Raw genomic sequence first — 72,089 nt, 5'->3', positions numbered from 1 at the left:
TACTATTCTGGAATGCAAAGACAGTTGAGTCCAGCTGACAGCTGAGCATCTCTATGGATTTTATATTGCCGGGAAAAGTCATGGAAGACTGACTGGGTTGACAGCAGCATCTATATGTGCACATAAGATGGCCATGCTCGGTCAGACCAAGGATCTGTTTAGTCCAGCATTATGTTCACATGGGAGCTGCCAAGCTAGCATGAGAATCTCACGAGCAAGACATGAGTGTATCAGCATCCTCCTGCCCAGTTTCCCCAGCACCAGCTGGACACAGGCATGCCGCTTCTGATACTGGAGGCAGCCTGTAACCATCAGGACTAGCAATCATTGAGAGAGCTTCATCTGCTTTGCACTTACTCACTCCCCCTTTTCAATGCCTCCAAATTGGTAGCCAATTCCAAGTGAATTCCATGGTTTAACCATGTGCTGTGTGAAGAAGTGCTTTCTTCTATCTCCCTGGATCATTGAACAATCAGCTTCAGGGGATGACTCCAAGTTCTTGTATTATGAGAAAGGGCGAAATCCACCTCCTCCTCAACTTCCTTCACTCCATAGATATTTTTGTACAGCAATATATCATGTCTCTTCTTATCCTTTTTAAGCCACCCAGATGAAACCTTATATTGTTATTTATATTGTTAATTTATATTATTCTATTTTGAAGTTTATTTATGGTTGTGAGCCGCCCCGAGGCTTCGGCGAATGGGGCGGCATAGAAGTCTCCTAAATAAATAATAAATAAATAATAAATAAACCTTTCTTAACTGAGGAGTTGTTCCAACTCCTGGATCATTTTAGTGGCCTTTTTCTGCATTTTTTCCCACTGCCCATCCTTCTTTTTTATGTATGATGACCAGAACCATACATGGTAATAAATGCAACATATCTCTATAGCCTGAAGTGCCTGATCTTGGGAGCTAAGCAGGGACAGGCCTGGTTACAGTCTGGGTGGGAGACTTGAGTCTACATTGAGTAGGAGGTTCTAGGCCCCTTCCAAATGTATGACGGATTCTAAATGTGGTTGCACCCTGTATTTATATAAGTGCTGTAGGATCTTGGAAATTTTATTTTAGATTCCTTCCCTGACTTTGCTCAAAATGCATTTTTCATAGCTGCTGCACGCTGAATTCCCATTTTCATTTCACCTTTTCTTGGTCAGTCACCACTACTTTTTTGAGTGAACAGCCTGGCTGAACTGGTCTTTGATACAGATGGAGTGACATATCTGTTAAAGAGCCATCATGTACAAAACCCCCTGCATGCCATGCAGTAGCGCATTAAGAATGTTGAGACCATCCTGGCCAAGTTAGTGTTCTATCCATAGCACCATACTAGATCTTTTCCACTTCTTCACATGTTAGGACATTCAACATACAGAGAATGGCATTTTTCACCCTCTGCATGTTGAAGTGCATTTCTATGACATGGGTCGATATGTACAAGTACCTATGCTTTAGCATGGCTCTATGTGAATCTGAATTTGTGATCTATGTGAATTTGTCTGACTTCCCTGTTGTATGAAGCCGTGCCTGCACATGTACACTTTTGCATCACAGAAGCAGGTTTTGATGCACAGAAATGTTCCTGTCTGCATTTTGCTGCTAACTCATTTTGATCTTTTGCAGCAAAACCCAACATCAGATTCCAGTTATCCTTCAACATTTGCACTTTTTTGATGAAAAATTAGGAGGGAAGTTCACACAAAAAATGCATCTCTTGGTGCAATTAATATTCAATAATTCAACATGTTTAGGAAAAGTGTTGTGAAAAGCGTATATTGGGAAAATCTGCGGACAAAAATGCATATATTATGAGAAGTGTACATTAAAAATGTACAAATTTGCATACAAGTGTCATTTAAAAAGAATAACATTTCTTTTTAAATGGGACAAACTGGATTCATGATTGGAAAAATGAGAAACATAGAAGCCTTGTGGAGTCTGCCATTATCTATCTGCATGTTCATTTTCATGTGAGGAGGAATCCTAAGGCATGAAAGGGACCAGTAACATGGTAACATGAATGCAAGACTGAACTTTGCCCTGGAAATAAAAATACTATTGTGTAGTCCCTTTAAAGTTCTCAGGGAACAGTCAAATTAGAATTAACAATCCCACTATTTATTTATTTATTAGATTTTTATCCCATCCCATTAGCCATAAGTCACTAATGGATATTTCCCTGTTACTGAGCCATGGAGTAGATTTCAGTTTCACTTGCAAAGTGGTAAGACATTGTAGCATATATAAAAATGGCAGAAGAAGGACTTGTGGGACCCAGTGTACTATTATGCAATTAAAGAGAATAACAATATTCAATCTAAGATGCTAATAGACTTGTGGCATAGTGCTATCAACAATACAGCCTTTCTGGCAGCAAGCCATCTACATTGTTTGAGGAGATCTAAGTTCTGAATAATGTATACTCTATCTCCAGTGGATCACTTTTTAAAGTTCTGAAAGCTCTTGTGAAAAGTTCATTTAAAACTACCTAAATGAACCGAGGACTCATTTGAACCAAGATTATGGTGGGTTTCTCATGAAGGTACCTCCATCCAAAATGACAGAAAAACATTGGAAACAAATGGACCAGGCACCATTCCAGGTGGGTGGGAGTTGAGGCTTGCAGGGAAGACAGGGTTGGCCCAAGAAATTTTGGCACCTGAAGCAAAGTAGCAAAGGGTGCTTCACCACACACACACACACACATCAAAGAGCAAAGTAAATAAGTTTAGTCAGGTTATTTTAGCATCTGAGGCAGAAAAGAATCCAGACTCATGTCCTTCTCACCCCATGGTGTGAAAATACAATAATAATGAAATCACTGTCACCGTCTGAATCTTCCTAATGATAGGCTGGTGCTGAGAAAAATGCTTAGCAGAGTTGCTTATTGATATTCAGGATGTAAAAGAGAATTCCATTAATGTCTACCCAGAGTGCCATCAATTTCAATAGGACGTACTTCCATTCATATGTGTGTCCAATATAGCAATCCTATGACCTCTAGGTAGTATCTAGGGAGCCACAGGATTTTTCATGGAGCACTGATCAGGTGATGTTTAATTTACTTAGGGTTAGGATTATGCTAGAAGTATGTCTTTGATCAAGAGAAGTCAGTGATATGAACTGGTCTGGATCATCCCAAAAAAGCTGTAATTTACAAGTTCTCCCTACAGTATGAAACTCATTCATTTTTTGTCAGTAAGACATGGACAAACAAGAAAACAACAGACCACAAACTTTTACTATCTGTGCAATTTTATTCAAGTTCAGTTCCATTGTTTTCAAGAACATTGCTAGAAAATTTTTAAATGTTCCCTGCTTCTTCTTTTTTAATGCAAGGAAACAGCTATATACTGTAATTGCATTCAGAAGTCCATGCATGTCAAAAGATTCCCTCTGGGGTCCTTTGATTTTATCTTGCTTTATATTCTGCTGATTTTCTCGAGAAGAAATCAATAAATTAGACTGTATCTTGAAACTACCTACAGAAGGCAGCTTTGGGGATACAATCGAAGTTCAGCAGCTTTTGCAGGAAAGACAGAAAACTAAAGTCTGGCCTGAAATGTCAAGGAGGAAAGGGAAAAGATCTTGTCCATCAAAAAGTTCATGTAAATGTAACTTTGGTTACAACCAAAAGATTCCTGGGAAGACATCACATGGACTTTAGGATGTTATGGACTTCCATTTTCCATAAGTGTAGAAGGCAGCCTGCCACCAGAGGTCTTCTGATTGCAGTGGTAGAAAGCTCTGTTGGGATCACTTCTCAGCCTTAGTCTCTGATGGTGCTAGTAGAGGAAGAGGTGTGCAGGAAGGCCTTGGATCCACAGGTTCCGAAACATTCCTATGTCTCCTCATTCACATATGACCCTCAGAAAACAAGTGTGCTTGCTTTTGAGCTGCCATACTTATTTTCCCTTTCTTCACATGTCAGTTGGAGGGCAGATTTAGAAAAAACAGAAGAGGGGAAAAATCATGAGGCAATTCACTGCAATGCTCTTTCTGCTCTGCCAGAAGCCAGCAGGACCTACGTAGTACCTCCCCAACTCTGTAGGTTACTCTGCCATTTTGTCCATATTCCATGATTAGCATTTTTATTTTAGGGGAACTTTTATTTGATGTTCTGGTATACAAAGAAATGGCATCTCATCAGCTCACCAAAGGTCCAGCTGCTACAACTGGCCCTTTTCATCCAAATTCTGCACAGGGAAAAGACCTGCAAACTTGGATGGAATGGAAAAAGGAGCATATTGCTAAGAACCAGTGGTCCTCTCAAGTCCCAAAAGTCAGAGGAATGGGACAAATGAAAGTGGGTACAAATGAGTGATCTAATGAGTGCTATGGAGGTAGGGAAATCTACTCTAGATCAATGCCACATGTCATAGCAGGTAGCAGAAACCACATGCAACTTGATGTTATTACTTTAATTAAGTGCTTTGTGGAGTCTTCTGGGTTGAACATAAAGGCAGCATAGCAATCCAATGATACAGATACATGGAAAATACAATGCAATGGGTTTCCATTGCTTTTCACATCATAGTGTCATAAACAGTTACAATGACTACTATTTTGCTCATGGTATTTCACATGGAAAGTTTATCAACATCCTTTGGTTTGGCCTCTGACTGATACAGATATTTCTGTAGCCCACAGTTGGATGGAAGTTAATGCCATTTAGCTTCTCAAGGCACCACAGCTGTTCTAATTCAGCTCCTTCTTCTGAGGTACAGCTTGGTGGCGCTACTCGCCAAGGTCAGATCGTAGAACAAAATGTTCCAAGCAAAGAAAATAGTCTAAAGACTGTTTAGCCATGATGATGTCCAACCTCTGATATGGAGAAGTAGAAAGAATCAAATAAAAACAAGAACCATTCAAACACATGTTGAACAATCTTCTCAATTCATTTAAGTGTACTAATTAGCTGCATGCATTTCTGCACATGTACCATATTAAGTTACTTATCAGGGGACCCAGTATGGCTATGAGGGAGTCCTGCTTCAGACAATTAAGCTATGGAAGTGGATGCATAATACCAAAGAGGACCAGAATAAATGAAGAGAAAGGTTGTTAGGTCACTAGGTACTAGAAGAAATTTGACATCAGCCAAGGAATCACATTTCCATGTCAAAAAGAGGGACAATCTCTGTGGCTGAGCAGATTCTTTGCAAGCAGAGGATCCTAGATTCAGAATCTGATCATGACTGGTCTGGAAGCATTTTAGCTTATTCAGCCCGAGGAATGCAAGAAACGAAGGGCTTATCTTTGCAAGCATTCTTAAGGGAAAGCAGAGGGAGGCAACTTACTTCCATCCAGCAGCTAGCTTTGAACCTAATAGAAGAGGAGACAACATAGTAGGAGACACTGCATAGGCTGAAACATCTCTTCTGAAGGGCAGGAAGGAGGCAGACTGTTTAGGTAGGTAGCTTCATTGATGGGCTACAATTCCTTATCAATTTAGAAGAAGTTTCACAGCCACAGCTGGTGCCCAGGCTGGAAAATTTTGCATCATGGTGGTTATCAACAGTGTAACTGTATTTGAAAAAAAAGTCTAAACAAGATTCAGTCAAGAAAAATACCACACCCTTTTCATAGAAAGATAGTTCTTATTTTTGATGGATTATGGATCTGCAACATCGATAACCAGAAGTTGCCAGGTGGCTTGGACTGATTTTGAGTGGTTGAACCCATGTACTGTAGGAAATAACAAGGCAGAGTTCATGGTTGTCCAAGTTTCTGCATTTGTGGGATTCCTCTCTACTAACACTTGAGCTGTTACTGTTGGATGGAAGCTCCATCAACATTTTATATGCTGCATAAGGCATTGTATATGTAGATTTGTTTCTGGTCTTCTAGAATCTCAAGCATTGATTCTAGAAGGTTGATTTCTGGCATCATTCAAGCAGTTGTCCTGTATTGTGAGCCACAGATGTTACAAGGGAAACCAGTGTCTGGCCAGTAACCTGGCTTTGTTAGCTTTGGATTGTTGTGGATAAAAATTGGTTGCCCTACTTGCACAAACAGATGCTCAGAGACACCAATGGATACAACTCAGTATACCTAAACATGCATTCAGCATAACTGCACATTACATGAACATGTAATTTAAATCACATTTCATGTGATTTATAGTGATGAAATGGTTTAACCATGTTAAGTGATGAACAGTTATTATTGTCTGCTGGTTTCTTCTGTACTTTGATTGTTTAATTTGCTTTATTTGTATATTTTGAAAATTGTTTTGCAGACAAACAGTAGATAAAAAGATGGGAGATCTCCTTTCATATATACTGGTCCAGATATTAAGATCATCCTCAGAGGCCCTTCCCCAAGTGCCCTTGCCTAAAGAGTCTTTTCAGGGGTCCCCATCCCCAGACTCAGCTGGTGCCTACATTTTCTCTTCGGCCCCAGACTTTTCAGCTCTCCATTTTAAAAAAAGTGCATTTTAGATATTTGCATAGCTGCTGGATTTTATCTTGGTTAATACATAGATCACAGTTTTACTTTATTTTTAAGTGAATTCTTGCATTTAAGCTTCAAGTTGTAAACCCACACAGTTTTGGTTAATAAGTGGTATTGAAATGTAATCAACAAATAAACATTTATTTAAAAAAAAAACCAATAAAAGAATGATTACTAGAACATGTTTCATTTCCAGAATGAACAAGCATTGCAAGAATGAAAGGGGGCAGCACATGGTGGATACTTTGTATTAAAAACTAGAATCTTTTATTGGATCTTCTAATAGCAACCAATTGCATTCAAAAACAAAACATTTTGTCATCAGGAATTTGAAGAAACTATAATTTACGACAAGCAAGTAAGCAAACCAAACACAAATTATTGTGAATGACATTGAGATTCTCAGTAATTGTGGCAGAGATAAAGCATCATGCTTTTTTCCCATGTGCAAATCAAGTGGTGCTTTCCAACCCAATACATACACCAGAGCTGCACTATACTCTCCACTCTGCATGGCTGTGATCCCGCACAAATGACTGAAAGAGAAATCCATAGCTAGGATAATTGGGAAGACCAGAGTGAGCCCCATATGGCTGCTGTGCTAAAGGGAGGACTTCTGAAGTTCAGCCCTGGCCTTCCCAATTAGCAGATTCAGTCTCTCCTAAACTGCAAATTAGATTCAGAATTGAATATACTGATAGTTGACTTATTATTGAAATCAATGTAGATTTCAGTAGACCTATTTTATGACTATCCAATAATAATATGAAACAAAATGGGGAGGGGGGAGTTGAGTGATTTTTATGTATCTTTCTAACCATGAAATAAAGCAAACACACAGTGTGTCCTTGGTTCAATTTTGTTTGTTTATAAAGCTTTTATATCCTTCCCTTCACAATGTCTCAGGGCGGTACAAATGGACCTTCTCAAAGAAACTAAACAAGTGTCTTTAATGCCAAGAAATAGCAATGTAGAATACTAAGAGTTTGGGTGTGTTTAGTCTCCCATAGTTTCTTTCTCATAGCATGTCCTTTCACACAAACAAATAATTTGTGTGGGCTTTTGCGTGATAGGTGTGGCCAACCACCACATCTACAAGCCAAAACCCACACTTAAATAGACACCTAAGACCCAAGGAGTTTAAAAGTTAACCAGGCTGGCTGAAGTCTCCTCAAACTGATGTCAAAAAGTAGTGTGAGCACACCATTTTGCCCATTTTCCCTTCTGCTCAAACAACAAGACATTGCTGCTTCATAGCAGAGCACATGGATAGCATAATTCTATATAAACAGAACCCACTGCATCTAAATAGTAGTGGTGCTTATGGACAGCACAGACAAGCTGCCAGTCATTTGCACCTAGTATATAAGACACAGGAATGGGAAGAAGGCAGATGTCCAGATGTTTGGGAATTCAACTTTCAAAACCCCTTGTCAGCATTGTAGGAGTTAAATTTGAAGGATCATAAACAGAGTAAATCTGTTTATTTGTGTCAGGCTTTTATTTCCTGTTTATATTTGGGTTTGGAGGGACCTTTTTTGAGAGGAACTGGAGAATCAGCAGACAATAGTTGGTGTCACATGCCATCAAGTCATCTCCAGCTTATCATGACCCTATGAATGAGTGCTGTCCACTCATGTCCTGTTCCTGTAGACTCAATGCTGAGGCTTCCTTGATCCACTCTCCTCTTCCTTCTTCTGCCTTCACTGTTACATAGTGTCATTGTCTTCTCCAGTGAATCTTATTTTCTCACAGAAAATGCAGTTACTTTATTAATACATGTTAAAATTATTAACAAAAAGCAAATACATTTAAGGGAAATATATAAAGAATACAACAGCATGGTATTTGTTGATAAATTTTAAAACAGGAAAAGAAAACAAGGCAAAGCATAATACATACATGGCCATTACAGCTTTCTGCTAGCAGAGGGTCTGTCTTGCTGCAACTACTCACTGTATCTTTCCTTCACTTTTATAGTGTTGCACTTGGCCATAAGATGTGATGGGATTGCTTATTGTACTTGGAATGGCTACTGTACTCTCTCAAACATACTTCCTATATTTATTCAGATTTCCTAACAACTTTGTTTTACTTCTACAGTTCTATCGAACTTTCCCAACTTGTTCTCTGGATTTGATCAAGCAAGATTTGTCTTCTTTTCCCCTGGTTAAGTTTCCTGCCAATAATATGTTATACACAAACTTCAGTTCAGATGCCTTTGTTAGCCAGGCCTCAACATTGCCTACAGCAAGGCCAATGGTCAAGATGTTTGGCGTACAAGCCTAAAACATCTGGAAATTTGCTTTCTGCCCACTCGATAAAGTATCCCTAGGAGGAATTTCATTAAGAGCTGGAAGTTGAGTGAATAAATTGCAAAAACTGTTTATATACTTGCATGTTTGACCTTTTGATACATCCAGGTCTCAAGGTTCCTTCCTCCCTTCTTTAATTTTTGCCAGACTTCCTGCAGGGAAAACAGGTTTCAATGAGGGTTGAAATGCTTCACTCCTGCCCAATCACCTGAAGTAGGGCTTGCCATGGTGTCAATTTAAAGGCAAGTTCTTCGACCGGCTTTGGTGTGAGATAGAAGATTTTTCCAGTCTCTGATTTTCAGTCTTTATTCTCCAGATGGAGCTAGCTATGAATAGTGAGGTCCATGCAGTTTATATGCCAGGAACAGATGATTTGGGTTTTCTGATTTAGCCATTGCTTCTAAGAATAGATCCTATGATATGTAACATGCAAGAAATAGCCTGTTATTTATGCTAAGGAAACTTTAGAAAGGGGTAGGTCTTATGACAAGATTGGGGGATCTCATAACCTCCAGAACTGCTTGGACACCAGCTCCCATAGACCCAAGGCAGATTTGAGATGACTGGAATTACACTCCAGCATCTAGAGGTTCCCCAACCCTGTCTTAGGAGTTGGAAACAACATCTCTATGCTCAATGCTCAATATCCTGTGTCCATGTAATACATTTGATTCTTGGCTTCAAGTGTCTATTTTATTCTGATCTGTGTAGGCTTTGAACCAGTATATATCACCCCATATTATTTGGGCTTCTCAGCCAAGTTATTGTACACATATATGTTAACTCTTTAATGAATTGAGTAAGCAGAAATTGGGATCTTGGTATCTCAGTCAGATCTCTCCACACAAGAGCCCTACTACTTCATTAATTAAGCAGCTGGTGATAGTTGCCAACTTGAAATATTTCAAGGTAAGATTCATCTCAGTGGTGAAGGTGGAGCAATCCCAACTCTTTTTTAATCCACTTAATGACAAGGTTAAAGTGGAAGGACTTCCAGGGCACATCATATAGGCCTATTTTTTTCCTTTGGCTTAATATATATCTTCCAAAGGATAAAAATCATTTTTATCCTTCAAAACTTGGATAAGAACTATGGTGGATGAAAAAGACCATTTTTATTTAAGATCTATAAATATTAGATGAAAAAAGGTACAGCTTTTTATTCTTCTGAGTAATGGATGAATGCATGTGTTTAAGCACTTATCCTTTGGGGGCAAATTGCACAGACATGTGGGAAGTAATATAATTGTCATCATCAGTGAGAACAGAGAGTCAGGTAGATAAAACTTTGGCCCAGTCCCACATAATTCTCTTTATGTTCTTATGATGTAATTACTATTATCCAATAGATCACTGTGATGAGCAGCATACAAAAAATGAACATACTTCCAACACAAAAAACAAAGTTTATTTTTGCACAAAGCATGGAACAGCCCAACTCTTTTCTTGCACATCAATAACAGCTTGACTAAACTGCAACAAATGTTTTGAAAGATAACAGCAGATGGCAGTGTTATATCAGAACAGATATTTTCACTTTCTTTATCTGGGTTTTCTTCTTGAAATCACTTAATCCAATGCACAAATTGTTTCAAAAGGTGAAGAAGATATGCAATTTCACAATTAGTTTTTACATGTGTTGTTGAAGAGGGAAATAACACTGATTGGTCTCTCTTCCCACACTCATACATACAGACACAACATCTACCTGGTTGTAATGCACAAATCACAAAGGCCATGCCACTTTGGTTGGCCACATCAGCAAAAGGAAGGAAGGAAGGAAGGAAGGAAGGAAGGAAGGAAGGAAGGAAGGAAAGTAGGTGGGTGGGTGTAAAAAATACAATAATAGATTTTGACTCTTGCCCTAAAGGGGACAGTAATTTACATAGCAAACAAAGAAAAAGGAACAAATAGTCCCAGGGGGTTAAGAATGAATTTCTAAATATAGGGAAAGTTACTGAAAGGAGTTGGTCCTCAGAATGTGAATTTAGAAGGTCAGGTTATCCCAAAACTCAGATTTCCTGTGGGGCTGAGAGCCCTGCATAAGGTGCTAACTCTCAGCCTAGCCTACTTTGTAAAAGTATTTGGGGATACAATCCAAGTTCAGCAGCTTTTGCAGGAAATGGATCTGTCAAGAAATTACACAATGTCAGTAGGAGATGTCATGTGCAGGCAGGGGGTTTCATTTAGCACTAGTAAGGAGCCAATTTCTGTGCCAATTTCTAGTAAGAAATTTCCACCATCACATTCCTACCTCCATCAGCTATAACCTTTCAACAACCATCACATCATGCTGTACCAGAAGGAAGAAAAGAAAGGCATCAAAGCCACTGTATCCACTCAGCAGTGGAAGACCAGCAATGGCATTCTTCTTCTCTCCGTGTTTCCTAAACCATCGGGCTTTTATAAGCAGCCTGAAGCTCCTGCTTCTTCCTCCTCCCTCCCAGTTCCTTTGCATCATGCCTTCTAGATTTTGAATGGGACTGTCCTATTACTGATCTTTGTAAGACGTCCAAGGAGCCCTTTTTTGGAGGGGGGTGGGCTGAAGAGTGAATACAAATCCTTCAAACAACACAGTGGAAACAAGAGTGGTAAAACAGACCCTTCAGTACCATGGACAGCTCCGTTCCCATTCTGCCTATGCATGTTTCCTTGGCAGACTTCCCTTTCCAGTGTTCCTTTCTGAGGAGTGGGAAGCCTTGGAGAGATAGGCCATTAGCCTGGAACCTAATGCTTTCTGTCAATTCTTGCTGTGTGAGTTGCTGCCATTGTGGAGCAGGGGCTTTAAATCTCAAGGCTCTTTGCAGTAAGAGTGATGGATCATCAGGGGCTTCTGGCTTGACTGTTTCTACAGGTCCAGACACAGAAGTCTCCGGCTCAAGGGGTTCTGGCTGCTGGTCCCAGGCTTCATGTCAGGCTGGGTTCAACACCTCTGCGGCTTACACCAGCCTCCATACCTATCTATCCCTTCTCCCTCCATGTCAGTGTTCTGGTCACTGATGGAGGCTATGGTCATGAGCTTTTTCGTGGAAAAGACTTCCAATGTGATAAAATCAGAATATCAAAAATGTCTTTTTAGTTTTCTAAGGACAGGTTACATGTGAAGAAGCAACTTTCCTATATTGTGTTAAGTATTTTTGTTCAAAAATAAACACTTTGAAATGTGCCTGGAAGTCCACAGCACCCAAAGCTAAAGAAAGCACATGAGTTCAAATAGAAGACTACCTCTTTAAGGTCCTCGACAACTCAGAAAGCAGAGGAGACCTAGGAAGTTAACCAAGCTAGAGAATGTAAGGACTTCACTAGATAAGATATTCATTAGAATAAGGCCTCCACCATCAGAAGAGTGGGTTCTCAAAGAAGCTGATACTTTCAGATTGCTGTTTAGCCACCACAGGCAATTTCTTGCAAAGCATATCACAAACATCTACTCTCAAGATTATAGGGATGTAAATAATCACCATGGTTACTTGTAGCTGATTATCTCAGCCCAGAGATTCTGAAGAATAAAGCTAAAGATGTCGCACATGTTTTAAAAACTGTGAATGCATAAAGCAGAATTAAATAGAAGAAAGATTCATAATGATACCATGAAAACGATGCACATACTTCTCCCCAAATGGCTTTAAATCTGGCTGCTATGTCTTTTTCTCATTTTATTTTAGAGAAGTCGGAGCTGATTCAGATCAGGACACTAACATGGGGGTTAGATGAGTTTTTAAGATCCACATCTAGCTCTATGATAGATGTTAAAAAGCCATCATTCCTACATACAGATTTAAATTAACATATTTTGGAGTCTTACAGCAGGTGCTTTCAAAATCCATTTACAAGTGCTAAAGGGGGAAAGCTGCTTAGAACTCCCTACTTTCTACACTTTTGCCCATTTACTAGAAGACATCAGAATGGAAATGAAACAATAGGTTTCGGAAAAAAGCTTAAGTTCCAGCTTTGGCAGGAATTCAAGGAGAGGTGAAATGTCAGTTGTGTTCCAAGCCCTGAATACCTCTCTGCTTGAGCTTGGTATTGCAGTCTGCTTCAAAGGTGCTATTGTAAAGCTGTGGCCATGACTCATGGACAGTCTGAGAAACCACAGTGGTACATACTTTATTGGCATGCTGCTCTTCCTCCAATTAACTCAAAGTGCCGTACATATAGTTCTGAATCCAGTCTTCCATTTAGATGATTTATAGGTCCAGAGAATGTTTAATCTCCGGACTAAACGACAGCAGAATTTCGCAAGTTATTTTCTGGACTTGGAATCAATCTGTTCCCTGTACAGGCTCCCAGTGGTTCCATATACAGGGTCTATAGCAGTGGTGCTAGTACATATGGTATAGGGCCTGGGTGTAGGAAGAATGTGGCATAATAACAATTCAGCTGCAATGAAACCTGGCAGTTGATTTTATGTAGTCAACGGAGCCTCATATAGCCACTTGACTCATGAGTTATTCTTGTCAATACAGAACAAAACAGGCAAAGAAAAATCTGTATGTCTCACAGCATCATAAAGCTGGTGGTGTCGTGACTTGAAAAGTTAATCCAACCCAGAATCGCATTAACTAAACCATTATTTAAACCATTAATAAAAATTGTTTAAATAAATAAATAACTGATTTTGCAGCTGCATCACACTGTTCAGTTATGTTTGGTCTGTGATCAGTTTCAGTCTCAGGATCCTTTTACCAAACCAGATGACGCCTGACTACCCGGGCTATCAGAAACTGCAATTCAGAAATAATCCATCAAGAATTTAAAAACAAACAAACCATGAACCTTTATGGTGCATTCTTCTAGGTAACACATTTCTAGCTCCAAGGTTCAGTAGAGCAACAGATTAACCTTCACATGTAGCCACGGGGTACATATTCAGACACTTGCATGAGACTTCTTAAGAGAAGGGATACCTTGCTAAATCTCTGCTCTTTATGCCAGATTTCTCCCCACTCCAGGGTAGGCCAGACAACTTGTTATCCATCAAAATGAATAACGCAACCCAATATAGTGCAGGAGCTTAGTTCCAGATGGGGCTCAAACACTGCACTTCCCAGCCATCAGCTGATAGAATCATTGGATTATAAACTGCCTTAATCAATTGATTGAAGGGTGGGGCATATATTTTGATCATAAATAAATACACTTCAGGTGGACATTGTATGCATGTGGAAGTATGAAAAACAACCAGGAGACACTTACTGATATGGCTCAGAAAGAGCTGCTTGGAATCACTGAAATCCAGTGTTATGAGTTAATGTCCATGATGGCATCATCTTTATGGTGAGGGACTCATCAAATGCAAGATACTCCTCAAACATACCTTTCCACAGAATTTTTCTGCACAGGCTAGACCAGAGCAAAGAATGCTTTTTGGGTCCATGGACACATTCCATAACTGGATAAATTGTCCTGGGCACCACCACAAAATGTGCTTGCTACAGATGAAAGTACTGGCCTGCAGCCACCTGGCATCTTTATTTCCTAATATCTGCCATGTGTGCCCCAGAACCATTCATGGGAAAAGAAGATGGAAGCAGCTATTTTCTTTGGCTCCAAAGTAATCCCAGCTCACTTTGACTTGGAGCAGTCTCAACTGCCAGTAAGAACAGTCACTTTAAAACATTTTAAGTGGGAAGGGTATAACATGCTGCCTACCTCAGGGCTAGATAAATCACATCACTGTCAACAGGTCATGGTTAAACTATGATAGTTGCTACCAATTTGAATAGCTTTAAAAGAAGATTAGACAAATTCTTGGAAGATAAGGCTTCCAAAATCTACTAGTTTTGAAAGAGCAGATTACCACTATATTAGGCAAAATTTGCTTTTTCCACAGTCAGCTGGTTAGTCACTGGGTGAGCATGATTAACAGCAATGATGGAATCATTCTAGCCAGTGAATGAATATTTTGAAGCTGATGAAATACCCTCAAAATTAATTTAATTTAGGAAATTTACTTCCAAGTAGTCCTGTTCCTGGCAATGGGAAGCTTTGCACAATCAATGGAGTCTAACATGTTGTATCGATACTGGAGGCCATTGTAATAAATATTTCAGCTACGGCAGGCAGTCACTGCTGTGACTTATTATGGCATGCAAACCTGGAGTAAAGTCGGTCATTGCTGTAGTTAAGAAACTATCACAACCCCAAAACAGCCCTATTCTTGGCAGGTTTGCACACCATAAGCCATGCCAGCAGCCCACTGGGTCTTGAATACTCACAATAAAATATTGGGGTGGGGGCAATCATGCAATCACGATTTGCAATCATGCAAATGAGGCAAACACATCTTATCTGATCTATCTTATCTATGTAAAAGATGTTCATCTCTCAAGTGATTTGCAAACTTACCTGAAGGATCACCTCCTTCCCTATATGCCCTCACACCCCTTAAGATTGGCAGGGGAGGCCTTGCTCCTGGAACCCTCTTTGAAGGAAGTATGGAAGGTGTCTACCCAGAGGAGGGCCTACTCCGCAGTGGCACGCAGACTATGGAATGCGCTTCCCAGAGAGGTCCGCCTAGCACTGATGTTATACTCCTTCCGGCGCCAGGTAAAGACCTTTCTATTCAACCATCATTTTAATAATTAAGGGTTTTAGATGCTTTAAGATTTTTTTTCTTCTTCCCCACAGTCTCATTTTCCATTCTTTTCCTCCCTTTCTTTTCTTTTAGTTTATGATGTGCTGTTTTATGTTGTTTTAATAATTGTGGTTTTATCATTGTATTATTGCAATTTTACATTGTGTAAGCCATCCTGAGCACTTGTCGGAAAGACAGGATATAAATATTTGTAATAAATAAACAAACACACTCCTGTATGCAGATATTCCATATGGAATATGTAGCCAATTGCTGGAAGTGTCTTATTTGTCCATCCATGCCTTGTATTAATATTGGCACTTGCCATGTGCTGATATAACCAGGTTCATACACTAGATGGGTTATAGGTTGTACACAGCTGAACACATTTAATCACAGCCCCCTTAAAGTGGCAGAATCTGTACACTTTACAGAACATGGACAGAAGGAAAGACAAACATGAAATGGATTAAGTTAACTGAGTAGCAAGCCCCACTCTGGTAATATTCCCTTGCCCTGATATGATGCAGTCACACTCAAGTCATGCATGCAAAAGCGATATTGAAGTTGGTAATTACAGCATAATGCGTAGATGTGTTCCTCATCAGAAAGCACATAATTGCCAAGACTATGTAAAGGATTAAAATGTGGTGAGGAATGCAGACAGTCCAATCATGGCATGGGGAGATGGAGTCCAATTATCAATGGTTATGTAACAACTTCTTAGCAAAGTCACGCGCACACACACACAGAAAAGGCAGGAAGCTAGACAGAAGAATAAAGCTTGGCAGTTCTTTGAGCACTGTTTGCTACTACAGAGTGCCAGGGAGAGTGCTCTTCTCACCCTTTCCAGTGTCTAGGATAATTTGGATTCCCAGATTCAAGGCTGGAAACAGAGATTCAGCCTCAGACTAGGAAATGGGTGCCCTGATCCTTCACCAGTCCCTCATGGCCCCTCACAACCAATGCAGAAAGAACCACACCTGTTACCTCTCTGGGGTCTGAAAATTCAGCTTGGGGAGAGGAAAGGAAGAAAATAGAGCCACTGGAATGAGATGTAGGCATGTCATGAGTGAAGACCCCCAGATGGAGCTGGGGGTCACAGTAGATGGCCCAGGAGGCCCCTTCTAACTCACTCTGTTTCTGTGTTTCTATGTATTCTAACAGTGCTCCAGACTCCTTCCCACTTCTGGAGTGGCTCAGCTATATAGCCAAAACAAGCCATCCAGATAAGAGGTGGGGTAGGAGCTGTAGGAGGGCACCAATTGTTTCCTTGAGCCCTGAACTGGATGCCCAAAAGCCTCCGGGCTTGGGACTCTACAAGCATCAAGGGCACAATCAATATGACTGCACCCAAACTGGCATCCATACATGGCTGCCCTTTCATTTGATTTCTATAAGGAGGCATTGCTGAGCTTTAAGCCTGTCTTATATTCATGCTCTTTGCCACAAAACCCTTGCTATCCAACTTAAGAAGTATGAGAGTTAATGAGGGGCTTTTATTCCTTTATAGGACAGAGTCCTTGACACCAGTTGTGGCTAGTCAGGGAGAGGGCAAAGGGATGCAGACCAATCTTTTGAATCCTCAGCAGTGAACCACCCATACCACAGAAACGGTGGCTAATGGACTTAAAGGTCATGAGAAAAGTGAGGGAGAATCACACAGCCTTCCAAAAGGCATTCCTTTGGGACCACGTTCTCCTGTTCCACAAATAGAAACTCCACAAACATTGCACACACAAGTATTCTATTGGCCAGCAACAGAGAATACAAAGGAAGGGAGAAATGAAGAAATTGCAACATGCCGCTGCATTGCCATGGTGGTGATCTGGTTTGTGCTGCTGCTGTTGTTAAGGGACACTGAAGAAGTTGAGCAGAAAGCAAGAAATAGGCCACTGTCCTTCTTGTCCCTAACATGAGGTGCATGTACACCAATGTACACCAATGCTAGGAGCATGGGTAATAAGCAGGAAGAGCTTGAAGCTCTCCTGGGAATAGGAGGGTATGATCTGGTGGGAATCACAGGAACTTGGTGGGATGAAAGGCAAGTCTGGAATGTGAACATAGAAGGGTATCACCTTTTTAGAAAAGACAGGAAGGGAAAGAGAGGTGGGGGCGTGGCTTTATACATCAGGGAAGGGATAGGATGCAGTGAGATAGAATGCAGCACAGATGGGGATTCGGTAGAGCCAGTCTGGGTGAAACTTAGGGGTTTTGACAGGGAAAGAGACCTGACAGTGGGGGTACGTTATCGCCCTCCAGGTCAACTTGAGACCCTGGATGATGTCCTGACAGGCCAGATTCTAAGGATATCTCGGGGGAGAGACACAGTAATTACGGGAGATTTCAATCTCCCGGATATTACTTGATCTTGACCAATAGGTAGGAGTTGATAGATGAAGTACAGATTAGGGGAGCTCTGGATGCGAGTGATCACTCCATCCTTTGCTTTGAGATCAGGGGACTGGGACGTGCACTAGAAGCTGGGACTTCAAGAGGGCCAACTTTGGCCAACTGAAGGCCAGACTGGGGAAAGTCTCTTGGGATAGGTTACTGGAAGGTAAGCAAGTTGAGGAGGGGTGGATAGCATTCAAAAGGGAGGTTTTGGAGACGCAAGCCTTGATGATACCTCTAGTCAGTAAGGTGGGGAGGCGGAGGAGAGTGCCACCATGGATGCGAAAGGAGGTGGTTAGAGGGATTAGACGAAAGAGGAACCTCCACAGGAAATGGGTACTGGGGGAAATAGACAAAAGGGTATACCGGGAGGAGGAGGCCCATTGCAGAAAGATTCTTCTCAAGGCTAAGGCCGATTATGAGCTGAGACTTGCCAATAATATCAAGAGCAACAAAAAGGGCTTCTTTCAGCATGTAAATAGGAAAAGGGAGACAAGTGGTGGGACCACTAAATAAGGAGGAAGGAGATCCAGTGACTGATATGAGGGAACAGGCACAGATGCTAAATGACTATTTTGCCTCTGTGTTCTCCCCAAAGCAGGACAGGGGAGATCCACATAGGAGATTAGATGAGGCTGGGGACTTAGGGGCACAGATTAGAGTCACCTCCCTTGAAGTCGAGGGGCTCCTAAGGGCATTGGACATTACAAAGGCACCAGGCCCTGACAGGTTACACCTGAGAGTACTTAGAGAGTTGGCAGGGGTTCTCTCACGCCCGCTGGCCTCCATTTTTGAGACCTCGTGGAGAACGGGTGAAGTTTGAGAAGACTGGAGGGCGGCATCAGTGGTCCCAATTTTCAAAAAGGGTAGTAGAAAGGACATGGGGAATTATAGACTGGTTAGCCTTATGTCCATTGTAGGAAAAACAATGGAAAGGCTCATAATAGAGAGAGAGATCTAGTGATGCTAGACAGGGAAGGGAGGCTGACAGCCACACAACACGGCTTCCGCAAAAACAGGTCCTGCCAGACAAACCTTGTGGAATTCTATGACAAGGTTTCAAGATGACTAGATGGAGGGGATGCAGTGGATGTGATATACCTGGATTTCAGCAAGGCCTTTGACAAAGTGCCCCATGATATCCTGGTGGAGAAACTGAGGAGTTTTGGGATACACCAAAGCACTGTCCGGTGGATTAGGGCATGGTTGACTGACCGAAAGCAGAAGGTAACCATTAGCGGGGAATCATCAGGATGGCGGCCAGTGACAAGCGGGGTCCCCCAGGGCTCTGTCCTGGGGCCGATTCTGTTTAATCTTTTCATTAACAACATGGAAGAAGGGGTGAACAGTCTGCTGATCAAATTCGCAGACAACACTAAAACTGGAGCAGTGGCCACAACTGAGGAGCAGGTACTCGAGATCCAAAAGGATCTGGACAGACTATGGAAGTGGGCAGGAGACGACAGGATGGCGTTCAATCTGGATAAGTGCAAGGCCTTGCACTTGGGGCATAGGAATAGCTGTCATAAGTATAGGTTAGGTGACAAGTGTCTGGAGAGCAGCACTTGTGAAAGGGACCTCGGGGTGCTGGTTGACTGCAGGCTAAACATGAGTCAGCAGTGTGATGCGGTGGTCAAGAGGGCGAATGCCACCCTTGGTTGCATAGCCAGAAGCATGGCTTCTAGATCGAGAGAGGTATTACTACCTCTCTACACGACTCTGGTGCACCCGCAATTGGAGTATTGTGTTCAGTTTTGGGCCCCTCATTACAAAAAGGATATAGCCAGGTTGGAGTCAGTGCAGCGTAGGGCCACAAGGTTGGTGGCCAGTTTGCAGGGCATGGGGTATGAGGCAAGACTGAGGGAACTGGGTCTCTTCAGCCTGGAGGAGACTCAGAGGGGATCTGTTGACGACATACAGGTATGTGAGGGGATGTCACATGGAGATGGGTACAGACCTGTTCTCCTCTGCAGAGGAAGGCAGGACGTGCTTCAACGAGCAAAGTTCAGGGAACCAAGGTTCCATTTAGATGCCAGGAAGCACTTCCTGACAGTTAGGACCCCGAGGGTGTGGAATGGGCTTCCACGATAGGTCGTTGAGGCCCCATCAGTGCGGGTGTTCAAGGATAGGCTGGACGTCCACATGGTGGGCATGTCGTGAGCGGAGCTGGCTGGTGCCGGAGGTCAGACTAGATGGCCCGGGAGACCCCTTCTGACTTGCTCTGTTTCTATGTTTCTATGAGACCACCTTGCCTAACATTGAAAGCAGATTACAAAATTCATTATTGTGGTTAAACCCCCCTTTGGTTTAGGCTACCGCCATATACATACTTGTCAGGGTATAAATCTCTTTAGACATTATGGGGTTTCCTTCCAGCAGACAGTTCTGCTTAAGGATTTTTTTTAATGCTACTTAGAGCATTTGATCTATGTTGCAACTAGTCAAATGAGTCCTAGGACAAAACCCTATTTCCTATCCCGTATTCAGGCCACTACTTTCAATTATTGTTGATCATGACAAATGTTTTTTCTATGGCCAAAGCAACAACACAGCCCTCAACCGTTTGAAAAGTGATCAGTCAGTGGATTTTACTATTAACTTGCCTAAGGTACTAATTTGTTTAGACCTACTACGACATGGATGCTCAGGGAATGAATAAACCATTTGCTTATGTTCTGTTTGAGTAACTGAAAAGGCAGAGCAGATGTTTCTGGGTCTCCCAGAGAGTTGTAAAGCATTCTAGCAGCTGATGCTCCTTTTAGCTCCAGGGGTAGGAAAAGAAGCAACTTCCTGTTTCTGATTCCTAGTACACCAGGGAGTAAAGATGAAATCAGGCTGAGAGCTATAGCAAGCTCTCCTGACTGAAATTTACAGGCAAACAAACATAATGTTTTATTTATCCAAATCTGAATTGCCATATTTGTACACTGCAACCCTATACATGTCCACTCAGAAGTCAGCTAGTTTATTTCACTGGGACTTTCTCCCAGTCAAGTGTGTATAGGACTGCAGCTTCAGTTATGGATGGCATCACATTTAAAAGTTTAGAAAAACAGGATGAAAACTAGTCTATTGTAGATTATCACACAAACAAGAGACTTGTGGCAACTTAAAGACTAACAAATGCATTGTGCCATAACTTTTGTGGATTAGATCCAATATTCTAGTCCATGAAAGCATATTCCGTAATACTGCTATTTTTCAGTCTTCCGTGTGGCATAAGACTCTTATGATACAAGCCTATATATATTTAGGCAGAAAAAAGCCAGGCCAGCTGGAGCACACTGGGAGTTGCACCCTTAGGATGTTATCCTCTGCCCACCCCCCTCCACATTGTTTGGGGAGGGCCATAAAGGAGAGCTGGAGCTCCAGTCCTGGAAATAGACTAACAGCCACCCTCTTTGGAAGCTTTTGGAACACATTTCTTGGCACTTTATTGACCTCGAACAATTTGATTCCTTATAACTGCCAAGCTGAAATGTTTGTGTGTGTGGGGGGGGGGGGGTGGAGTGTTAGGAATGCCAATTCCAGAATATTTCTGCCAAAAAAAGGAAAAACTAGAACTTATCTTGCATTATGTAAATACAAGAACCTTATTACAAAATGTTATTTTGTTGGCGGCAAACACTCTATTAACTATGGAAAATGTGTATGTGTGGACTTATAAATTCTGGAGAAGCTTCCAATCCAAGAGTACTTTCTCCAATGGATGGTGGAAGAAAGTGAAGGAATTGCTCCCAAATTTCAGTCTAAAGCTATAGAGTTGGAAGAGACCTTGCAGACCATCTAATCAATCCCTGGAAAGTGCAGGATTTGCAAATGCATCCTCCCTGAGCATTATTGCCTATGACTCCAGGGAGTCCCATGCACCTGTACATCAAGCTCACTGGGCCACTGTGGAGCCATTCACTGACTCTCAGCTCAGCCTCCCTCACAAGGTTGTTATGAAGATAAAACAGGGAAGAGGAAGATAAGATAAGCACCTTGGGTTCTTTCTAGAAGGGGTAAAGGTTTCCCTCGCACATGCATGCTACTTGTAGTCCTGTCCAACTCTAGGGATGGTGTCATCTCCATCACAAGCTGAACAGCCAGCATTGTCCGAGGACACTTCCGTGGACATGTGGCCAACATGGCTAAATGCTTTTGTGTACAGAACACTGTTGGCTTCCCACCGAAGTGGAGGGGAAAGGGGGATGCAAATGTAATGATGCGCCAATGCATGGATCTTCAGAGTCCCTGACCAGCACGCTAACCAGTAACCAGGTGTCATCTCAAGGCTAACAAAGCCCACTGACCTTGGCAGGGTCAGCTTCCGAGTAAACAGAGCAGACACACCAGGCTGCAATTATCCTGGCCATGCTTACTTGGGAATGAATCCCACTGGACTCATTGAGCCTCACTTCCTAATAAACACGCTCAAGGCTGGGCTCTGCAACCGGCAACTTGCTGGCAGCAGAGCCAGTGTGGTGTATGCTTCATGCCAAAGGTCCCAGATTCATTTATTTGGTCCAGGGGTGCTGGGCTCAAACCCACTGAACCGAAAATAAAAAGAAAAATTACAAATGTGCATGTGCTAATATATATATATATATATATATATATATATATGCCTTAAAGTCCGTGTGTGCATGTGTGTGCAAAAGAGGGAGAGCACTTTTAAAGTACCCTGTCTCCTAAGACACTCCAATTTGTAAAAAGGGGTACAGATGATGTCAGGAAAAATCTCAGGAAGAAAAATGTAAGGTGAGAGGCAGGAGGGCAAAAGATCCCGCTCATCTGAGAGGATCAGACGCTGCAGAGAGCCTCCGCCACCCCCACCCCCCGCTCCGTACCTATATCAGCAAGTGCCCATGGACAGCGGCGGTGGGGCAGACGACCTTCCGTAGCTCCATCCCTACTGGCCACTGCCTAACACCACCTCCAGGTGTCTCCAGAGATCCTTGTCTGAATTCCTGGAGCGCCACGGCCATTCAGTGCAAAGCGCGAACCTGAGCGAGATGAACCTGGGGCCGGGCTCGCAGCTCGGGGCCCGGGCTTTGTCGAGCCGCGCCTGCTTTCGGGAGCCCCACCCCCTCCCCCTGGTTTTCCAATTTCGGATTCTCACGGAGGGGGTGTCCCAACGCTGCGCTCCGATTTGTCCGCGGCGCGCTCACGTGACCAGCGAGGCAGCCCGGTGGGAGCGCTCGGGCAGAAGTTGAGAGCCGGCGGCGGCGCGCGTGTGGAGCGGCGCTCTCGGGACTGGCGGTCGCTCCGCCAGGCTTCCGCCCAGCGGCCAAGCCGAGAGCGAGCTGAGGGAAGGCAGCGGCCGCCGGAGCAGCAGCCCAGATGTCCGCGGGGCAGCGGGCGGGGAGCCAGGTAAGTGGCGCGGCGCCTTCTTCCCACACCTCGATGGGAGGGCGCACTTGGGAGACAGCCTCCCTGCCCAGCCTGGTCCCCCCCTGCTGCTGTGGACTGCGGCTCCGATCAGCCCCAGCCAGCACGGCGAATTGTCAGGACAGCTGCGAGTTGTAGTCCAAAACATCTAGAGGGCACAAGTTTGAAGCATGTAATACAAGGTGCCTTGTGGTGCTGTTTCGATTGAGATGGCGACCTTCTGTCTTGTACTTTTTCGCAAGTAGCATGAACGTTGACAGCACAATCCTTTGCATGCTTACTGGGAAGTAAGCCCCCGGGTCTTCAAAGGGGCGTACTCCCCGGTCATTCTGCATCAGATTCTGAATCTTTTGCCATTCGCAGCCTCGAAGCATCACTTAAAGGTTCTGAAACGCCATCAATTTTAAAAAAAGTTTCTGCAGTTGCATGCTAGGAAATCGCAGTGCATGCTTATTAAGCAAGCAAATCCCACTGCACTCAGTCGTGCTTACTTTCCCGTAAAGAAATGTGCTGTCCCTGGATCAGCGTTGCTGTATGGTTTGGAACTTCAGCAAAGAGAATTCCGTCACAGTTAATAAACGGTGAAGTCATCAACTTGGAATAACCAGTAAATATCTGTTTCTATCCAACTTTGATGCTTGACTTTGTTTTACCAACAATATCATTTGGTTAAGGGATGTGGTGATAAAAATGTGAATCATTTATCATTATTCAGCATCTTATGTTGCTGTAGGCACAGGACTTTTAAGCCAAAAAGAATGACTGGTAATCTACAGAAAACATGAAAGAATCTCCAAAATGTGGAGGACTAATTAAAATATATCAACTTTATTTAAGAGTCATTATGGAAATGGGAATTCTTGTTGGCACAATCCTGATCATGCTTACACAGCAGTAAATGCCACTTTGTTCACTGGGATTGCTCCTAGATGGTTGTGCATAGCATTGCAGCCTGAATACTAAATTATGTTGAAAAGAATCCATTCTTATTGCAATGAAATTCCAGAGAAGAAATATAAAATAGTCGATGCCATTGTTTCAGTGATGTGCTAGTAGAACCAGCAAGTATATAATGTTTCTTATCACATTACACTGACACCCTGCCGTACGTCATCTTGTGAGGAGTCCAAGGTGGCTTACCAACTTTTTCCTCCTCTCCATTTTATCCTTACAACAACAACCCTGTGAGGTGGGTCAGGCTGAGAGACTGTGGCTGGCCCAATGTCACCCAGTGAGCTTCATGACTGAGTGGGGACTAAAACCCAGATCACCTGAGTCCTGCGCTCTTAACCAATACACCACACTGGCTCTTTTGTGGGATAGTTCAGCAATCTAAAAGATGAGGAAAAGTTGCTTGACTGGTTATCTCTCACCATGGTGGAAGATAGTAGTTGTCCTAACAGAAAGCATTTCCCGGAAATGGCTTCTGATTCAGAATAGTAATTGTAATAATGAGCAATATTTTTTGTGAGACAAGCAGTACCCAGAGAGCATGTCCTGGTTTTGGGATTTTGTTGTTCTGCCCAACAGCATATGAATGGCAGGGGATGTCTTGAAAAGAGTGCTATACTTCTTCAGGGAGAGCTCCTCTGAAGATGCTTTAGAGCCAGAGACCCAGCCCAACCTCGCCTGCCGTTTGGAGAAGGCGCAGCTCCAGCAATGCTGTCCTGTGTCTCCTCAGAGGAAGGGTGCGAAACGACAGGCAGGTACAGAACTGAAAGCTAGGAAAGAAGTGGCTGCGGCAGAAATAGAAAAAGGATGTCGGGGAAAGAATGGGGGCACAGAGGAAGAAAAATCTTTCTAAAGGGGCAGAAAGCAATGCTACTTCAGGTGGGATTTGATCTATGTATGCAAACAAAAAAAGTAGGAATCGTTGGAGTTGCAGGACATTTTTCTGAGTAAGCATATATACAACCGTGTCCTTCATCACATGGGGGTGCTAAGTATCAAGAGACATAAGACCTGCTGAGAATGTGTGCCCTTTCACATATTCAGCATTGCTTGAGGGGAGACCAAAAATTTGGGCACGCCCTTTCCATTGTGTCCTCATCAGCACTTCATGAGTCTGAACTGAGTCTGCAGCAGGCAGCTCAGTCTGGTCAGGGAGCCTCTAAGCACAACGGAGAACCCTGTAAGTTCTTCCATGGATAGGAGAGCTCCATGCTGTGAAGTTGGGTGTTGTGGGTGGCGTGGAGGTTGTCCTCTGATTCTCCGGCATGCAATTCTACTTGTGCATGACAGGTGGAGCCCAGGGTGAAGGCTGGATTTTAGAAATCATAGTCATGTGCCAAGGAAATGGAGCTTTTGATCCTAGAGAAACTACATTTTGAACCCTGAATAATTATGTTTTAATTTTTAAAACACTTACTTCAAACATTTCTTTGAAGGGTTATGACCTACTCGAAGCTTTTGGTTTGCAGACAGTTCCTTCTGCTAACTACAGGAGAGGAGTAAGAATGTATCAATTGGTTGTGTTCACTGAGAATGGCAGGAGCTGGATGGTGCCGGGTTGGCTATGGCTGCCCCACCCTGGTTTCGACACTTGTACAGTGCACTGCTGGGTGAACATGATACCTGCACGCCTGTACTTGGAAACATTCAGGAAATCCCTCCCTCCCCTTAAAATGTCCACCATTCGCAATGCCCATCTTCCTGAATGTCCATCGTTTTGCAAGTCCATCATTAAGAGCCCACCACAAGTCCGTCATCAGGTTCTTCAGCTTTACTATGTGACTGTTCTCTCCCCTAGGAAAGAGAGAAGGCAGGGGCTGCTTGGGGCAGCTGAAGAATGAAGTCACCTCCTTGCTGCCTGTCCCTTTCTTCCGGGGCATCCGTGGAGGAGCTGGGCGAGGGCACGTCTCTGGGGTCTTTGGAGTCCAGCGTCTTCTGCAGTGAGGAGGAGCCTCGATGCTTGCTGCAGCCAGTCTCCCCATCCTTGGACTCCATCACCATCAATGTGGGAGGCGCCCGCTTTGTTCTGTCCCAGCAGACGCTCTGCTGCTACCCGGACACTCGCCTGGGCAAGCTGGCTGTGGTGGTGTCTGCTGCCCGGGATGTCGCCTCCAGCCTCCTGGAGCTCTGTGATGATGCCAACTTGGTGGAGAATGAGTACTTCTTCGATCGTAGCTCTCAGGCATTTAGCTACATCCATAATTACTACCAGACTGGCCGGCTACATGTGATGGATCAGCTGTGTGCCCTTTCCTTCCTGCAGGAAATCCAGTACTGGGGGCTAGATGAGCTCAGCATAGACTCTTGCTGCAGGGACAGGTAGGCACTCTTGGATCAGCAGTTGGAAAACCAGTGGAGTAGCTCAGGTCAAGGAGGAGAGAAGGTAGATTGTGATCTGTGCGAGATCTCTGGGTGGTTCATGGTAGATCTCTGAGGGTTTCTGACTTTCATGAGAACAAGGCAATTAAACAACACACAAACAAAACACCTCTGTCATGGCTCCCTTGTTCTAATGACTTATCGCTTGGCCTCAGGATTCCTTATCTGTAAAAGAGATGTGCTGATCAGTTGTTTTGGACCAGGTATTTGTTCTACTGGCCATTTTTGAATGCTATTTTTGATTCCCTAGGGTCACTCACACAAATGTACTTGCTTCATGGGATGCAGTAGATAATTAACTCTGCCCCCTGAGCTGCTGTTTTGTGTCCGACTCTGTTTTATAGGCCTCCACACTGTAATGGAAAGCAAAATAGACTTCACAAACTTGACATCTGCCCACCTCTGGCTTAGATTAGTTCCTTTGTGTGAGTGAACAGAGAAGAAGGAAATAGGCATGAGAAGATAGGCTTGGAGGCCCTTATATGAGTAAGGCAGCAGCATAACAGAGAAATGGGCCAGTAATAAGGCTGAGCTCAGTAATAAGAGAGAGCGCCTTTAATGAAATGAATAACTCCTATTTGAAAGGGCAGCAGTGATCTGACAGCTTTCTCCAACATGGCACCAGACTTCTGTGTTGGATTACAACTCCTATCATCCCCTACCATGCCTATGTTGGCTGATGCTCATGGAAATTGTCTTCCAATACCTCTGGCAGGCACCTAGTTGGGGAAGGTTGCAATAAGGGATAACATAGGGGAGAAAGCCTCTGGCAAAATCAAGCTGGGTTACACTGACTTTTGTACAGAGTGTGTGTTTTTCTCTCCTTACTGCTGTTAATTTGGGAGAGAAAACAAGGTAGGCCATACAGACCTACAGACTACAGTGGGAAAATTGCTGCAGACAAGCACATCCAACCACACACAATAGGAAAAGGGGCATCATATGTAGGTGGCAATATTTTGCTGGAAAAGAACTCCAGCATCACTGAACTGCTGAGAAACTAAGCTGCTACAGGTACTGAGCATATGCTTTGCAGAGTATATCCATCTCCTTAAATTTAGAGAGAGGAGGCCCCTTCCCAAATATGCCAGCATCTTTTCCTGGTTCTTATTCTCTCTTTTATTAACTAATTTAAACTGGATCTGTGACAGGGACTGTGCTCACTTTAGGTTCATTCAGGGGTATTGTCTTTGGTGGCCATCCAGCTCTACACATCAGAGACTCATAGTAGCCACATCTGCAGCTTATTGCAGGGGTGCAGAACCTAATTCTACCCCAGATAATCTCTTGGGCTGTGTTGCAGTGGGAGGCAGGGCTGCAAAGAAAAGGAAGAGACCAGTTTTCCAAAAACAGAAGCATAATTTTGCTCCAAGCTCTTACTGCCATTAGCTAAGCATTAGATGAGCCCCTCCAGCCTTTATAACAGGAAAGAAAACTGCTCCAAAGCCAGAAATCCACCAAAATGTGGTTGGAGAAAAGTAGGACCAAAAGTAGAACTTTCCAAGTCTGAGATGCTGCACCCCTTTTTATAGCAGCTGAGTCTTGCCCTTATCTCCTCCCTCTCTAGCATGATCTTCTGTATGTGTTTTTGATTTGTTTGACATGTTGAGTCATGGCCAAATAATCGTTTCTGTCCACTGCCTTGCAACAGGTACTTCAGACGCAAGGAACTGAGTGAAGTCTTGGATATCAAGAAAGATACTGAAGAGTTGGATGCCCAGGATGAGGAGGATGAATTCTCTGGGAGTCTGTGTCCTGGCTTCAGGCAGAAGCTTTGGGAAATACTGGAAAAACCCGGTTCTTCTGTAGCTGCCAGGACTTTCGGCACTGTCTCCATGACCTTTGTCGTTATTTCCATTGCCAACATGGCCCTGATCTCAGTGGAACTGAGCTGGCTGCCCCCACACTTCCTAGACATCCTGGAGTATGTTTGCATTGCCTGGTTCACAGGAGAGCTTCTCCTGCGCTTTTTCTGTGCACGAAACAGATGCCAGTTCCTTAAGAATGCAGCGAATATCATAGACCTTCTGGCCATTTTGCCCTTCTACATCACACTGCTTGTGGAGAGCTTGCATGGGAGACACCAGGAGCTGGAAAACATGGGCCGTGTGGTCCAGGTGCTGAGACTGCTGAGGGGTCTGCGCATGTTGAAGTTGGGCAGGCATTCAACAGGTAAATCCACCTGGTCTGGGATCCTCTTGGAAAATGATGGTTTTTATTCCATAAAAATAGAATGTAATAAAATGGCATTTTAAAAAGAGGAGCAAAGTAGGAGCTGAATTATGAATGGGCAAGGGGTCACAAAATGTTGCCAGGATTGGTATCCTGGCAGACTTTGTATGTAGTTGCTAACGTTCCCTCTGACTCCTTTCCCCGACCTCATTCCCAAGATACAAGGAACCATGCAACCCACTAGAAAGCTGGGGTGGCATGCTGACTATCTATTTCATTTTTATTGCATATATTTGATGTCCTTTGCTTAAACACACATGAAAGAAAGAGTGCTAAAGGCATTTTATAGCAGGACTTTAACCCATCAAAGAGGTAAAATATTTTAAAAATTGATTTAAAGGGGCAGGGCTTGGTAAAGCAGCTACTTTCAAAGCCCCAGCTGTATGCTGTCAAACGCTTGGGAACAGAGGAAAGTTTTAAGCTATAAGAGTTACTTAAGGAGGCTTCCTCCCCTTTCAGGGTTGCATTGAAGGGCTGAGCTGCATGTTGCACCAAGTTTGCAGCTATGTCAGCATTTTCACTTTCAGAAATTAGATAGATGGAGGGAGGAGGGACCCTTAAAAGGACTGAAGACATGAAGAAAGAGGCTTATCTCCTCCCTCCCTGGCATGATCATTAGGAAAACATACATAAAGCTATAATCCTTAGGCAAAGCTACCAGTGAAGATTTTCTTTTTATGCATTTTAACCATTTTCAGTGGGTCGGCAGTGAATTCAGTTCAATTCAGAACTGTTTTCAGTTCTAATTGCTCTTGAAGGGATTTGCCTTTCCCACATACACGGCGTTCGCAGGAAGAATTGCACCGTCATCATAAATGTGATTGTTTCAAAGCTGCATGTCATATACAACATGTAAGTTTTCCCAATGGCTTTCACTCACATGCCAGTTTTTAAACCAGAATCCTACTCCCTCCAACCCAAGAATTGCCTTCTCAGTGTTTCTAGACATTCCTACTATAGGTGGATCACATGATTTTAGTTATCTATTTATTACATTTCTGTACTGTCTAATTGCTGAAGTTCTCTGGGCAGTCACAATTAAAAATGCCAAGTTAAACATGATAAAACGCACAAAAAGTTTAAAAACTATAGTGTAAACTAAATCCTAACTGCAGTTGATGGTTTTAAAATACTATATCAGAAACTGAAAGTCTAAACTGTCTAGAAAAGTAAGAACCTCTTTACCTGCTGCTGAAAAGAGAGCAATGCAAGGGCCAAGTGAACATTTCTGGGGACACAGTAGAAAGGAAGCTCTTCTTAATAGCCACACACCTCACTTCCTGCTGGGAACTCCCCAAGAAGGACCATGGAGGATGGTCTTAGGGTCTGAGCAGATATTTATCCTTCAGGTAACCTGGTCCCAAGCTATTTAGAGTTCTGGATATTAATGCCAGGACTTTGAAATGGTCCCAGACATGGACTGGTAGCCAGTGCAGATGGGAAAGTACTGGCATAATCACATTGGCTAGTCCCCATTAACAACTTCACTGCCTATTTTGGATGAGCTGAAGTTTCTGGACCACCTTCAGGGGTATACCTAGAAAGCCTAGAACCCTTTACCCTAGCATCCGCTTTTCTCCCCATGGGGAATCTGTTTTGTCTTTTGCCTTGTTTGGAACTAGAAACATTCAGCCCAATGGGCATTCTGAAGAAGTGGAGTCCAGAAATAACATTACCAGCACAGTTACTCTTTGAGCCCTAAGTGTAACACAGATTCATTCAGTTAACATGCTAGAAATGTCTAGCCACAGACTGGCATGTGGATACTTCTGTAAACTTTCCTTACACTTGCACTGCCCTGTCTGCTAACTTCCTTGGAAATGGTGAGTAAGTAGGCAAAGGTCAACTGTACCAAGCATCACCGTTTTTTTCTGTTCAAGCAAAACTGCACTGGCATTTGGAAACATTTGTCCAGAGGGGCTGTCTGTGTGAACAGCAGTCGTTCTGAACACTTTGCAAACTGATGATACACTCTGTTCTGTTCAAGAACTAAATGAAATTTTCAAGTGGGAAGGCATAGCAGCAGTAGCTTTTATTTTTTCATCTGGTTGGCTTATAGGAACAGCCTTATACTGAGTCAAACCTATTTAGTCAAGTAACTAAACTGCATGGCTCTCCAGGAGTTTTTCCAGCCTTGCTTTGAGATGGCAGGGACTGAACCTGAAACATCTGGACTAAAAGTGGGTGTTCTAAAACTGAAGTATGGTTCTTCCAAAATTAATTTATAACCCCACACTCCTGATTTCTTCTGGCTAAAGTACTTCCAGGTCAGTTTCTTTCACTTGGGAGAGCACTGCAGAATTAAGATGTCTTTGGAATGTGCTACAAATCCTACTGGTGGAAGAGATCTAGGAGGACATGTAGTCCAACCCCCCCGCCCCCATGTTCATCCCTGCTTAATGCAAGAAGCAACTACAGCAACCCAGTTAAAGAGGACTGTTCAAGTTCTGTTTTAATCCCTCCAGCAACAGGTGTAGTGTTTTGGAATTCAAGAATTCTTCTACAGAATAATACCTTGCCGAGGGGAAGAAGTCCTGTGTAGGTGTGTGAGGTTTAAAAGTGCATGGAGGGTTGAGGATATGCATACTGGTCACACACCCAGTGTCTCTGAGCACTTTGTCTCTGGTGCCTTAGTTCAGGCCTTAGCCTGTTGAATCAGCACGTGCTGAAAGGGCTTTCAACCTGGGATCACCTGCATGTGAGTAGAATTCTTGCTATAGGAGGCAACGTCTGCCATCTCATAGTGAGTTCTGCTCCTGGCAGAGTTCCTTTTCAGACAGGGCAAGACCTGAACTAGCAGGGACAGTGTGCCCATCTTCCACCCTGTGCCCATTTTAAGCCTTCGCATGTTCAGGTCAATGCCTAAACAGTACTGGAGTGAGCAGAAACTGAATAATACTGATAAAAGATGTATTTTAAATAATTTTTTTATTTACATGGAGAGGAGAGCCATGTAAAGTGGCTTAGCTTCCTTGCAGGAGAAATAATGGGATAGAAATACAATAAATAAAGACATGCATGCATATAAGCTAGACATATGCAAAATGCCAGTGTTGTGCACTGATGACATCAAAGGCAAAGGACACATTTTTTCCCCTCCTGGTTGCTGGGAATCAATTTTGACTCATCACAGGCGATTAGGGAAGTGGCTAGCTGGGAGTGTGCTTTACACATCTGTTCTGCATTTGTGCATGCTGACTGTCACTTGGTGTCCTCCATGATAAACAAGCAGGTGTGACTATTTAGGACGTAATATATTCCCGTGAGGGGCCAGCAATCCATGAACTTAAGGACTGGTCACTGAGGTCCTAATGTTTCTGCTTCTTGCAGCACACGAGGCTGCTCTCAGGAATGCGGGTAGCCTGTCTGTGTCCACCTTTTATCCCCAGCTCTCTCGCTTCCTGGGTGTTGCATCCATGTATGGCTAGCATGCACCATGGCTCTACTAGGCCTTGCAAGAAGTTATTGCAAATAGCTGTAACAATACTAAGAGGATGCCTTCCCTTCTTCCGGAGCATTTTCTGTCCAAATGTTGCCATTTCCTAGAGGGGCTGCAGTCCTCCCGAGTCTGCCTTGTTGCAGCTGCTGCTTCTAGAATTCATTATTTCAAATACATTGTGGTGGAACAGATGGATGTCAGCTCTTGCACACAGGCAAGAATCCTCTACTGCAGCAGGGAAGATTGCTGGCTAAGCCATAGCTCTGAATGACTGCAGTGAAACTGGAAGCCGTTCATAAGCCAGGGGCCTAATATGAGCCTACCTCATGCTAGCTGGACAAAAAGGCAAATTCTAGTGTCGGTTATACAGAACTATATCAAAGGAATGGGGAAAAAATTGTTCTACAATACTGAGAGTTGGTTGACTCGCAGCTATCAAAGATACTGGCTGTTTTTCCACTTCAACCATTGTGGCAGTCCAGCTTTTAGCAGTGTCAGAAAATGTGTTCTTTGGATTTTGGCAAGCCTTTTGCATTCATTGAGACTCCACGTCCTATTTCTCCAAAACCTTCTCATTTCCTCTTTACTAAAATTTGGCCTGGCTAAATTTCTGGCTAAATACAGGGTGAGAACAGTTAGGCTCAAACTTTTTGTTTGAGGATTTGAGAAAGAAGATGAGTATCTTTATTGCATGAAGAAAATTCATCTTTTTTAAAAATCCAAAAGGTGTGACACTCCAAATGTCAAACTGCAACTCCCACCCTCCGCTCCCATCGGCTGTGCTAGTTAAGCTTTATGGGAGTTGCGGTGAAACAACATCTGAAGAGCCACGTGTCCCCACCCCGCCACCGCCTGTGCTGGTGGAAGGCCACTTTTTGTTAATAAAATTCATATAGATCACCTTTAAAGGTGTTTTGTTTTGCTTTGTTTTTTGACTTCTTGGTGTAACTTAGTTTAAAGGGAGAAACCTTTACCTTTTAAAGTGGGTCATATGGATCTAAACTGTTTTATTCCATGAAGGTTGCAATCCGTGCAAGAGAAATTCTCTTGACTTGTTCACGATCACTGAGTAAATCTAAATAAAATCCTCTCATATCACACCCCCTGAATTCTCTCATACCATTTTCTTGTTGTTGCTCATGTATAGGCCCAGCAGTAATACAATAAAGTATTTAATGATGCCATGAGTTCATTCTTATTTTATGTAAAATGTGTTTGTGTGTGGGGGAGGGCTCGGGGGTGAAAGAAAGCAAGTTCTTTGGCAGAAACATAATACCTCTTTCAAAACCCAGCCACTGAATACTGCCTTATATTCTCACTTGCTTAAAACCACTAGAGAAGCTTTCAGGAAAAATCTAGATGGGGGGTACATCTCATCCTATTTCAAGCTAAGTGTGTATTCTCTTAGTTAACAAGATGTTTGGATGGACCTTTTGCCCTAAGATTCGTTTCTGGCTTGATGGGAAGGAGGACCCAAGCCACCCATCCACCCACATGTCATCATTCAAGAGGAAAGGTGTCACCAACTGAAACTCTTGTCTTGTGTTCCAGGTCTGCGGTCCCTTGCAATGACCATTGCCCAGTGCTACGAAGAGGTTGGCATGCTCCTGCTCTTCCTCTCTGTGGGCATCTCCATCTTTTCCACAATGGAGTATTTTGTGGAGCAAGGGGTCCACAACACAAAATTCATGAGTGTTCCCTGTGCCTGGTGGTGGGCTACAACCTCCATGACTACCGTTGGCTACGGAGACATCCGACCAGACACGGTGATGGGCAAGATAGTTGCCTTTATGTGCATTTTATCAGGAATACTGGTCCTGGCTTTGCCAATAGCCATCATAAATGACCGCTTTTCTACCTGCTACTTTACACTGAAGATCAAGGAAGCTGCCCTCCGCCAGCGTGAAGCCTTAAAGAAGCTCACAAAAAACATGTCCAGTGACTGCAATATCAACATTAACTTGCGAGATATATATGCTCGAAGTGTCATGGATGTGTTGAGGCTAAAAAGCCGAGAGAGAACAAGTACTAGGAGTAGTGGTGGAGACGAGTATTGGTTTTGATTTTATATATATATAAATATATACACACATGAACTGTTTAATGTTTTGACAACTTCGATAATTTAATGTTGAATGCAAAGCTAGCAATCCCTTAATACCCTTTCCTAATCACCTTGCTTTTCCAAATTGCTGAGCATATTTAAATTGGTGTAATCCAAAGACATATTAAAACCAAACATTCTCAGGGCACACACTGCTACAGACTTTACCAAAATGTATATCTTTCCTCAGAATAAGTGGCAAGAAAAGAAGAACAACCTTTCAGACAATTTGGTTCTTTTATGCAGATTCCAATGTACAAAATAAAGAGTCAGAAACATTAAAACATATTATGCTGCTTTGTTTTACATTTTTGAATTACATTAATTGCATGAAATGAATTCAGCTTCCAAAAACAGAAAGAGGGCATGTTCCAAACTGTACCTTGTGAATTTCCATCAGTTGGTGTTCCTTCTGTGTTACATTTCTGTAGCCAGCAAAAGAGCCATAAAGCGTTAAGATTCAGAGTTGAAGGCAGAAGTGAAATTTGAGTGCCTACCCACTAAAGAATTCCTTTGAGGCTTACCAGCCTTACAGGTAAGCAAGCCTGTTTATCTCTTTAAAATAAAAAGTGGGAGGCCATAAGGGACCTTGGAGGGTTTGCCTTAGGCAATGCAGTGCCTACCCCAGCTTAATGGGTCTTGGAGGAATAATTTCTATTTCAGATTGCACCAAGTGCATTTCCCGTTCTAACAGCACCAAGGTTGAACTCTATACATGCTTAATAATTGAGCTTGCTCTGAGCCAGACTAGAATCCCAGTGGTGGATAATAATGCCCACATTAGGACGTGTCTTTGTGTCTGTGCCTTATATGTCATCAGGCCTCTTCTTACTAAGTCCCCTGCTGGTCCGCTGATGGATGCTTTCAGCAGCAGCAGCAGCAGTTTCTATGTTACACTGATGCATGCTGGCACAATGTCGGGGGAATCATCTGTTGGCATTTCCATTTCAAGGTCTGTGATGGTGCCTCTGGTTGCCTAGTTCCCACTCTCAGCATAAGGATGTCGTCAGCACAAGCAGGCCCATAAATTAACTATGCCTTCTGGAACTCTTTCTTGCCAGGACATGAGCAGGATTTTGTGACACACTTGCACTAGGAAGTGAAATGCAACCAAAACCCTTCTGTGGCCTTTAAAAGGGAAAAGAGCTGACTGCCTGTAACGAGGGATCTGATCGATCTATCCATTTCTCCTGTGTTCAGTTTTTTTAAGTCTCATCCCAAATATGCAGAACTGTGCACAAAAATTAAAATGAAGTTGCAACAGTTCCTGGCATAGAAAAGGCCTTGTGCCTGCCTTTCTGAAAGCCTGTCAGAAAACAGAGGTGGCATAGCTGGGCATACAAAGTACTCAGCACCGTTGGCCTGGATGGACAGATAGGTCAGTTTCCGTTTCCATCACATTAGAATTTTGTTTTCATACAAAGGTATTTTTCTCTCAGATAAGAATAAATGTGGAATATCCAAACATTTTAAAAATGGATCCAATAGAGTCCTATATTTTCACTGTTTCTTTCTATCTTATTCACTTTTTAGAGATGAGTCAGGCTCCTGGCTGAAAAACATGAGCAGAAGTCATTGTGTAGTGGCCTTATTACAATTATTGTTATTATTATTATTATTATTATTATTATTATTATTATTATTAAGCAGTGATAGGTTGTGCCTGTCCTAAAATTATCTGAGCCTTATTTTTAGCTCACCCTTGGTTTAAATAATAAGGGGTCAAATCAGAATCTACACAGAGAGTTGCCTTTGTTCTCCCATCCACAGCTTATGCAGAGATGCTGAATCGACATAAATATTAACCGTGAACTCTGTTCTCCAAGTATGAAGGAAGACAACATACGATATGCAAGCAGAAGGCTTGGAGAAAAATGCAGGAAAACCCCCTCTAAATGGGTGATTGTTGGGGGAGTTTATTTTTATGGACTGAAGCTGGGAAACATTAACAAGGTCAACTTTTTCTACCTGACATAGCCCTTTCTCATGTGCAGAGGGAAGTATCGCCAGAACAATTTCGGTCTTCCATACCACTTTGAAGGACAAAGCATCTCTCTTGTCAACCACTATCAATGCAGTTATTGTTCCAGTCTCTTCTGAGTCATGAAAGCATGTCTGATTTCAGGTATGCCACTTTCTGGAGGGGTTTCCTTTCCTATTAAAAGCTCTGCGGCAGGCAGCATTTTTACTCATGTAGCTGAGAAGGGAAGAAAAATACATCAGTCAGATGCCCTGAGGCTACTGTCACTCAACTGTTGTTGCTTTAAGCTGGGCCTACTATTAGCAATATGATTTTATATTTAGAGCCGGTGGTTTTCTTTATCCTTGCCGTTGGGTTTCAAGAATATCTTTTTGGGCAGCTTTTCTGAAACTTTGCTAACTATATTGCCTCCAAACATTAAACAGGTGAGTGTTTTCTGCCTATGCCATCACTGTACCACCAAGATGGAAAATCTTTGCCTGTATCTTTATTACACTGCATTTATGTCTCCTCTTTTTCTTGTGAGGAAGTCAAGGCAGTCACATTGTTCCATTATCTCCTCACAACAGCTTGTGAGGAAGGTTAGGCTGAGAATGAATGCCTGGCCCAAAGTCACCCAGTGAGTGTCATGGGCAAGAGGTGACTAGAAACCAGATCTCCCAGGTCCCCTGACAGACGCGCTCACCACTACACCACACTGCCTTTCTGTACCACATCTTGCCATTCAGCATGGAAACTGCTGGGGGAAGAATGAAATAATGGAACTGACAAAGCTAAACTTGATAGGATACATCCTTCTAAACACAGGTCAGCCCCTGAGCCTTCATAGTCACCTGCATCACACATCAGCCTGAGCACTAGAAGCCTCAACCAAATTCATTTGCATTAAGAATGAATTAACCTGTCAATGTTTCTCAGTTTTGTATTCTTCCAATCTTAAGTGCAGTTCATCTCAGATTCATCTTTTTTGGGGGGGAGGGGGAGTAAATGTTGCATGAACATTCAAATGCATTTTTGTGTACAATTCTCCTAATACATGATTATGATAAACATTTTGCAAGCTATACTCCTAATATAATGCAGATGTGAACAGTATTTTCTTTACTATAAACATGATGGTGCATGTTTTTCCCACAAAAGAACCCCTAAGTGAACATGTGAATTTCTAAAGATAACTGAGTTTCAGTTTGCATTGTGGTACAGAATTATGTAATCATTAATTAAACCGTGAACTCAATACAATTATCCCCTATCCTTCTGTGCATTTAGCTGCCTTAGGGCACAGTCTGGACATATTTAAACACAGAATGTCCTACTCCTACCAGCATTCTGGCTGGGGAATGCTGTGAGTTGTAGAACTTTTTTCTGTCTGAACAAGAATCAGATTATGCCTTCAAAGGAGTGCCATTTTTTCCTTCCACTTACACCCTGCCTTTCTATCTGTAATTATATCAAGTATTACAAAGAAGTTTTTAAGTCTTCAGTGTTTGGTCATCCCAGGAAAACTAAACTAGGTAGTTCAGCTCTTTAGCTCAGTGATAGAATCTGTGCTTTCTGCCGGAGAGTCCATCCCGGGCATCTGCAATCAAAACACTCTGGTAGGAGATAATGAATGGGTGTATAAGAATCCACAGTCAAGGGCCGGGTATGCATTGAGTGTGGGCTGCCATTGACCCATGGGGTAATGTTGAAACCAAGATGACATGGTAAACAACCATGGTTCGCAACCCAGCAACAAAAGATGGGTTCTTCCTATTAGTTGTTCATGGTTAACAAGCCACGGCTTGTAGTGCTGTTGAGTACTACACAATAACCCACAGTTCAGCAACAACTGACACTCAAGCCTTGAGAGTGGAGTATTGCATTGTTTGAACCCAATCAACATGAAAACACTGTGCCTGAGATCATGAAAAGGGGCCACCAGTCAGACACCTGGCCTGACAGATAGTCTGACCTGAGATATAAGGCACTTCTGATATCCTTGGAGGTTTTGTGTCTTGTTTTAATGCATAAGGGGGTATTGTCTCTTTACCCATAAACAAAAGGTCACTTTCAATTGACTATTAGCTTTAATCTTGCACAGAGAAAAGCCACATTGTACAAAAGCAAATATCTGCAAACAACCATAGCATGGGAGTTAGATTGTTGTACTGGGGACCTGGGAGTTCCAGGGTCTAGCCCCCACTCAGCCATGATGCTCTTTGTACCAGTCACAGACTCTCAGTCTAGCCAACCTCACAGGGTTGTTGTTGTGAGGATAAAATGTTGAGGAGGAAAAAATTGGTAAGCCACCTTGGTTTATTATTGCAGAGGAAGAAATGTGGGGTATTAATGTAATGTAATGATGAGGTTGATGAAGGCGAGCAATCATGCACCAAGCTGCTTGTTTTCATCATTTATGCCTAGTTCAGCCACAGTGTAAGAAAATTCTTACTTTGTATGTTCTACCTCCAGCAAGTTCATGGTAAAATCCTGGAGCGGCTCCATAGCGCTGGGGTGGTTCCTGTTCTTCTTCCCATGTTCCAAATGTTATTTATGGCACTGACCTTGCTCATCCAATTGACTTCAATGATTTGGGACCAGGATCAATCCTGACTCAGGGTCAGCTTGAAACATTTCATTCCATGCATACTGAACTGGAGCTCACTCTTTCTTCCCCACTGATAAGGGCACAGCAACCTCCCCCACACCTGAAGGCATCAGGCTAGCTTTGGGGGCACAGGGCAGGTCACCTGGTGCACTCCCCTCCAATGCCTTGCTGCACCCTCCCAACATCTGCCACAGACGATAATATCAGGACTGCTCAGACATTGAAGAGTTTTGTTTTTGTCATAAGCCAGCTTGCCAATTAAGGCTGATTATCTTGAGAATAAAAGGGACAGTTATTCTTGGCATACATTGCAAGGCTAGGCAGATACAGACTCATCAGGTGATGAGGCGTCCTGGGAGCCAGACCGCTCAGATGTTGAAATGGAAGAAGCAGAGGGGCTTATCTCAAGGCAACCTCCCCAGGTGTCCAGGTAGATGTTGAGAAAGGTCAGGATTTACAGCTGCAGGAAAGGGGCATGGGAGACAATGTCCTGCAGCCTGGTCCCACTCTTGACCCCATGATGCAGCGTTGGGAGAGATGGGCCGACCAACTGGAGGGGCAACAGACAGAAAAGAAGCTTTCCTGCTTTCAAAAAAGGTATCTCAGAGGGGTCCAAGGGATACTCAAAAGGATAATGCTGGGAAAGAGTTGTCAGATTGGGTTAAACACACCATTCCGTTCACATTAAGAGGCTCATTCTTTGCTGGTTGTACTTACTGGAAGTGCATGTGAAAATAAAGAACTGCTGCCGAATAATGGGCTGTGTTTTGAAAATGTGAAGGGGAGAAATTTGGCTCATGACAGGTACCTGCACTGAATTGCCATACACAGGTTGATGTGTGGTAAAGTGCCATCCTCTGAAGCCACTCTTGCCTGCAGGATATGCCAGAACTACACAGATAGATAGGAGTTCCATTTCCACAGAAAAGTAGCTCCCTTGTTATATTGCACCCGCTATGGCAGCCCATACAGATTGGCCAGCTCTGATCAATGTCATCACAAGCCTAGGAACTACAAAGAAGGCATTTTAAGGGGACAACTTCAGCTGCTGAAAGAAAAAAAAAAGGATTGTAATCTAAGTTTAAAAATATTCGAAGGGGTGAAGTTGTGAAAGAAAAGAAGTCGCTTGTGCAGGTTAGAAGGAAAGCAAGGGATGTTCATGTCTGTGGCCCTTGGTAAGTTTATAAATGGGTATATTGCAAATATCTATCTCATCAGCTTTTTGTTCCCTTGTATCAGGGGTTACATCCCTTAAGGTGAGAGTAATGGCTGCTAGGAGGAGGGCCTTTTCTACAGCTGCTCCCCATATCTGGAATGCTCTCCCCAAGGAAACTCGCCTGGTACCTTCATTACTTTCTTTTCTGTGCCAGGAAAAACCTTCCTTTATTTATATATAAATATATATATATATATAAATATATATATATATATTTGAATGCCAATAATTGAATGCCTTTGTTTTGTATTTCTGCTTGTATTTCATTGTTATTTTATTTTTAATGTGTTGCTATTGGTTTTTATTGTGTTTTTATCTTGTAATTGTGAGCCGCTCAATTGGGCAGCATGAACATGTTTTAAATAAATAAGTAAATAAATAGGGATGTGCATATTAGAAAACCACAAGCTCATCCTCATTCGGTGTTGACAGAGCAGCTACGGGCTCTTGGTGCCCTTTCAGTCACTAGAATGGTGTAGAAAGAAGGCCCATTTCAAGCTAACAATATCCTAGGAGAGTAAACAGTTACCCAAGTTCTATGGAAGACAAAATAGGTTCACCATGTCCACCACCCCACACAATAGAGCACTTCTGTAAAGCTGAAAAGAAAAGCTGCAGTGGATGAAGGCCCCCCCATTTGACAGTTCCCCTGGCAGTGGCCAAGGCTTTAAGACAATAGACTATTGAAACTTTAGTCACAGTACAACTCCAAAGACACAGAGATCAAAGCTGGAACTTGAATGGAACACAGACCTTTTTGAATGCAGGTGAGACAAAGCCCATTAATTTTGGTCTGGAGGGAGAATCAACGGCTGAGATTTAGCAGTGAATTTTGCTGTTACCAAGACTGGGATATCTAGAGTTGCCCAAAGTCCTGAGGAAATACTGAAGAAATATAAATAGATGGCTAAAAATTGAGACAAATTTTCAACAGAGGTTTCTCTATTCTTAGCTCACTAGTTTTTGATTCCTCTAATTAAAAGCAGTTTGTTATAGAGCCAAGACAGATATCAGTAATGGTAGTCTAAGGAATGACATGAATGAAGATGATTTGTAAGTGAGCAATTAAAAGCTGATTTGAATCTAATTATATTGCCCGAAAGTTGTTGCCTCAACTTTAGTATGCCTGTGTTACTGTCCCCACAGCAACCCAAACGTGTCAACAATATTCTTAGTCACACAGAAAACAGGAGTACTGCTTGTATTTTTATCTTTAGCATTTTTAATTAAAGCCACAATGGAATATATTCATTTGCTGATTTTATAATAAAGGTTGGCTCCTTTGGGCAGTTATTGTGTTCACTGCAATACGTGCCTGGTGAAAAAGCTTGCAAAGGTTCATGCTGAAGCAATTTGTTTTTCAAAAATCTAGGTAATGGCATAATGCATGGACAAATGCATATTATTTCACATCATGGTTTAGAAGCACGCTAAGGGCCTATGCTGATCCCACAAACTTGCAAGCTCAAATTGATTCTGAGTTCAAAATGTTTCTGACACTGCATAATTTTAACATGCTAACCATTCTATGATTAATTACAAAGTGATGTTGTAAAAAGTTGTCACATTTTAAAATTGGTGTCTGCAAAAGAGACAATGTCCCCTTCTGGAGTTTTCCCCAGCCTGGGAAACCTTCCCCGGATGTGCTGGACTACAACTCACATGGGGCAGGCAAGCCAGGGCAACCTGGCAGCATGGCAGCGGTGCATCTTCTCCTGCCCTCTTTCCCCACAGCCAGAATAGCATGAGTAGAAATCTGGTCTTCCCTTGGAGTAGTCACAGATGCGAGCCTGCGGCAACCAACCTCCAAGGAGTAAGAAGTGAGCAGCTCACCCACATGTCATGTGCCTGGGAATTATTCGTCTGAAGTATTCTTTCTGGTGAATCGCAAGCAGATCTGAAAAAAACAGACTAGCTTTGCATGGGATGCAGTGGAAAGAAAGCAAAGCAAAGCAAGCAAAGCAAAGCAAAGCAAAGCACAGCAAAGCATTGCTACATTCAAAATGAATAATAATAGTAATATAACTGCTCTGTGCCTGCCTACATTTTGTGTTCCTCACCTAGAGTGGCTGCTTGTAAATTGCCAGGGAGTGCAAGGAGAGCCCATAAATTGCTAAAAACAATATCAAATTGGGATTAAATTTGCATATGCTAATTTCTATGTATATATGCAAATTAAGAAATTAATATTGTTATTAAAGTAGAAATACAGTACAGTACAATTCAACATAGTGTGAAACAGCGTGATAAGTCAATTCATTGGCTGTCCATTCATTGGCTGTCCTGGCACTGTTGATGGACACCTTTGAGGTCCAGCTCATCTTTCTGATGGGTCTTTATCTGAAGATAAAAGGACATCATGGCAACCCACTCCAGTATCTTTGCCATGAAAACCGAATGGACAGTACCAAAAGGCAAAAAGCTATGATGCCGGAAGATGAGCCCCTCAGGTCGGAAGGTGTCCAATATGCTACTGCGAAAGAGCAGAGGGCTAGTACTAGTAGCACCAGAAAGAATGAAGTGACTGGGTCAAAGCCGAAAGGACACTCCATTGCTGATGTATCTGGTGGTGAAAGGAGGGTCCAATGCTGCAAAGATCTATACTCCATAGGAAGCTGGAATGTAAGATCCATGAATCAAGACAAGCTGAACAAGAGATGACAAGACTGAACATCGACATCTTAGGAATCAGTGAACTAAAATGGACAGGAATGGGTGAATTTAATTCAGATGACCATCAGGTATACTACTGAGGACAAGAATCCCTCAGAAGAAATGGAGTAGCCTTCATAGTCAATAAAAGAGTAGAAAAAGCAGTACTGGGATACAATCTCCAAAATGACAGAATGATCTCAGTTCGAATCCAAAGCAAACCATTCAACATCACAATAGTCCAAGTCTATGCCCCAACCACTGACGCTGAAGAGGCTGAAGTTGACCGGTTCTATGAAGGCCTACAACACCTTCTAGAATTAACTCCAAAAAATGATGTCCTTATCATCATGGGGGATTGGAATGCTAAAGTAGGAAGCCAAAAGATAACTGGAATAACAGGCAAGTTTGGCCTTGGAGTACAAAATGAAGCAGGGCACAGGCTGGTAGAATTTTGTCAAGAGAATACAATGGTCATAGCAAACACTCTTTTCCAACAACCCAAGAGACGACTCTACACATGGACATCACCAGACGGTCAACACAGAAATCAGATTGACTATGTTCTCTGCAGCCAAAGATGGAGAAGCCCTATACAGTCAGTAAAAACTAGACCAGGAGCTGACTGTGGCTCAGATCATGAGCTTCTGCTTGCAAAATTTAGGCTTAAGTTGAAGAAAGTAGGGAAAAGCACTAGGCCACTCAGGTATGACCTAAATCATATCCCTGATGAATATACAGTAGAGGTGACAAATAAATTTAAGGAATTAGATCTGATAGACAGAGTGCCTCAAGAACTATGGATGGAGGTTCGCAACATTGTACAAGAGGTAGCAACTAAAACCATCCCAAAGAAAAAGAAATGCAAGAAAGCAAAATGGCTGTCTGAGGAAGCTTTACAAATAGCTGAGGAAAGAAGGGAAGCGAAAGGCAAGGGAGAAGGAGAAAGATACAAACAATTGAATGCAGAATTCCAGAGAACAGCTAGAAGAGATAAGAATGACTTCTTAAATGAACAGTGCAAAGAAATAGAAGAAAACAATAGAATAGGGAGGACCAGAGATCTCTTCAAGAAAATTGGAGATATGAAGGGAACATTTCATGCAAAGATGGGCATGATAAAGGACCAAAATGGGAGGAACCTAACAGAGGCGGAATAGATTAAGAAGAGGTGGCGAGATTACACAGAAGAACTATACAAGAAAGAGCTTAACGTCCCTGATAACCACAATGGGGTGGTTACTGACCTCGAGCCAGACATCCTGGAATGTGAAGTCAAATGGGCCTTAGGAAGTCTGAGCAACAACAAAGCTAGTGGAGGCGGCAGTATTCCAGCTGAGCTATTCAAAATCCTAAAAGACGATGCAGTAAAAGTGCTACACTCAATATGCCAGCAAATTTGGAAAACTCAACAGTGGCCACAGGATTGGACAGCATACTAAAGAGCAGAGACATCACCCTGCCAACAAAAGTGCGTATAGTCAAGGCTATGGTTTTCCCACTTGCAACGTATGGCTGTGAAAGCTGGACCATAAGGAAGGCTGAGCACAAAAGGAATGAGGCCTTTGAATTGTGGTGTTGGAGGAGACTCCTGCGAGTCCCTTGGACCACAAGGTGATCAAACCGGTCAGTCCTAGAGGAGATCGACCCTGACTGCTCTATAGAAGGCCAGATCCTGAAGATGAAACTCAAATACTTTGGCCACCTAATGAGAAGGAAGGACTCCCTGGAGAAGAGCCTAATGCTGGGAACAATTGATGGCAAAATAAGAAGGGGACGGCAGAGAATGAGGTGGCTGGATGGAGTCACTGAAGCAGTTGGTGTGAGCTTGAGTGGACTCCAGGGGATGGTGGAGGACAGGAAGGCCTGGAGGACTGTTGTCCTTGGGGTTGCGATGGGTCAGACACGACTTCGTGACTAACAACAACAAAAAAGACATCCTTCCATGGTGCAGAAGGATCATCACAGGACTCAATAGAGTTTTCTAAACCCCCTATCCTTTGTGATTGACCTGGGAGCAAAGTGTCCCTTGTTCACAATGCACAGAGGCAGTATGAGGGGTTTACATAGTTGGCCAGCTGCCAGTGCCCTTGCCCCATAGTGAGTTCCACAGCTGACCCCACAACGTCTTGGCTCTGCTTCTTCTTGCTTTTGCTCCGTATGTACCCACCTCCTCTGAGTATGGAAGATGGCAAGAGTAAGGAGAAGGAGCCGCAGCCTCTATTTGCCTTCCTGCTTCTGTAAACTGGACACACAGGGATTATGCAAGAGACTAGGCTGCAAACAACAAGGCGACGAGGTGGCCTTATTTGGAGAGGAAGACTCACTGTCAGTATCTTGTCCAAATCCCCTGCAGCCCTCCTGGGCTATGGCCTGCAATCTGTTTCCTCTTCAGATTTCCCAGACTTCCACAGAGAGCGGGAGTAACTTGCTGGCTGGAGGTGCTAAGAAAAGCAGCAGTGAACCTGGGCTGCTGCATCCTGAGGTCTCTGCATCTCATGGGCCTTTCACATATACTCATGGAGAGAAAGGGGGAGAGAGGGAGAACAAAGTTCCTCTGTTCTTCAGAGGGTCAGTACCGCATCCTAAAACCAATTGGCTAGTTATTCTGCTACCGTGATTTTGTTGTGTATAATGTAACATGGTTATTCCTCGGTGCCCACACAGCTGCCACATTAAATGAAATTCAAACAGCTTTTAGCATCACAAACAGTGTTTCCACAGGAGGCCAAGGAAAGAAGCTTCGATGTTTTGTGCTAGGTACCAACAAAATGCATCAGTCACTGCATTTGCCCAATGTTTTGACATCTTGAAGTGGTAGCTGCAACCTGTCTCTGCTCTTATTAAGAATAAAATGTGCATACTTACAAAGTATGGCACATTGAAACAAGCAAGGAGGAGATAGACAGACAGATGCATGGATTGAAGGAAGAACAGGCAGAATGAAAGCACCTTTTATTAAACATAGGAACAAAAGCATTATCATCTGACATCCATGCCTGATGTATTCTGTTCCGATTGGCAGCCACTACGCAGGATCTCAGGCTGTTGTCTTCTCTGTCATGTCTAGTTGGAGGCGCCAGGGATGGAACCTGGCACATTCTGCATGTGCTGGGCCACCAAGCCAGACCAGTGAAGTCAAGCAACTACTGGCCTTTACTGCAATGGTGCGTACAGCCTTGTGAATAAGTAACACAGGGACCCAGTTCACGCAGGGGGCTGTTGCGCAGAGCTCACAGGCACAGAAGCCTTCTTGTGCTAAGTTCACACAATGGCCTCCTTTCTGCAGGTGTGGCTGAGAACGCTGACCTGGTTACTGCTGCTGTTGCTGATAGCCTAGGAGGGGCACCCTGGCTAGCAAAAGTAGTGGTCGCAGGCCAAAGCTGCCACAGCCCACCCGAGGCTTTGTGTGTGCAAAACCTGGGCTGTGATCTAGCCCGTTGGCTGCTGGGGGGCGAGGGACTGAGCCATGGGAAATGTTATGTCTTGTAGAACATTTTTTACATGTACTTGTAAACATCATTGCATCTTATGAGTCGCAAGTGAGTTTTACTTGATTAACTGAGTAATCAGTTAAACTGCATGAACTGGATTGCAAGAAAAAAAGAAACATAATATTAAAAAAGCAAGCATGTTTTTTCTTTGTGTCAGACATCATCTTGAAAGTCTGCTAATCTGTCCTTATTGCAGGATGCAAAGAGGTTTTTAAATAAATTATTGCCACCTGCACTTTATATAAGCCCTTCTGTTAATAAAATACTTGTAATGGCTTGATTAAGTGAGGCAGCTTCAAGTCAATGTACAGGCATTAATCAATTCATCTGTGTTCCTTTTTTGAAAGCACAATCCCATGATCTCCTGGTGTTGCCTGGAGAGTCATATCATTTTTGAGACTCCCAGCCTGGACACCAAAGAATGAGCCCCTGCTCCGCTCCCTCAAAGCCAGCACAGAAGGACCTCTGCCAGCTGCCTCCACTGGCATCGTGAATGCCCCTTGGAAGAAAAGGGAAGCGGCCATTGCCCCGACTGCACCTGTTCAGGGCACTGGATGCATGTAAGCGTCTCAGGGCAGAGGCTTTTGTGCATCAAGGGCAGGGCCAACTGGATTGCATCCCAATTTATCTAAAGCCATTTATACTCTACCTGATCTCCAGCGAGCTTTGGCCAGCTGAATAAATGCTTAACTGTTTCAGATCTAGGTGCAAGGATAAGCATGCAATTCTTATTCTGATGTAGTCAGACTTAGGATGCACCCACTGGAAGCAATAAGACTTGCATCCTTTTAATTTCAGTGGGTCTACTCAAAGTATGACTAAGCTTGGATTTGACCCATTGGAGGCGTGTTTGCTTTTCCAATTCAAGATTCGATTTGAGCAAGCAACGTTAAGGTTTTGAAATAGTTTAAGTGAGAAGATGTCAGCAGTATACTAAAACCTTCTGGAAAATTCCTTGAAAAGGCACAAAAGGGACAGGTTTTTTCCTAACCATGCTGAGAGGAACTCAAAATAACCAAGTAGCCTAGATACTCTAAAAGCAACTGCAGAAATAAATCTTGCTATTTTGCACATTATTGAAAGATGGATATAGAGTGAAAAGCAGAAAATAACAGTGAATAATTGCTGGAGTTCCAGCTGTTGGCAACAGGAATTTCAGCCTCAGTAAGCTCTTGAAATTAATTACAAATATGACAAGAATAGTTAGTGTTTGTGCATGTGTGTGTCTGTGCGGGTTCACCAGAGCAATATTGGGCAATATCATTCTGTCAACAAAGAGTTGGGAATTACATGGCCCCATTCTGAAGCAGCAAAGTGTGTAGTGCCCCTTGCGATTCAATGTGGGGCAGATAACTATTTCAAATGCTTTTCTATGGTAAACACTCCCTGCAGATAGAAAACATGCAAGGAAGAGAAGATGCCGGGAGAGATCCTTGACAAGCTTGTCTTCCAGTTTCTTTCCGGAGCAGCTGCATGCCCTGAGCCTGGCAGGGTCTGAGTTCTAATGGTTGCACTCCTGTTCACCCAATGCACCATGCCGGCCACCTCCGCCTAGTCCTGGTCCTGGCAGGAAGAGGTGGACAGCCTTCTCACTGTTGGGAGCTCTTCTCCCTTTCAAAGTAACAGACCATTTTTGGCCAAAGCTCTTTATTTTAAGTATATGTCCAGAAAACTATGGCCAGTATAGAGTCTCTGAGGAATCCCTGAAGCAGTTTGTTGAACCCAAACAAGAAATTATTTCCAAAAACCCTGCTTTAGATAATCCTGGACCCCACCTGTCTGGCAGTGCCCTTCTGGAGACGGGGAAGCCTCCTGGGTGTATGTAGACCCTCAAGTTGGCTAGCTTTTCTCTCCCAACATTGCATCTTGGGGTTGAGGATCATAGCATGCTCCGTTGGCTCTTCTCTCATGGATTCATGTCACCTCATGTGGCCTTGCTCATATTTAAGTTCTTACTGCTCCTCAGAGGAGTACTTTTCATAGCCACAGTGAATCATGAATCAACAATATCCTTCAATAGCCATAATGTACCAGATCTTCCTGTATCCTAGGATTTGGTGGTGATACTTCTATTAACACAGCCCAAAATAGCATTTACTTTCTTATACCACATCATAGCGTTAACTCATATCTAGCTCATGATGTATAGCAGTGGTTTCCCAGCTTTTTTCCATTTGCATACCCCCTGGCAGCCTATTACCATAAATTGTACCCTACATATCAGCAAAATGTTTATAATTAATACAGCTGCTGTTATTTCTGTCGTTACTGATCTTTTTGCATGCCCCAAAGTGTCCTGGTTCATACCCCTGAGGGTACACGTACCTGCTATTCACAAGTGTCCACTTTAAACTTGGCCAAGTGGGCCAAAGCCTGAAGCCAATGCTGTGACCTCGTGTGCCGTTCTTCTCTCGCACTCGCATCCCATGGCCTCCTCTCCTGGTTCCATGGAGCATGCTTTAAAGATATGATATTAAATTAGAATACTGGCCAGGGCGACTTCTTTTATATTGTTATTTCTTTTATATTGTTAATTTTATATTGTTATTTTTGTATTTTATTGTATTTTATTTTGTGCTGTGAGCTGCCCCGAGGCTTCGGCAAGGGGCGGCATAGAAATGTTTTAATAAATAAATAAATAAATAAATACTGAGTGTCAACTCTTAGATTGTCAGCTCTAGAGTGCCTAGATTTATGCTGCTTTTTTTAACAGGAAGAGCAAAAAGAAATAAATAAAATAAAATAAAGAAATAAAATAATTAATTTTCTTAATAAAGGTATTTAATGTAATTCTTTGTCAATTAGGTAACAAATAATGGCTGTCTGGATCAATTTAACAATCACTAAACAGGAAAAATCATGGGGAAATTTCTATTCATTCACAACATTTCATTGCAATGTATGTAAATTATTTGCAAACCCACCTTAAAGAAGCAGTTCAAAACAAACAAGGTTTTGAAAATGGTTTTGAATTTGTTAGAAATAGAATTGTCATTATGGAAGTGCTCCAAGCAAGGCTAGAATGTTATATAAAACATGCCAGATGGGAACTCAACCACATGTAAACAAGTTGCAAATGAAATCACTGAACAGAAAACAAGAATCCCAAAGGTGAGTGTAGCTTAGATTCATTATTTTTCTACTGTTCTACAAACACAAGATCTCATGTGCATTTGACTGTTTTTATAATAGAGAAAAATTAATCATGTGTGTCTGCAGAAATACTTTGGAAAGATTAATCTCACTTTCATTCTGGATGAGATTCTCATAGGTGATTTCTTTGACAAGGGATGTTCAGCCTTTTTGGAGAGGTCTGACCTCTCCATGAATAAGTAGGTTCACAGTTTGGGGACTCTGGCCGATCCAGAACTGTCACTGGAGAAGTAGCTAAGGCTGGTAGCCCAGCTGCAACCCCTGGATGGACAGAGGTGGCCTGTACACTTAACATACATGCCTGCACACGGGCATTCTGCAGCGAGTTACTTTGCCTGTTCCAGGGCAGAGAGCCTTTTGAGTGTAACAGGCAAATTGTCAAATGGAAAATGTCTCACAGGGCACAATCCATCTGTGTCTGGGGCCACAAGCAGTATGGGCAGGTCCTAATGTGTTCATTGCAATATAAGCCTACTCAGAAGAAAGCCTCAGTTTCTAAAGGCATCCCAAAAACCAAGCCTTACTTGTTTACCTCATCTTTCAACTTGTTTGCTGCATGGCCTTTACATTTTCAAGCAGCATATATTTTCGTCTGCCCGTCCATCCCTCCATCCATCTGTCCATCAACAGCATATACATGCACCCCCTTGTGCTTGGCATCCAGTTCATTTGCACATCCAGCGCAAGTGAGAATGGCCTTGAGCACTGATGTACATGGGCACAGATCCCCCTCATGTCAGGGGATGCTGGCTGGCTTAGATTTTCCCCTTGTGTGGAAGATCTTTATGGGCTTTGGTTGGTAGAGAATAGAGGCTCCTTACACAGAACCTCACTGTGTAAGGGTAGCCCTTTCCCCTGTGCCACTGTTCTCCTGATAAAAATCTGGGATTGCTTAGCTTAGAGGGAAGGTGCATGAAGGCAAGACAGGATGGAGGTGTAAAGAATTATTCATGGTGTGGAGAAAGTGGATAAGGAGATGGTGTCCCCCCAGCTTCATAATACCAGAAGCAAATGGGGTCACCTGATGAAGCTGAGCATTCTACTTTGGATCCCATAACCCTCCAAACTCAAAAGGAGTATGGGCATCCTGTGCAAGGCAGAGATGACAGTTACCCCCATGCTCTTCTCTCTGTAAAATACTTAGATGACTAATTTCAACTATCTAAGTGACGCACCTTGGATCATTAGCAAAAGAAGCTGATGCACTACCAGGATACTTTATATAATGGCAGTACTTGTCTCCCCACCTCCCCGCTCTCAGAACACCTCTTTAACCCACCTGCAAAGTTGTCCTTGCTGCCTTGGAGATCTGGGCAGCTCAGTTCTTTCCATACTGGCTGCTTGGGTAGGGGAGGACACTTTGGCCATAAGATTGCACTGCTAATCAAAAATGCCACTGCACAAACCTGCTCAAATCCATTTTAGGGCAACACAATCTTGCAGATTTCCAGAAAGATTCTATTATTTGTTCGATGACCATAAGTAAATTGGTAGCATGTTCTAAATCTTCCTCTAAAATAATGCCTCTCAAATCTCCAAGAAGTGACACTTTGGGAGACAGGAGGTATGTCATATCTGGCAGTACTTTATCACCTCTAACTCCTCCTTCCAGGGTCATCTTTCAAGGAAGTCTGCTCCACTACCAAACTGCATACTATCAGGAAGCTCTTTCTAATCCTAGTACTTAAAATAATCTATCCTGTCATTTTGATCCATCCTTTGGAACAGCAAGAACCAATTTGCTCCATTAGCTATGGCAGAGATGGGCTCCTTGCGGTCCTCCAGATATTTTGGCAAACAGCTCCAGCATAACCAATGGTGAGGAATGATGGACGTTGTGGCTCTCTAGAAACTTGGGCCAATAAGTTGCCTACGTTTGATCTATGGGATGGGTTGGAAGATTGTCAAGATTGGTTTATCATCATGAATTTCAACACCTCGCTTGATTCATGGGAAAACATAACAATAGCAAAATGATGGACTAGATAGGCCTTTGGTCTTATTCAACAGAGCATGTCTTATGTTCTAATGAATTTCAGTGGAAGGGCTACTCAGGTGCATCTACCTCTGTATGTAGATCTCTCTCTCGCTCCTCCAGTAAGGTAAATAGATCTTGAAAACTGGAGAGACATTCATGCACTAAGCAGTCCACGTATCGGCAAGTGAGTACAAAAACAGGATGAACCTGTGTAAGCTTCCCAGTCACCAGAGTGGGCCAGGAAAATGCTGCGGAATTAAAATGCTTGACTACTACCATGTAAGGGATAAGGGAAACTTCTAGCTTTGAGCTTATAGTTCATTCTGTTGAAATAAAATGATGACAAAGATTGAAGCAGTTTCTCATCTGTGTAAACACTGAACTTGTGCTGCATATTTTGGTATGAGAACCAAAACATGACCTTAGAACTGACAAAAGCATCCTCTGCCAAGATGATGTCATAGGCAGATTTCAGCACATAAAAATGTGATGCTTTGATAAATAATTGTACATATATCCAAATGCTGGTATTCTTTACACTGCTGTCACTTTGTACAACATGGATGAGAAGAAGTATTTGCAAGCATTAGGAGATCCATAAAGTAATTGCAAGCATTAGGAGATAACCTTACAGTTTCAGCTCCCTGCAAAACATCAGTGCCCTTGAAAATTACTCTGATTTTAAACCTTTGTGTACATGGGAAGACTTTAAAATAGATTGGACATCATTTGTATGCTAAATGTGCAGTCTTTAACATAACCACAACTAGGACCCACTTTTCATTCCATACTGCTGTCTAAGGTACATTTTTGAAATTAGATTTATATCCTGCTTTTTCTTTTTGAAAGAACTCAGAGTGGCCTACATTATTCTCTGCCTGCTGCTGTCCATCTTCTCCCCACAACATCCCTGTGAGGTAGGTTGGGCTGACACTTTGTGACTGGCCCTTCATTCTGTAGCAATTCTAATGGAGAAACATTCCATAGCTACTTTCAGATTTGCCCTCATGCTAACATTGGCAATGGCCCTTTTCAATTGCTGTAAGAGCAGGAGCAGGGCCACGATCTGACCTCCCATCATATCCTAGACCTACATAAGCATCCATGTACACAGCAAAAACTTCTGCACCAGAGAGGGCTTCACATGCATGGGTAGAGCTATAGCATGATGTGCTCTCATTGGCAGGTTCACTTAGCAAAGCTCACTCTATTCCTCCAAACTGAGGCTTAAGTCTACCAAGTGCGCCCATTGAGGTACATCATCTGGCTGCATTGTTTCCACCTCTCGATTGCATTTGCTGAACTAGAACAAATTAAATATAATGCCATCCCCAGACGTTGTAATGATTACTATAGACAATTACTTAGAGCAACAACAAGCTGTTTACAATTTTCAGCAAATACTACTTTCAGCCTTCTATATCAGTTCAAAATATAGTAATTATCATCATGCCCAGGTTAAAAAGAATGGGGAAGAGATGGGAAACACTGTCAGAATGCAATCCAATGGGAATGCTTGTAAGCTTTCCGATGATGATGATGATGATATAGAAACAATGTTGGGGAATATTAACTTCCTTTTTTAATTATTTTCCATTAGGAAAATTCTAGGAGGTGTTTGTCCTCTGGGCATGGGTTTGGACTGCATAGGGTTCTTGTGCATGTGGAAAAATGCTTAGATAAACACTAAGAAAATTAAGACTGAGCAACTGAATATTTTAGGGTTTAAAAATTAAACAATCCTCTCAGAAGGGACTGCAAGGGGAGAAAAAATGCAATCCTTCCTCACTACAGACCCAACTGTCAACTAGCATGTTATATATATATACCATATATACAATTGATCTGTGATGAAACTTTTTAAAAAATGGAGCTCACATAAAATGCATGCCTCTATCTTTCCTTCTACTCTTTGAATTGCATTTAGGGTTTGCAAGATGTTCAATTACTTTATAGAAATTAAGTTTCAGTGTTGTAGGTGCTACAGCATCATTCATCCATGTGCAATAGGTCAGCTTCTTAATTGCTATAATTCATGCAATTCTAGCTTTGGTTGACCTTTGCGACATTTCACTTGCTTGCTCAAAATTACATCCCCTTAGCCTACTGTATGTTTTATAATGGTTGCATTAGCTACTGTTAGATTGCTTTATAGTCATTCTGTGTCACTTCAGCAGCCTACAGAATTATCTTTGTTAGCAGCTTTGAACACAAAATTAAAAGTGTTTCATGGGGGAGGGTAGTTGTATCTGTGTATCTGTGTATGATTAAAGTTGGAGAGTGCCAAGTTTGGGTCACTTAAAATGACATCTTACCAGCAAACCTGTGGCAGATCTCAGACTTTACAAAGGGTCATTGCATTCTGTGGAAGTTTCAATTCCTCCACCAGAGTCTGGACTCCAGAGAAGTTGGAATCCAGCTAAAGAGCATAATGGAGACAACTCTAAGCCTTTTCCAGATGAGCCTGATCAAAACATTCAATAGTTTTATTCTGCTACATGAATTGAAACCTTCCTTAGATTCCAGGCTTTTAGACTGGGCTTGGTCCAGCTGGTTAAGCATGACAAACACAAGACTCTGCAAACAGATAGATGCTCCCAGATGCTGACCTATTGAAGATGAGGATGCTTCAGGACTGGACCATGTTTCCCACCAAAACTTTTAGACTGGCCAAAGAAATAAGTTGAGACTCAGGTAAATAAGCATCTCTACGAATTTCAAAATCATGCAAACATGCCCATTTCACAACCCCAGTTCTAGCAAAATGTTCTCAATTTCCCAAACTTGCATTCTTATTTGAATGTATGCACTTGTGCAATTGTGTATTTCCATAAATATCATATAATGTGTATTTGTGCAAATCCCTTCAAAAATTGCATTTTCACACTTAAACCTTTAGCCTGTACATTTTTAGGTGGGAAAAATGCTCAATTTTCAGAATGCAAACAAACTGAATGAATTTCAAGGTAGAATTAGGGGAATCTTAACATATTCAAGTACTATACCTTCATCCAGCCCAACATAGAAGTCAAGAAGTTTTAGATGTTTATTGTAAGACCTTCCTAAGACCTTGGTTGCAAACAGTATAGAAAAGTTTTGTATGGATGGATGGATGGATGGATAGATAGGTAGAAAGTTCCCATTGTTCATTCTGCTCCCAAGAGAGAAATCATACTGCCATCAGGATCTTTTTGGCTCTAGTCACCATGAGAGTCTTGTCCTTGCAGCCTTTTGCAGAACAAGAGACACATTAGACATATTGGACGAGGTGTTTGGGTGATACTAACAAAGCCTGCATACAAAACCCATCATGGCTGAGCATTGTTAGGTTTTCACTTGCTCTCTGTGACTGAGAAGTTTGTGTGTCAAGGCAGAGCTGATTCATGCAATTGCACTGTGCCAAAGTACTGGCTGCTGTACTAACAAAAGTCTCTGTCGTGCAGCAATGAAACACTTCCCTGTCCTCCCCTTACACTGTACATGTAGGATGGATCCATTGGAATGGAGAAGAAAGTTTTAATGCAACCATTATTTGCGCTGGAAATGCCCCTAAGTGCTTCCCTTCTGTTTCCAATATGGGGGTTATGCCTCTGCAAATACCTGGTGGTCCGTGTCTCATGTTTAAATTACACTGCATTAAGCAAGTACCTCTTGGCCAGTTTTCCACAGAAGCAGTGGATGCACCTGTGAGATTAATAAATAATAAAATCAAATTCGTCTCCATTTTTATTATGACTGAAGCCAAAAACAAGTGTGCATAGCATCACAATTTCCTCACTTTAGGAAAGCACCATTTGTCAAAATGTACTTGTCACGGATGCTTTGACATGAACCAAGCCACGGTAATCTCTATGTTCTCAGCATCTGGTCTTCCCAAGTTCAGAATCAATGGCAGCAATTGCATTGATTTTTATGCTACTTGGGAAGGTGGCAGTATTGACAAGGAGATCCTCAGAAAGAAAAATCTCTCTCTCTCTCTCTCTCTCTCTGTGTGTGTGTGTGCGCGCGCGCACGATGAGCATTATGCTAGAAAGTTTGTATTTTTCAGAAACATTCACAAAATGGTCATGGAATGGGAGCAGTGCACGGGGGGAGCACAGAAAGAAGAAAATGAAAAGGTAACTGCTTTTTTAAAGCTGGTGGTAAAGAGAAGGAAGAGTGGAAAAGCGAGGATGCTGTGGACATGATGGAGGAGGCACAGCAAAAGAAAGCAGAGGTAGAGTCAAGACTGAGCATCCTTGATGGGAACATGCTGCAAAGAGGGACAGCAGACAAACAGAAGATTTACTGAGAGAGACCTGCTGCAGTGACCATCTTGCACACAGAAGTGCTCCAGTGACCTTGCTACACCAGGGTCAGGGGATTCTCTCTGTCTGTCCAGGGATCAATTCCTTTCCAGAGAAACTCTCAGAAGCCATGAGCCAGTGGTGTGCAAAGCGAGTCCAAAATGCTCAAAGCCAGTGGTGTGCATTTTGAGACCAAGTGTGGTGTAGTGCTTAAGAGCACCAGACTGGGACTCAGGTGATCTGGGTTCTAATCCCCACTCAGCCGTGAAGCCAACTGGATGACTTTGGACCCGCCATAGCCCAACTCACCCTACCTCACAGGGTTGGTGTTGTGAGGACAAGATGGAGAACAGGAAGAAGAGAATTATGTGAGCCACAGTTAGTTCTTTGTCAGAAAAAAGGTGGAATATAAATCTAATTAATTAATTAAGTGACAGCACTGCTGGGAGTTTTAGGACTTTTGCCTGTCTAAACATGTATAGGATTTCCTAAATTATTCAGGGAATTCCAGATGCTAAAACTTTTGACAATCCAGTTTATCAACAGCATGTGAAAAATTGTCTTCATGAAAGTTCTCTGCATATTTTGTTTCCCTCTAATTTGAAATTATTGGCCTTTTTATTTTTAATATGTAATCTCTGGTTTTAAGTATAACCCTGCTAACTGGGAGAAATTTATAAAACAACAAAATTTGCAACATGTCCTAAATAATAGAAATGCCACTGCATATAAGCAGAAAGGGTGTTCCTGGTATCCACCAAAGCACCCAAGTTGGAAACCCCAACAAAGCCCTCAGCTCAGTGTGAATCCTCTTCTAAAAAGAAGCTAAAAAGGGATTTTCTTGCTGGTACTACAGTCTGGGTTTGTAATCTATAAAGTTGGGAACAAATGACTGTAAATGCCTCCCAGGTCACAGACCTTTCTAGGACCCTCTCCCAGGGCTGAACATTTTGCTCCTCCTACTAATGATGTCATAGATGCAGACTCAGAAGGATGACAAAAGCGACACACCTGACCCAAATATTACCCCTGAAAACATTTTTGCAATGTTAACCCACCCAGTTAAAGCAGCTGCAACCCATAACAGAGCAGGCCTCTGAAAAGGTATATTTTAAAATATTGTTATCCTGATTTTCTTATCACAGAAGCACATCTTGAACAAATCCAATTAATCTAAATAATTGGCAACACCTTTTTTCATTTCAGCCATTAACGTGTGTGGGGGGTGGGGGGTGGGGGGGTTAAATAGCATTCTACTGTCCATTGCAAATTTTCAAGATGATTCTGATCTCACACTTTTCTCAGAAAGGTATTATCTTTGAAATCGTGATGGCATGTGTTTATAATACCATTCAAGCAGCTGTCAGCTGAGGTGAGCATCCCTCAATAAATAAGACCCAGATAATGATCAGCCATCTGTACATACAAAGAAAAGGTGTTTGAAGAGAATATCAGAGCCTGGGTTTCAAAAGCTCTTCTGTCAAAGATAGGGACTTCTCGCAGATTTAAATAAATATTCTAACATACTGTCCTGGAAATTTACTCGGTGTTCGAAATGACAATGCAAGAAAACTCTACAGGTAACATGCAATGCAATCCTATAGAATACATACTTGGAAGTAAGTCTCATGAAGTTCAGTGGGACTTGGAGTGCAATCCTATGGCTGTTAGACAGAGTCTAGCTGATCACAGCTGTTGGAGTCCCAGCTCCAACCTCAGAAACATGGTTTAAGATTGGAACTGGGACTCCAACTTTCGAGTATCCTCCCTTCAGCCTTGTAGCTGATGCTCACCGTCTTGGCTCTTTGGGGTAGAAATATAACACAAGACTAAATATTCTTCTCATTAGTGGTGCTGGTCTGCTAGCTCCCCCTGCCTTCTGACTTGCTCTGCTTCTGACTTGCTTTTGCTCCTGACTAATGACTGCCAAAAACATGGGTCCTGGTTCCTGCTTACAGCTCAGACCAGGCAATATGGAAGCATAAACTAAGAAGCTCAGATATTTGCTAAGTTACAGCATCTGCTGAGAGGCCTTGGTACCTACAAATTGTCTGACCGGTTATTATCCATATGGTGATAATGATGCTGATAATACCTATCTTCCAAGATTTTTTGTAAAAATTATTGGGGGTCATCTTTTGGAGAAGAGTTATGGGTGTGATCACAGAATGGTTGCCCTGGAAGTGGTCCATAAAATGGTTGCCATAGAGAACATAACCAGGCAGAAAACACTCATTTCCCAGAAGGCAAGTGGGTGAGACCAAAAGAAAGGTAACCAACCCAAGAACTTAAGCACATGCAAAGGTGAGCATCTGAGCTCAAACACAGTGGCACAGAGATTTAATAATGCTGGAACTGTCTATCAGAAATGGTCGGCACTCCAACGGTTCAAGCCCAGTCTCCCAGGATGGAGAGAGCTTCTGTTGTCCATCACTAGCTTCTGCTTATCTAGCAGTTCAAAAGCATACCATCTGCAAGTGGATAAATAGGGACCACCACTCTTCAGAGGGAAAACAAGCCAGGTTCATTTGTGATGAAAGCAAGCACCAGCACTGGATCTGCCTGGACACAGAGGATGGGCAGAGAAAAGCCCCAAATGAACTGGCTTCAACAAGAACATTGCTGGCCAACCAGTGCTAAGCTAGTTCACTCCCCATGGTGCACCGGCACAATAAGAGACTATCAACTGCAGTCACCAGAACATCTACTGTGTGTAAAATATTCCTAGCAATATATGCCATATGCTAAATAAATAAAATAAATATGCCAAGAAATCAATAGAAGGGCTCTGTAAATCTAATACACCTCTGATTCTGTCAGATTCCACTAATGACCCACTTGGGTTCAACCCCGACTGCTAGAGTCCTTGACTGGACTGTGCCATGAGATCCAGACAAGATGGTGGCTCTCACAACCTCTCATATAAGCAGATTCCATAGTCTGGATGATGTGCTAATCAGCTTCAAGTGAGAAGTAACTGGGGATAGAGGGATGGAGCCCCATAAAAGAGGAAGAGGCAGACTGGCACCCTCTGGCCATCAGTGTGGGGTTTAAATTTTGGCTTATCTGCTATTGCTGTTGCTGCTACAAAGAATTGGAGGAACCTAATGGCTTTGGTGGGACCTTGATTATACATGTCTAGAATTCTCACTAAGGAAGTGCAATAGATCAGATTTTATGCTTTATAATTTCAGGCTCTTTTTATTATTATGCTGGCCATAATTGCAAGTAATCCACCGCTCAGTCAACAGGGTCCATTTTCTGTTCTTGCTAATATCTACCTTAGCAAGAGGATGAGAAGCAAATTTGATTTCCAATTGTGCTTTACCAGATTCTACATAAGGGCAGAAAACCACAGGAAGTTCCTGTAATTCTTCTTTTAAAGGTCATGGCATTGATAGCTTTGGAAACTTAATATGCCATTGCTTGTAAATTCATATAACACTCAGACACTGAGTCTGCACTATATTGTTTAGACAGTATTTCAGCCCATTTCCTGGTTTCACTTGTAGAGAGGAATCCAATTATTGACAATACTTAGCTTTATGACACATTTTCCTATACTATCAATATTTGGCAGCTGCATTTCATCTTAAGAAATCTACTCCTTTTAGTTCCAGACATAAATGTTAGCTGGACTGGACCTACCGTTAGGTAGAGTGAGGTTAAGTAAGCTGAACTGGGCTGTTAGGGAAGAGTTCATTATTCTACTCAGGAGAAGGAGAAAAGTTTTTAGGATGTTCTACATGAAGTTCCAATATAATTTGGCCACCTTGGGTACTATGTGGACCTTGAATTGGGGAGGGAATCATTTGCTCCTGTACCACATACAGCCAATTGCCTGGAACTATCTCTGAGCTGGCAAACTCAGTTTTTCAGATTCTGTTTAAGAAAGCAGGACATGCCCAGCTTTAAGAAATGTAAACTTTATTCATTTATAAAGTCAAATATCATGGTCTCTAGACACCTCGGCGGACTGACTGGAAAGTGGTTACTCTGTTCAACACCACGTGTAGCTTCTGACCTATCTTAACTTAAGGACATCATATAACTGAAGAACTTTGGTTCTCTGAAAGAATATTTGTAACACTGGATGGGCCAAAGCAAATTAAAGTGATGTTTGTGCCTAATTCATTTGTATAAGGACCTCCCATACATAATTACCAGAGCAGTTCACAAACCACAAACAGCAAAATCATTTAATGATGTTAAAACATCATTAATAAACTGGTGAAATGAGGAAAAGACAATAAAATAACTAGACATTAGAGACTCTTCCTATGTTAAAAGTTCAGGAATATTTTTAGAAAGAAGCTTAATCATAGCAAAGAACTGGAAGCAAAACATGATTATCAACTGGCATAGAGAGGCATATAGCAATTAATGACAAATTAACTTGTGATATTAAAGTGAAAAAGGATATATAAAAAAGAATAATTTTGATGATACTTGGGGTGGATTTATTATGTGTTAAAAAGGTGTGGGGGGGGGGGCGGGGATTTGAACCTTCATAGGAGTCATTGCAATTTTGGAAGGGGGATGGAGCTTTCTGGAAGAAGTTTTGAAAGAACTTTAGCATGTATCCAATGGTCCCAGTGATGGAATGCACAATGTGTTTATGCTTTATTTTAATTGTATGTTTAATATTGTATGTTTAATTTTTATTGTGTGTTTTTCTTTTAATTGGACCCTATATTTAAAATTATGAAACATAAACAGCTAAAAAGAAAGAAAGAGCCTTACCAAGTGCTGAAAGAATGTCAGGTAAGCCTCCCTGAGAATTCCGTAAGTGGGAGCCACAACTGAGAAGGCCCATCCCACAGTCCCTACCTGGCTCATGCTGGATGGAATGTAGCACCTTGAGAATGACTCTGAAATTTGCATTAATGTACAGGCAGGTTGACATGAAAGCAAGTGTTCCTTTAGGTCATTTGGTCCTAAGCCATGTTAAGATTTAAAGATACATCCCAACACTCTGAACCAGACTCAGAAACAGAGTAACATATTCAGCACATTGGAAATACATTTCCAGTGGCAAAGCCTAGCCAGTATCCTAGCAACAGTATGCTAAAAACACACCTCTTCTCTAAAAAGATGGGAGCATCCATGTGCAAAAGGGAGAGGGTTCCCCCCCCCCCGATTTATATCCTGCCTTTTTCCTACAAAGGACTCAAGGCAGCTTACATCTCCTCCTCCATCTTATCAGTGACGGAATCTCAGGGCTTCCATCTTGGCAGGATTCAACTGCAGTTGAGTGGCCCTCATCCATCTCCTTACTGAGTCTAGGCACCAATCCAAGAATTGCACTGCTGCACCTTATTCTGATGTCACAGGGAGACAGAGCTGTGTGTCATCAGCATTCTTCGCTCCAAATTCTCTAATAACCACTCCCCTTGGCTTCATATAGATGTTGAACATCACTGGGGACAAGACGGCCAAGAGGCAAGGAAGAGGCATCCAACGTTACTCTCTGAAAGCAACTCAGCACATAACTCAGTGCCTCCAATCCCATCCGATGGAATTGAACCAGTAGGATTCCCTGATATCAAAAGTTGATGAAAGACTGAGCAGAACTAGCAGAGCTGCACTTCCTGCCCATTTCCCAATAAAGATCATCACCTAGATAATCAGTATCCTCCAGCAGAAGTTCCTCAGACCTAAACTTTTTCAGGACCTTCTCTGAGACAGGAGTATTTGTGAGCGGACAATGCTCTAGACTGGGTTTCTTCAGGAATGGTCACGCAAATATCTTCTTACGGACAGTAAGAACCACTCTTTCAGTGAAGAACCATGCCCTGGAAAATGGCATAGCTGACTGGAATCCTGAACAGGAACAATTCATGTTGCAACAATTTGTTGCAGGTTTCACTTCTTCATATGAACAACAACTTCCAAGCAGTATCTGAAGGCTAAAAGTGGAGGGAATGAATTTGGGTTATTTGAACTTAGTAAGAACTGAAATTTAGATTATACTGAACTGCCTTGCACAGTTTGTGATGGACAGATCCCAAAGAAGCCAATCAGCCCTCAATAGCAATTAGGCAAGTTTTTGCAGCCACATTTTTGCAAAATTGGAAATTTTGAAGTAAAACATGGGATTAGTGAAGTCCTAGTTGGAGACCATTCACAGTGCTTTGACCTGTATCAATAAATTATCCTGTAAACAGTCATGATCAAGCAAACATTAAGACTGTAACCTTATGTACACATACCTGGGAGTAACTCATACTGAATATTGTGAGACACACCTGAGGAAGCATGCAGTTAATTACACCATAAAAAAACCCATTAAGCTCAATGGGAGAGATTTATGTATGTGTTCCCATTGCCCCTATTTCTCCCACTAAATTCAATAGAATGTAAAGTGCTTACCTGTGGCATGACTGTTATTATTAACCTAATCTTATTAGTTGTGATGTTTTTAATGACTTCTTCCTATGTGCTTCTCAGCAGAGTTAACTCCGTGGAGTTGCCTTGAAGGAGAACAGATGTTCTTTCCAATTAGATTACTCTACTAGAGCTTAAAAGATGGTTTTTGGTGTCTTCATAAGAACAACAACCCAAAAAAGAAAAGAAAAGGGCATACTCCCTGTTCAGAAATATGCTGTGATGTAGGGTATGCCATATGGTATCTTTTTAATTGCAAAGAAAATCCACTATATTCCCATAGGCATCTGGATGTTAGTGAGCTGTCACTTTTGACAGTGTTCAGAAAAAAAATACTCATACCCACTGCCTGCAAAACTCAGAGTAAAAATCCTAACACCCCAGCACACACTCACACACACACACACTCCTGGATGTATGTTCACCAACATACTCTTCTCCTTCACTGGTATGGGGATTTTCTTTCTGGCACTACCGCCACTTGCAAGGTAACTGCTTCTACACTGGACCATTGAATCTATGAGGTTTCTTATTTTTAGCCAATTATTATAGGCTAAATATTTCAGAGTCTAAGAAATATAGCTATCACAGCTCAGAATTCTACAAACATACCCTTTTCCATGACCATCTAGTAGCTTAATACCTTCTAGTTCCTTGGTATAAGAAGCAGCTTGGGTATGAGGCATCCACACTGGAGACAAGATGACTAATAAACAAGTTGATTTATTAAAGGAATATTTTGTACATAAGGGAAACCTTATATTTACTTTCAGGTTTACAAAATAGAGGTTGCTAACCCTTCTTACGGACTCAAGAGAGTGGATTGCTAATACAAGTCTTCAAATGACTTCTTGTTCTGATAGCTTCTGGAGGTCTGGTCTATTCCTGCAACCATATCAGCCTGAAAAGATAACTTGCATGAGAAATTTTTGTAAGCCTTCCAGAGACTTTAGTATAGGATGACATCAAAAAACTAAACTAAACTAAACCCCACCCAACCCAACCCAACCCAGGCTATGCTGTTTTTCCTTGGTGTTGTCATGGTGTGTGTGTGGAGGGAGGGGGTGTTACTGGATATTGAAATGGGCCGTTTTGTCAGGACTTGAGTAGGGGGCTGCTCTTATCGCTGATTCAAAGGGGAAATAAAATGTTGGTGGCAATCTATTGTGGGACACAGGGTTCTTGTGTTAGTTATAGTTGGTGACCAAAAGCTGTGATGATCTTTCTGCCTTTCATTGTCCTATCATTTCTCTGGCAGTCTGCACCCTTCCAGCTTCCCACACTTCAATTAAAGGCAAAAGGAACACATCATGGGTGCTTTGCTTTGCTTTGCTTTGCTTTGCTTTGCTTTGCTTTGCTTTGCTTTGCTGATCAGGAAGCATGGGCACATAGCCTCTGATCCTGGAGGTAACACACCACCATCAACATGACAGGTAGCTGTTGATCACCCTCTCTTCCCTGAATGCTTCTTTTTAAAACCATCTATAAACATCTCCAATGTTCATGTCATTTTCTACAGCCTGAACAGCTTTCCTTTGTCCAAGCCTGAGAAGAAATCTTGCCCATAAGACTGCTCACATCACTTGGGAGGAAGGGTTGGCACAGGGTACATGAAGGAAGACTGACATGGCTTTTGCTTAGTTGGGTTGAAGACCACCATATGCCTACCACAAGAACATGACTGCATTCTGTTGTTCCCCAGGCCTAGCAGTTTCTGCAAGTTTGATCCTTGAGGAGAATGCATAATTTTCCAGAATCTTGAAAAACAATTTTATTGGAGCCTTGATGTTCAGAGGTTGGTAAAATCTCCAGGATGTGAATGAACAATGACAAAATAGTTTCAATTTTCACTTAATTTGCATGCCCGTTTGACCAAAACAACGCGCCTGTCAAAAATATTAATTTCATCATGCAAATGGAGTACACAGGGTCAGTCCTGGTTTTATGAGCATGTCTGCCTACAGTTGACTGTGTTTCTTTTCTCAAAACAGATCTCATCCAACATAATAAATATATGCCAGTCTGGACAATGTTATTTCCTGCACTTCTGAAGAGCAGACAAACGTTCCCAGGAAATGCTAATCTTCACATATTTCCTCAATTTGAATATTATATATTCAAATTTGGCTACATCTCATGGGAAAAGCAAAATGGAGATTGATTTTATTTTGGTTGTTGAATTTGAGAATGTATGTGTGTGTGTTTTCCCTACCTAATAACTTTTCCAAAATACAGAAAGTAGATGGAACTTAAAAAGAAAACAAAGAATTGTGGATTTTTTTCCAAATAATATCTCAAAAATCTTTTCAAATCTTACAGAGTTTAGTTTTTATAATTAAAAATACAAATATGGTTTAAAAAAGAAATACGGCTGTTTCTTCACAGCATGCACTGTGAAGAAACAGCCTTTCCAATTTGGACAATTTGAATTGATTTAAGTGAGTCCTTGCAGATCTGGCTGCTGAATGTGGAAAATCTGGCAGATGTGCGTTTTCTTAATCCTGCTAATGGACAACGTGAAGGTCTGCTGCTCAATTTGTGGCATTAAAAAACCCAACTAAGCCACAGAACTCCTTTCAGAGCTGGTTGGGCACATCTGGAATTTTGAGAGAATGTCATAGATACTCTCATAAAAAGGGAGAACCAACTGATGCACAAGGTGACTACCAGGATGGACACAGCTGGTCACAAAACATCCATTCCCCAGAGACTCTTCTTCCAGCATGTGCCGTCTCGGACAGGTTGCCTAACTCTGTGACTATCTTGAGGATCATCAAAGAAGCATTTCAAACTATTTAAGGAGTCAAGAACCAAGAGTAGGCTGACAAATGAAAGGAGCCAGCTCCTGTATACCACCGAAAGTGCTGTGCAATTGTCTTGTTTCTTTGCTTGTGATTTATATCCTGCCTTTTTCCTACAAAGGGCTCAGGGCAGCTTACATCATTCTCCTCCTCCATCTGATCCCCACAACAACAACCCTGTGAGGTAGGTTGGGCTGAGAGTCTGTGACTGGCCCAAAGTCACCCAGTTGGCTCCATGGTTGAGCGGGGACTCGAACCCGGATTGCCCAAGTTCCAGTCCCATGCTCTTAACCACTACGCCACACTGGCTCTCCAGTGATTTCCAAAAGAACTGGGGCATTTCAAATTAAGTGATGGGCTGCAGCTGCCCACCATTTTTATTTTTGCATGAAGGTCTCTAAGGGCCTACTGGCATTCTTGAAGCTAAACAGGGAGACTGGGGCTTCTGTGTTAGGGGGCTCCTTATCCTTTGCAGCTTTGATTTTGAGCTTTATAGAAGTTATCCAGGGTAGTGAACTTTGGTGATAGAATCATAACCATGGATAGCTCCTATAAAGCCCAAAATCAGAATCTGCAAGGGAAGGGGATTCCCGCTGACATAGGAGTCTCCAGCCTCATCAGAAATACAGATAGCACTAAAGATATATACTACAGTCTGGCATTTCACTTTGCACGCACTACCTCCCAGAAAGAGAGAAAGCAAACCAGGAGAGGCTGTGCACCACAGAAGGTTTCTGCAGATTTCGATACCTACTAGCACCACACTGAGGGCTCAATAATTAAGTTCCCCCACACCAAAAAGCTGGGAAAATGAGAGGGAAAATGTAGTGCTTCTGTGGCTGATTTAAATGTTAGCCAACTCCATGCTGAACAAAGACCTCTTGAAAAGTCCCATCTGACCTGATAAGACCACAGTCCCAGCTAGTCCTGCCAAGTAGTAGTTTGCATGAGTGCAGCAGAAGAGGAATGTGCCGCCATCCTTGCACAGATTCCTCCTGGAGACCAATGCTTCAAGGTATGGCAGCCTTGCTCCACAGGCCCCTTTCAGTTATAGAGGAACTCTTAAACATCTGGACAACCTAAACAGAGAAAACACAAGGGGCTGGATCCAGAGAAAGCTCGTTGATATCAATAGGACTGAAGTTATTCGTGATTAAGGAACTAAATGTAACTAGCATGACCTCAGTCCAATGTGGAGCCCACAGAAGCACTGTTGGTTAGGTGACATTCATCTGCTGTAATGGCTTTACAAGAAGCTGCTACAATTTCTACCATCATGGTAGACCAAATAATTCTGAAATGGAATTGACAATCAATCAATCAATCCTATTTGTGATTGTAGAAAGATCTGAATCTGAGAGTACATTTGAACAAGTATCTTCAGAAAACTGCACCTTGTTTATAGAAAACAGTCTATTCAGGGAAAACTTTACAGAAGGCTATAAGTTTTGGGCTTTGTATTATACTAGGATGTCTGTCCTCAAAAAATATAAACATGGAAAAGAAAGAGCACACAGTTTATGACAGTCTGCTACAAAACTATCACTTCTTTTGTTCTAATGGCAATATTAGTGTTAGGCATCAATGTGTGGCGTACTTTTCAGTGGTCTGATTATCATACCAGCTTCTGTTCCAGGATAAATTCAATCCAAAAGCAATTACTAGCTGAAGAAAGCACTTCTTTAAAGTTTGTTGTTTTCCCTTGTGCAATCCATTATCCTCGTCCTTGGTGCCAACATTTTGTCACTATCCATCTAGCTTAGAACCAATTTAATATTTATGTAAATACTCTTGGCTGCATCAGTTCCCGCACTGAGCACTTTGGTCTGTTCTAGAAGAGGTTTTCATGAAGTGACACAAAATCCTTCTGCCTGCTCTTTGACTAATCTTATGCATTGTCTTTTTCTTTTAAAACCTGTAAATCATCAAGGCTGCATATATACACACACACACACACACACACACACACAATTCACCATTGCAGTACTTCAGGAGACTTATTTTTTCAAGCTGTGAGAGCTGGAGGAAACCTTGGGATTGAGAAGCCAGTTGGAATAGAAAAGAATAGGTAGCTGGCAGGAGAACCTCACCAATGAAAGAAGGAGTCTTACCATGAAGGGGAAAGGTCAAAGTGGTCACTCACTTAGCAGATATTGAAAGAAGGAAAGCAAAAGTAGTAGCAGGGTAGTTGTTTTGTTTACCATTGCTGAAAAAAAATTGACTTTGCAGGGTACAATCCATTAAGAATGCCCACAAGCCTCCAAACATAGAAGATCACAGGTATCATATATGGGGTGGGAAGAACAGGTGATCTTTGCCTCTGCACTCTTCTAGTTCTGACCATCTGACTGTGGCATTTCAGAAGGGGTGGGGAGATGGTAGAACATTGCCAAGAAAGATTATATCCTGGCAGTCATGCTCTCCTCCCATCTCTGCTCCACAGAACACTTTCTCCGTTCTTATCTGAGGTTGTCTTGCAGTTTCTGGGATGCAGTGGACATGGTGCACCATGGACCAGTGGTGAGGGAGAGAAGGGTGATCCAATTGCAGATCTCCAGCTCCAAGGCTGAAGTCTTTTTTCCCAGTCTTGGATCTGGGAGTCCAACACATTCTGTGGCAATCCAGACACTGTCCAGACCAATGTATGGAACTTTAGATGATAGATGGATGGATGGATGGATGGATGGATGGATGGATAGATAGATAGATAGATAGATAGATAGATAGATAGATAATCAAACAGAAAAAACAGACATTAATTAATCAGTTAATCAATTAATATTAATATTAATTAAGTCCAACTATTCATCCAGAGAGCTGGTAGCTGTTCAGGTGGTATAGAAATGAAATAAATGATGGGGATTGGGATGGGGATGGGGATGATTGCGATGATTGTGATGATTGTGATGTTGATGATGACATTGACAATATACTCCATGTTAACAATGAGTACAAACCCAATGTCTAATAAATTTATTTTTAATTGAGGGAAATAGAAAAAACAAAAAACAGTCTACTACAGATATATAATTACAAAGCAAAAGTTTAATGAAATTAGCTCAAATTGCTTCAAAATCCCCTTCCTTTCATTGAAAAGGGGCCTTTTTTAATGATGATGTAGGAGAAAAGAAAGAGTTAGCTTTCTATTGGAGCCGTGTGGAGTTACTTTTGGTTTAGGGAGTAAGAAGACACATCCTTTCCATTCCATATAACATATAAATACTGAAATATTATTGAATGTGCTCCCCAAGGAGCCACAAAAGATCTCAACTAGAAGAGTCATGAGAATCCAACAAGTTATGTCTCTGCATTTTCACTCACATCACCTCAGGAGCAGGCAACCTGCTGGGGCCATCAGTGTGTTTTGGACTACAACTTCTATATTCCTTGACCATTTAGTAGGCTGTCTGGGGCTTATGGGAATGCTTGTCCAAAACAACTTTACAGGAGGAGGTGCAGCAGATCATGTTGGTGCACTGCATTTAAAGAAGCTACGGAAAAACTTAATGACCAAACTTCAATCCTATGCCTGCTTACCAGTTCGCATGCTCTGTTTAACAACAAGACTTATTTATTTTATTTATATTTATATTGCAATTTATATCCTGCCTTTTTCCTACAAAGGGCTCAAGGCAGCTTACATCATTCTCCTCCTCCATCTTATCCCCACAACAACAACCCTGTGAGGTAGGTTGGGCTGAGAGTCTGTGACTGGCCCAAAGTCACCCAGCTGGCTCCATGGCTGAGCGGGGACTAGAACCCAGATCGTCTGAGTCCCAGTCCCATGCTCTTAACCACTGCACCACACTGGCTCTCTTAGTAGAGGTCATGCTCTTAGTTTAGCAGTCTGATTAGGGATGTTTAACCTATTGGCTTATTGCAAAATTTCTAAGTGCTTCCATATTCATTCAGCTGACTTTTATTTTCCCCCCAGCAGGGATGTAAGCAATTCATATCCCTTGCCAAGGTGAAATGGACTTTGCTTCCTTTGAAGTGGTGACTGTAGCAATTTCATTTCAATTAAGGGTAACTATATATGAGATAGTGGAGGCAGGAAACCACTCCTGAGTTGTGATTCTGAATGATCTGTTTGCTTAGCAAGATAAATGCCCAGGAACCAGACATTACGCAAAACTAAATCTCATACCCTTGGGATTTTGCCCTAATTTCTGAATGTAATGGCCAATTAGGCTGCATGTCAGGGAGCTATAAGAGCCAGTTAATAATGAAATAAATAGAGTGGTTACCTGGAACTTCTCACTAATACTTTAAAAGATGATCTACAAATAAGGAAGCTTATTTTTCTTTGCTTATTCTCCCAGTTTCAGAATGTTTTCATTCAACCTAACCAAAGAATCAAATTCTGACTGTGAATTTGTATTCTAGCCAAATTCTGAGAAAATATAGATTTCTTTCTATTGAAAGGAATAAGCTAGACTTATTTTCATCACTGAATGATGTGATACAGAACTGGCAAAACAATGTGCATGCCTATGGGCTATCATTACTTATCTGCCTCTCACAGTCTCCCGAATGGTACCCAAAACTGAGGCAGCATTGCAACTCCTGGTTTCACTTGAGCTGGATTATACTCACTGTGTGGGCCCTTTGTCATAGAACCTTAATCAAATAGAAGCCACAAGCTGCATCATTAAACACATGACTTCTGTTTACATACATGTAGTTTGAATTAGAAATATATGTAGGGCCTCTTCACCTGTTACTCAAGAGATGTGGGAGTTGCGTTTGCATGATGTGATAGATCCTTGGCTGTATTTTAGAACACTGTGAGTGTGGCTAAATCACATGGTTCTTCCAAAACCAATCATCACCCTTCCTCATCACCCTTCTTCCTAGCCATTGACAATGCAATTAGAAGAATTATGCAAGCAGCCTGACCCACATGATTCTAAAATATAATGACACATGTTCCAGTGATGGTACTGCATGGTTGGACAGGCTGTTTCCTATGTAGTCTCTACATTTTCTTTTAAACTTGGTCTGTGTGAACACTAATGTCATCACTCTTCAAGGATCTTCCGACCCTTCTGGTCCCAAGTCACTGCCTGGGAGTAAGATCCATTGAATTCAGTGGGACACTGAGGTGCCATGCAGCATGTACCTTTTACAGTTGGGGAAGTTGATAGCAATCAGTCAAAAATGCTTGGAGGACAATATTTTCCTAGTACATCTTTTACCCAAATGTAGATTCCTGGCTTTAAAACCAAGAGATGAGAGTCACGGCTAAAGTAAATAAACACAGAATATAACAGACAGCAAAGAACCTTTAGCAAGGTGGCCACAAAGATCACCAAAGAGAGAAAATGCATCACCAAAGAAAACAGGTTCAGAAATCCATTGCATCTCACCATAGGAGGGAGGATGACACCTGTCTGATGAGTCTGCAATGGTCTGCCAACCATTGATGAGCAAATGCAAGGTTCCTGATCTCCCTTTTCATGTTTCTTGTATCAGATTTAGACTGGACAGTCCTTTAAATATTGCCCTATCTTGAATTATGACAGGTGGTGTATAGCATTTTAATTAAATAAACAGAGGATGCCATTCAATAGATCACTATTTATTTATTTATTTATTTATTTATTTATTTATTTATTTATTTATATTGCCATTTATAGTCTGCCTTTTTCCTACAAAGGGCACAAGGCAGCTTACACCATCTCTCCTCCTCCATCTTGTCCCCACAACAACAGCCCTGTGAGGTGGGTTGGGCTGAGAGTCTGTGACTGGCCCAAAGTCACCCAGTTGGCTCCATGGCTGAGCGGGGACTAGAACCCAGATCACCTGCGTTCCAGCCCCACGCTCTTAACCACTACACCACACTGGCTCTATTGTCTGATGGGCCTTCAGGAAGGTAATTTTATAGCGCAGAAGACATGGTGACTCTACAGTTTTCTGCTATGTGTAGCAGTGAGAAGTTGGATAAGAACTTTTACAGTGATACTTGCTACAAGAACAGAAATGATAGAAATAGCTGCACCTTTTCACCTGTGATGTACTGGAGCACAGCTTCCATACTGCAGAGGCAACATCAGTAGGAACCTTGTTTTATTGCTGCATCTAATTTCCAACTGGGTGCCAGCAAAATGACATTTATAGACTCCACATACACTTTTTAATTGTTCTGCCTTCACACCTATGGGTGAAAAGATAATACTTCTCAAAGCATTATTTTTACAGGTGTCAGTATATCTGCTGATTACCCACAGTGACATACAATTTAATTATAGTACAGTTGAGTGAGATTGAATCTTTTATCTCTGAAGCTGGTGGAGCTTATCTGTTCCTGTTTCCCTGCTTCTCTCCTCAATGCTTGCCATTTCATGCCTTTTGGCCAGAACACCAGGATCTATTAAAACAGCAGGAGTGCTGCTTGGGTGCAGCCAGAAGGAATTGTTGTGATCCAAAGAAGATGGTTTCCCAGCTCTTCTGTGGAGCTGTCAGTCTAAATTTTCAGCTCTTCTGCATCATTTAGCTTTAAGTTCTTTATTTTGCCCAACGTTCTTCTGTTCTGTCAGTCAGGAAACCACTGGATTTTATTCTGTACTGGCATGCAAGCTATCTTCAGCTGAGGTTTGCAACAGGAACCTCTGTCATCCAGGGAGGAGTTCCACCAGGTCTTCAGCAGGACTAATCACTGAGAAGCCCCCCCAGAAAGGACACTGAAGTTCTGTAGCTTGCTTGTGGTGTCATAAGAGATGATAGAACATCCATCCACACCCAAAATGTACCAGCTCCAGAAGGTATAGGCTTAAGCCACCACTCACAAGCAAAACATATGCCACAAGAACTGAGCAACTCCAGAATAAAGGGTTCTTCATGACCTTTCTAATGATAAAGACTTTTTCCCAGAAATGTACTTCAGTTGAGTCATGGCTGGGTCTCTGGAGGCTTCATCTCATAAACTTTCAATGGGGATCTGCTAGCTGCTGGAATACCACCTTTATCTCAGTGTCCTGTACACTGAAACAGTGCTTCTTTTACCTTGCTGTCCTTGGACTGATCTCTCATGCTGTTGGCCCCCTGCAAGACCCTGCTTATGGACTCTCCTTTTGCTTGACTGGTTACTTTGTGCTTGTGACCTTCTGATTTCTTCTACTTTAAATGGCTTTTTGCTGACTAATAAAACTATGCTTTACCCCTTAGTTTGCCATAGGGTTGAGGCCAAACCTAGCCATAGCAAGACAGACATAGCAACTGCAGAGGAGAGCAGAAATCTGTAAAACTTGTTTTTCCCTTTCCCTTGCATGATATCTTAGTTTATGAAATTTTGCCCTGCACAACTCTGGCTCTGACCCAATGATTCAA

General features: G+C 42.3%; 1 protein-coding gene across 1 annotated transcript; it reads left to right on the top strand.

The window, feature by feature from the left end:
• Positions 1-25,905: 25,905 nt before the first annotated feature.
• Positions 25,906-34,442, top strand: KCNV1 (potassium voltage-gated channel modifier subfamily V member 1). The gene is made up of 3 exons (XM_044421792.1): positions 25,906-26,387; positions 28,099-28,619; positions 33,670-34,442. Exons 1-3 carry the CDS (start codon positions 25,906-25,908, stop codon positions 34,179-34,181), a joined length of 1,515 nt encoding a protein of 504 aa, XP_044277727.1. The 3' UTR covers positions 34,182-34,442.
• The last annotated feature ends 37,647 nt before the right edge of the window (positions 34,443-72,089 follow it).

Source organism: Varanus komodoensis, unplaced genomic scaffold, assembly GCF_004798865.1.
Source record: "Varanus komodoensis strain SLA01 unplaced genomic scaffold, ASM479886v1 scaffold12, whole genome shotgun sequence".
NCBI classification, from domain to species: Eukaryota; Metazoa; Chordata; class Lepidosauria; order Squamata; family Varanidae; genus Varanus; species Varanus komodoensis.
This window is presented reverse-complemented; position numbering and strand designations above follow the sequence as displayed.

Excerpts from the sequence above, each read along its gene's own strand:
- KCNV1 (XM_044421792.1), top strand. The coding sequence starts at position 25,906 with ATGAAGTCACCTCCTTGCTGCCTGTCCCTTTCTTCCGGGGCATCCGTG. Across the intron at positions 26,388-28,098 it reads GACTCTTGCTGCAGGGACAG|GTACTTCAGACGCAAGGAAC; the intron begins GTAGGCACTCTT and ends GCCTTGCAACAG. Across the intron at positions 28,620-33,669 it reads GTTGGGCAGGCATTCAACAG|GTCTGCGGTCCCTTGCAATG; the intron begins GTAAATCCACCT and ends CTTGTGTTCCAG.